We start from the raw sequence: 72,089 nt of genomic DNA on the forward strand, positions 1-72,089 counted from the left end.
GTATATAGGCACGAAGAGAGTCGAAGGCACGAACAGTCACTCGACTTCATCTTCGAGACTTTCGTCGCGGCAAAACAAAATTGACGTGCGCTAGCTGCTTGTCAGTGAGGCAACTGCACGTTGCAAAACTTCACATGCATACCCATACTGACATAGGTGAGCATGTAGATACATGCACGCATACATAGAAACGAAAGCAGAGCGCAACGAAATGCGCCCGTCCTCATCGCTCCGCATTTGATCTGCGACTGAACTCAACGCTGCGCGCTGCAGTGGTGTCATATCCGCTTTTTTCCCGTCAGATTTGGACAGCGGGCAGCGGGAATTCTGGCTTTTTGACCAAAGTTAAGCACCTTTTTCTTTAGTTTACTTTTACTCAAGTTTTAGTGATGTTTAAATTGAATTTAACAGCTGAAATGTTAAAAATATATTTCTATCGACAAAATATCGATATTTACTTGTATCAAATAACTTCCCTCAAAAGTTTGCACCTAAATGGAGCGATTTGCATAACTAACATTGTGAAATTCGCTTTGCGCTAAAACAAATTGACGATGCCAAAGGAAGTCTACAAGCTACGAATGGTTTTGGAATTTTTTTTTCTGTTTTATTTTCTTATCTGATAATTGCAAACCAAAAAATGAAATGAATGAATGAATTTACATATGTATATATGTATTTTATCTTAAAGCAGAACAAGTTCCTAAAATCAATCTTAGCTCTAAATATTGTGCTCATCCAAAGCCTTAAGAATAACCTTTTCAGTTTATGTTTTTTTCACTGCAAAGATGGTCGCACGTGACATCTGTCAGAGAATTACCAATTATATTTTATATTACGTATTGAACTGAGGGTTTATAAATAAAAACATAAACCATATTGCTTTATAAAAATAAGCTTTTTTCCTAACTTTTTTCTCTGGAATTCCGCTTTTTTTAGCTTTTTGTTTTCGCTGATCCAGCTTTTTTTGCTTAGAAAAAAATGACACCACTGGCGCGCTGCGTTAGAACTTCGAATTTTCGAATGAGCCGAAGAGGCTCGGTGTTCGAATCGCAGCGCACGACCCGACTGGGGCGGCAATAATACTGTTTATACCCGCTACCCATAGGGTAGAAGGGTATTATAACTTTTTGCCGGCAGGAAATGTATGTAACAGGTAGGAGGCATCTCCGACCCTATAAAGTATATATATTCTTGATCAGCGTCAACAGCCGAGACGATTTAGCCATGTCCGTCTGTCCGTCTGTGTGTCTGTCCGTCTGTCCGTATGAACACCTAGATCTCAGAGACTATAAGAGATAGAGCTATAATTTTTTTTCGACAGCATTTGTTATGTTTGGCACGCAGATCAAGTTTGTTTCAAATTTTTTGCCACGCCACTTCCGCCCCGCGAATCAAAAAAAAATCAAATAGCAAGCGTAATTTTAAAGCTAGAGTTACGAATTTTGGTATATACAATAATAACTATAGTAGTAATGATTCCTGAAAATTTGGTTACGATCAGATAAAAATTGTGGAAGTTATTAAAGAAATACTTTTGTATGGGCAAAAACGCCTACTTACTAGGGTCTGAGTTGCTTTGGCCGACAATCTGGTACATTGTGCCGTCTATGGTATATTTTGAATGGTGAACTATATCGATATACCAAATATACCATTTGGTATATTTTTTAGTATTTTTGCAGTATATTCGGTATATTTTAAAAATGATACCGCAATATTTTGCTTTTATTTAAAATGGGTAGCGGGTATCTCACAGTCGAGCACACTCGACTGTAGCTTTCTTACTTGTTTTAATGATGCCTTTTGGTTGTATGACGTGACGCATCTATGTATTGTATGGTTAGTGGTAAAAGTGTTGGCAAGCATCATCAAAACAGCTTCGGATAATATTGTTCCATACTTTTGGGCATATAGAAAAAAAATCTGAAAAAAGCATTTGAGTAAAAAAAAAGCCAGAATTCCCGCTGCCCGCTGTTTCCAATTTATTCTAGCAAATGGCATTTGAAAAAAGCCAGTTTTGACGGGAAAAAGCGACTCTGGCAACACTGATTGTCAGAATCCAAAATTATTAATTCACTTGTCTCTTTCTGACAAATGAGTTATGGGATGACAATAGCGGGTTGATGAAGGTCGCGTGTTCTTCCACAATATTGTCGAACCAAGCTGAACTTGTAATGGTACAAGGCAAACAGTAAATAAATGCTGATCGACCATACTTGTTTCACAATCTTGAAACTTTTGGCGATAGGTCGCGTAGCCACTGCTTCCATCGCAGCCCCATTTGTAAATTGCAGTCAAACTTCTGTTCTTATTTTCCCCTGCAACATGGTTGTTAACAACCGGCGAGTGCGCATTTATGATACGGCTTACCGTATGGTCTACTAAATTCTGTAGAGTTATTTCAGCAGAATAATCGGTTACTTTTAGTCCGTCTGGGTCACACATAATCTTTGCTTTTTGCAGCCTATGGTAGTTGGGGTATATATCTGCATTCCTCTCCTTGGCACTTATTCGCGTTAGCTGGTATGTATGTTTTGTGTGCCCAACATCTACATATAGTGCAAGCGCTTCATCAGGTGAGAAGGGAACAGGTAATTTCACTGGTGTGTCCAATGACTTCTTTATTTGTTGTCCAGCACTCTGATATGTATTAAGTGTGGCAAAAATTTTTGAAGCCGTTCGCATTCCAGATTTATACAAACTGTAGCTTTTAGCCACCATCAATTGTTCACAAGTTGCTTGATTCATAAGAGTAGACACTTGTTTGATCTGGGCCTTAGGGCATAAATCACCAAAATCCATTTTAGGCCTACCAATATCTGATGTTGACGTGACATGATATAAAACGAGAGGCATATCCAACCATATCTGATTTTTTTTCTCAAAAAACTTAGTGTTGTAATGGCAATCCTTCCATTTCACTGCAAGCCTGCTTATAAAATTAGCCAATTTTTTATTAATTTCTTTAATATCGTTGTCAGATATGTTTATGTTCTTCATAATTGTGTCAAATAAATATTCATTTAGCACCAACAATTTCCTTGATGCGACATTTTCGCCAAGCCACCTGCAAAACAGAACGCGCTTCGGGACTGACATTTCACCTTAAAAGTGCAATAAGCTTAAGAGTTGAACGTAGTTGGTTATCATTTTGGACATTTGCACATCACAAGAACTCACTCTTTACATAAATACTAAAATTAGCTTGAATACGATTGAATAACGTTAATTACAGTCCAATGAAGGCAGTAAAACGCTTAAAAACAATTCTTGCTAAGTCAACTTACAAATAACACATTTTTCAGCTACTCATGAAAAGACGGACCACGAACATACAATTTGTATTTAGTACATATCTTATTTTAAGGGAAACAAAAGTTATTTATATCAATATACTCAATATATCACTTGTTTTGATTTAAGACGAATCACAAATAACCTCAAATCTGTGTGTAGACACGTGCCGCAAATAGTAATAATAAGTTTCAAAGCTCGCAGCCGATCAGAGATGCGCTGAAAAGCTCATTCAAAAGCTTTTTGAGCTTTTCAGACTGTTACCAATTAAATAAAATCAAAACTAAACGCAATATTTATATTTAAAAATATACTTTTATTCTGCTAGATTTTAGATTGGATCCACTGTGGTACGAGGTGTCTGGCGGTCAGGCTGAAAACGCTATGGGGGCTCCCATGAATAAAATTAGCCAAATTATGTCTCAGTATGGAGCACATAAATAAATCAACTCGAGCTGGTATGTTAGCTAAAACGTCGGTGGAACGCGTGACTGCTACCACCGGCGGGCACGGGTGGGAGAGATCCTCTCTGCGTGTCGCCAGCGTTCACACTTCTGATCCGGTGGGAGCTGGCCAAATCAGTTGTAACAACACTGCCACAAACAAAAACTCGAGGTTTGTGCGCGCGGGTGCTGGTGTCTTAACCGACTCGGACCTAAAGAGCGCTGCGTCAATCTCTACGGTGGTGGAGGAGCGTCTTCCTCTTCAGTCACCTCGGCCAATCGCCAGCACCTTCAAGGTGCGCAGCGGGGCACGGGAGGGCTGAAGGAGAAGGCCAAAAATAAGACGGCGACCAGCATTCACGCAAGGCTCAGTGGAGTAGCTAACCTGTCCGTCAAGAATCAGGAGAGGCTTGCCTGGGCCAACACGTGGATGCGTTAAAACCAAATTAGCCCCCTTCCAAATGATACTAAAGTGCAGACCGGTTCTTCCGGCCCTGCCAACAAGAAGGTGGAGTCCATGGCAATCAAGCGCCAACGGTCTTGCTGAGAGTCCCAAGCAAGGGGCCCCAGTGAGCAAGAGGCTGCGAACACCTGGCTCCACTCAAACGGACCCGTACAGAACGAGACAGAGAGCAACGGTTGCTGAAACTGCCAGGCGGCATCTCGCCGTTGCTCTCATAGACAGAAGGGACCCTAACGGGGAAACGGGGTCTGCAGAGCGGTAACGCTTGACCCATAGTAAGCTGGTCGACGCACTGTTTGTCAGGATGGAGAATGTCCCAGACAGTCCAATGCCTACATTCGAAGGCACTGGCTGAATGAATGGTGTCAAGATCCTGACATGCAAGGACGACCCAACATTACAGTGGCTGCAAGCGATCGTACCCAAACTGGACGGACTGTGGGAGGGGGCCAAGCTGGACGTGGTGGACAGGAATAACATTTCATCCATGCCGAAGGCGAAAGTCCTTGCTGGACATGGTCTGATCCTCCAACAAACAATGTAATATTTACATAAACACATTTACTTTTTAGCAAAGGCTTGGGTGTTTTTGGGAGCGCGATATTCCTGAAAACAGCGAATCTTTTTATACCCGCTACCCATATGGTAGAAGGGTAAGATAACTTTGTGCCGGCAGGAAATGTATGTAACAGGTAGAACGAGGCATCTCCGACCCTATAAAAACTATATATATTCTTGATCAGCATCAATAGCCGAGACGATCTAGCCATGTCCGTCTGTCTGTTTGTGTGTCTGTCGGTATGAAACACTGGATCTCGGAGACTATAAAAGAGCCAAAAAAAATTTTTCCACAGCATTTGTTATGTTTGCACGCAGATCAAGTTTGTTTCAAATTTTTGCCACCTCCACTTTCACCCCCCGCAAGTCAAAAAAATCGAATAACAAGCGTAATTTTAAAGATAGAGCTCCGAATTTTGGTCTATACAATAAAAACAATAGTATTTATGAGATTTGATTGCGATCAGGTAAAAATAGTGTAAGGTGTGTAGAGAATACTTTTGTATGAGTAAAAACGCCTCTTTTAGTTTGGCCAGTATACTAACTCAAAGTTGTCGGTTGGTGGTGGTTGAAATAAGCTGTGAACCACTGTAGTTACAGAGGTTTTTGTTACTTTGGCTAACAATCTGGTATATTGTGCCGTCTATAGTATATTTTGAAGTGATTATTACCATGGTGGCAGCACGTGTAACGGTCGTAAGTTGGGACACGCTTTATGAGCTTGATGGCAACACTGGAACATAATGGAATAATGCACAAGTGATTTATGAAGTTAAAAGTTTATAAAGTGAAAGTAAAAAATATATTGAAAATGCCACGTAAATTTATGTCCACCCCAAATCGTAAGTGCATACAGTAGTACATATGGGCAATTCTCAGAGGGATGTCGCTGCGACCAGCTTTTTCAGTGACAAAAAAAAACTTAACCGGAAACAATTTTAAAAATAAAACAAGTAAGTAGGTTACAGTCGAGTGTGCTCGACTGTGAGATACCCGCTACCCATTTTTAATAAGGTATTATTTTCAAAATATACCGAAAATATTAAAAAATACTAAAAATATACCAAATGGTATATTTGGTATATCGATACAGCACACCATTCAAAATATACCACAGACGGCACAATGTACCAGATTGTCGGCCAAAGCAACTAAGAGCCCTAGTAAGTAGGCGTTTTTGCCCATACAAAAGTATTTCTTTAATACACACAATTTTTATCTGATCGCAACCAAATTTTCAGGAATCATAACTACTATAGTAATTATAGTATATACCAAAATTCGCAACTCTAGCTTTAAATTTACGCTTGTTATTCGATTTTTTAGCCACCATCAATTGTTCACAAGTTGCTTGATTCATAAGAGTAGACACTTGTTTGATCTGGGCCTTAGGGCATAAATCACCAAAATCCATTTTAGGCCTACCAATATCTGATGTTGACGTGACATGATATAAAACGAGAGGCATATCAAACCATATCTGATTTTTTTTCTCAAAAAACTTAGTGTTGTAATGGCAATCCTTCCATTTCACTGCAAGCCTGCTTATAAAATTAGCCAATTTTTTATTAATTTCTTTAATATCGTTGTCAGATATGTTTATGTTCTTCATAATTGTGTCAAATAAATATTCATTTAGCACCAACAATTTCCTTGATGCGACATTTTCGCCAAGCCACCTGCAAACAGAACGCGCTTCGGGACTGACATTTCACCTTAAAAGTGCAATAAGCTTAAGAGTTGAACGTAGTTGGTTATCATTTTTGGACATTTGCACATCACAAGAACTCACTCTTTACATAAATACTAAAATTAGCTTGAATACGATTGAATAACGTTAATTACAGTCCAATGAGGCAGTAAAACGCTTAAAAACAATTCTTGCTAAGTCAACTTACAAATAACACATTTTTCAGCTACTCATGAAAAGACGGACCACGAACATACAATTTGTATTTAGTACATATCTTATTTTAAGGGAAACAAAAGTTATTTATATCAATATACTCAAATATATCACTTGTTTTGATTTAAGACGAATCACAAATAACCTCAAATCTGTGTGTAGACACGTGCCGCAAATAAGTTAAGTTTCAAAGCTCGCAGCCGATCAGAGATGCGCTGAAAAGCTCATTCAAAAGCTTTTTGAGCTTTTCAGACTGTTACCAATTAATAAAATCAAAAACTAAACGCAATATTTATATTTAAAAATATACTTTTATTCTGCTAGATTTTAGATTGGATCCACTGTGGTACGAGGTGTCTGGCGGTCAGGCTGAAAACGCTATGGGGGCTCCCATGAATAAAATTAGCCAAATTATGTCTCAGTATGGAGCACATAAATAAATCAACTCGAGCTGGTATGTTAGCTAAAAACGTCGGTGGAACGCGTGACTGCTACCACCGGCGGGCACGGGTGGGAGAGATCCTCTCTGCGTGTCGCCAGCGTTCACACTTCTGATCCGGTGGAGCTGGCCAAATCAGTTGTAACAACACTGCCACAACAAAAACTCGAGGTTTGTGCGCGCGGGTGCTGGTGTCTTAACCGACTCGGACCTAAAGAGCGCTGCGTCAATCTCTACGGTGGTGGAGGAGCGTCTTCCTCTTCAGTCACCTCGGCCAATCGCCAGCACCTTCAAGGTTGCGCAGCGGGGCACGGGAGGGCTGAAGGAGAAGGCCAAAAATAAGACGGCGACCAGCATTCACGCAAGGCTCAGTGGAGTAGCTAACCTGTCCGTCAAGAATCAGGAGAGGCTTGCCTGGGCCAACACGTGGATGCGTTAAAACCAAATTAGCCCCCTTCCAAATGATACTAAAGTGCAGACCGGTTCTTCCGGCCCTGCCAACAAGAAGGTGGAGTCCATGGCAATCAAGCGCCAACGGTCTTGCTGAGAGTCCCAAGCAAGGGCCCAGTGAGCAAGAGGCTGCGAACACCTGGCTCCACTCAAACGGACCCGTACAGAACGAGACAGAGAGCAACGGTTGCTGAAACTGCCAGGCGGCATCTCGCCGTTGCTCTCATAGACAGAAGGGACCCTAACGGGGAAACGGGTCTGCAGAGCGGTAACGCTTGACCCATAGTAAGCTGGTCGACGCACTGTTTGTCAGGATGGAGAATGTCCCAGACAGTCCAATGCCTACATTCGAAGGCACTGGCTGAATGAATGGTGTCAAGATCCTGACATGCAAGGACGACCCAACATTACAGTGGCTGCAAGCGATCGTACCCAAACTGGACGGACTGTGGGAGGGGGCCAAGCTGGACGTGGTGGACAGGAATAACATTTCATCCATGCCGAAGGCGAAAGTCCTTGCTGGACATGGTCTGATCCTCCAACAAACAATGTAATATTTACATAACACATTTACTTTTTAGCAAAGGCTTGGGTGTTTTTGGGAGCGCGATATTCCTGAAACAGCGAATCTTTTTATACCCGCTACCATATGGTAGAAGGGTAAGATAACTTTGTGCCGGCAGGAAATGTATGTAACAGGTAGAACGAGGCATCTCCGACCCTATAAAAACTATATATATTCTTGATCAGCATCAATAGCCGAGACGATCTAGCCATGTCCGTCTGTCTGTTTGTGTGTCTGTCGGTATGAAACACTGGATCTCGGAGACTATAAAAGAGCCAAAAAAAATTTTTCCACAGCATTTTGTTATGTTTGCACGCAGATCAAGTTTGTTTCAAATTTTTGCCACCCTCCACTTTCACCCCCGCAAGTCAAAAAATCGAATAACAAGCGTAATTTTAAAAGATAGAGCTCCGAATTTTTGGTCTATACAATAAAAACAATAGTATTTATGAGATTTGATTGCGATCAGGTAAAAAGTGTAAGGTGTGTAAGAAATACTTTTGTATGAGTAAAAACGCCTCTTTAGTTTGGCCAGTATACTAACTCAAAGTTGTCGGTTGGTGGTGGTTGAAATAAGCTGTGAACCACTGTAGTTACAGAGGTTTTTGTTACTTTGGCTAACAATCTGGTATATTGTGCCGTCTATAGATATTTTGAAGTGATTATTACCATGGTGGCAGCACGTGTAACGGTCGTAAGTTGGGACACGCTTTATGAGCTTGATGGCAACACTGGAACATAATGGAATAATGCACAAGTGATTTATGAGTAAAAGTTTATAAAGTGAAGTAAAAAATATATTGAATGCCACGTAAATTTATGTCCACACAAATCGTAAGTGCATACAGTAGTACATATGGGGGCATTCTCAGAGGGATGTCGCCTGCGACCAGCTTTTCAGTGACAAAAAAAACTTAACCGGAAACAATTTTAAAAAATAAAACAAGTAAGTAGGTTTACAGTCGAGTGTGCTCGACTGTGAGATACCCGCTACCCATTTTTATAAGGTATTATTTCAAAATATACGAAATATAAAAAATACTAAAATATACCAAATGGTATATTTGGTATATCGATACAGCACACCATTCAAAATATACCACAGACGGCACAATGTACCAGATTGTCGGCCAAAGCAACTAAGAGCCCTAGTAAGTAGGCGTTTTTGCCCATACAAAATTATTTCTTTAATACACACAATTTTTATCTGATCGCAACCAAATTTTCAGGAATCATAACTACTATAGTAATTATAGTATATACCAAAATTCGCAACTCTAGCTTTAAATTTACGCTTGTTATTTCGATTTTTAGCCACCATCAATTGTTCACAAGTTGCTTGATTCATAAGAAGTAGACACTTGTTTTGACTGGGCCTTAGGGCATAAATCACCAAAATCATTTTAGGCCTACCATATCTGATGTTGACGTGACATGATATAAAACGAGAGGCATATCAAACCATATCTGATTTTTTTCTCAAAAAACTTAGTGTTGTAATGGCAATCCTTCCCATTTCAACTGCAAGCCTGCTTATAAAATTAGCCAATTTTTATTAATTTCTTTAATATCGTGTCAGATATGTTTATGTTCTTCATAATTGTGTCAAATAAATATTCATTTTAGCACCAACAATTTCCTTGATGCGACATTTTCGCCAAGCCACCTGCAAAACAGAACGCGCTTCGGGACTGACATTTCACCTTAAAAGTGCAATAAGCTTAAGAGTTGAACGTAGTTGGTTATCATTTTGGACATTTGCACATCACAAGAACTCACTCTTTACATAAATACTAAAATTAGCTGAATACGATTGAATAACGTTAATTACAGTCCAATGAAGGCAGTAAAACGCTTTAAAAACAATTCTTGCTAAGTCAACTTACAAATAACATTTTTTCAGCTACTCATGAAAAGACGGACCACGAACATACAATTTGTATTTAGTACATATCTTATTTTAAGGAAACAAAAGTTATTTATATCATATATACTCAAATATATCACTTGTTTTGATTTAAGACGAATCACAAATAACCTCAAATCTGTGTGTAGACACGTGCCGCAAATAAGTTAAGTTTCAAAGCTCGCAGCCGATCAGAGATGCGCTGAAAAGCTCATTCAAAAGCTTTTTGAGCTTTTCAGACTGTTACCAATTAAATAAAATCAAAACTAAACGCAATATTTATATTAAAAATATACTTTATTCTGCTAGATTTTTAGATTGGATCACTGTGGTACGAGGTGTCTGGCGGTCAGGCTGAAAACGCTATGGGGGCTCCCATGAATAAAATTAGCCAAATTATGTCTCAGTATGGAGCACATAAATAAATCAACTCGAGCTGGTATGTTAGCTAAAACGTCGGTGGAACGCGTGACTGCTACCACCGGCGGGCACGGGTGGGAGAGATCCTCTCTGCGTGTCGCCAGCGTTCACACCTCTGATCCGGTGGGAGCTGGCCAAATCAGTTGTAACAACACTGCCACAAACAAAAACTCGAGGTTTGTGCGCGCGGTGCTGGTGTCTTAACCGACTCGGACCTAAAGAGCGCTGCGTCAATCTCTACGGTGGTGGAGGAGCGTCTTCCTCTTCAGTCACCTCGGCCAATCGCCAGCACCTTCAAGGTTGCGCAGCGGGGCACTGGAGGGCTGAAGGAGAAGGCCAAAAATAAGACGGCGACCAGCATTCACGCAAGGCTCAGTGGAGTAGCTAACCCTGTCCGTCAAGAATCAGGAGAGGCTTGCCTGGGCCAACACGTGGATGCGTTTAAAACCAAATTAGCCCCCTTCCAAATGATACTAAAGTGCAGACCGGTTCTTCCGGCCTGCAACAAGAAGGTGGAGTCCATGGCAATCAAGCGCAACGGTCTTGCTGAGAGTCCCAAGCAAGGGGCCCAGTGAGCAAGAGGCTGCGAACACCTGGCTCCACTCAAACGGACCGTACAGAACGAGACAGAGAGCAACGGTTGCTGAAACTGCCAGGCGGCATCTCGCCGTTGCTCTCATAGACAGAAGGGGACCCTAACGGGAAAACGGGTCTGCAGAGCGGTAACGCTTGACCCATAGTAAAGCTGGTCGACGCACTGTTTGTCAGGATGGAGAATGTCCCAGACAGTCCAATGCCTACATTCGAAGGCACTGGCTGAATGAATGGTGTCAAGATCCTGACATGCAAGGACGACCCAACATTACAGTGGCTGCAAGCGATCGTACCCCAAACTGGACGGACTGTGGGGAGGGGGCCAAGCTGGACGTGGTGGACAGGAATAACATTTCATCCATGCCGAAGGCGAAAGTCTTGCTGGACATGGTCTGATCCTCCAACAAACAATGTAATATTTACATAAACACATTTACTTTTTAGCAAAGGCTTGGGTGTTTTTTGGGAGCGCGATATTCCTGAAAACAGCGAATCTTTTTAACCCGCTACCCATATGGTAGAAGGGTAAGATAACTTTGTGCCGGCAGGAAATGTATGTAACAGGTAGAACGAGGCATCTCCGACCTATAAAAACTATATATATTTCTTGATCAGCATCAATAGCCGAGACGATCTAGCCATGTCCGTCTGTCTGTTTGTGTGTCTGTCGGTATGAAACACTGGATCTCGGAGACTATAAAAGAGCCAAAAAAAATTTTTCCACAGCATTTGTTATGTTTGCACGCAGATCAAGTTTGTTCAAATTTTTGCCACCTCCACTTTCACCCCCCGCAAGTCAAAAAAATCGAATAACAAGCGTAATTTTAAAGATAGAGCTCCGAATTTTGGTCTATACAATAAAAACAATAGTATTTATGAGATTTGATTGCGATCAGGTAAAAATAGTGTAAGGTGTGTAAGAAATACTGTTTGTATGAGTAAAAACGCCTCTTTTAGTTTGGCAGTATACTAACTCAAAGTTGTCGGTTGGTGGTGGTTGAAATAAGCTGTGAACCACTGTAGTTACAGAGGTTTTTGTTACTTTGGCTAACAATCTGGTATATTGTGCCGTCTATAGTATATTTTGAATGTGGTACTATACCGATATAACAAATATACCGTTTGGTATATATTTAGTATTTTCGGTATATTTTGAAAAATACCGAAATATTTGGCTTTTATTCAAATATGGATAGCGGCACATCTCACGGTCGAGCACACTCAACTGTAAATATTTTGGTTTTGTAAATGTGATTTTAAAATATTATGACTGTCATTATTATGATTTTGTAAATACTATTCTGTAAATAATTCAAATTTGAAATAAATACGTTAAACAAAACACAAATTCTTTTTATTTTAATTATTTATTGTCTATATTGTAGGAAGAAATCGATCAATTTGATTCGTGTATGTCGTCCGCTAATCCCGGGACTCGAACCCGAACACCACAATTAATGGTATATACAGTTTCTGGTGCACTCTTCTAGCACTCTTTAATTTTCTAGAAAATGTAAATTTCAAAACTTTTTTTTTTTGACATTGTCTAGTGTATTCATTTGATGACTACTACATAGCAAATTACAATAGTTTGCGAAAAAATTCAAAATACCATCTACATTTTCGATTATACGCTCTCCTAGACTTTTTCTGAGAAGTCGCGCATTGCTATAATATAAACAAAACGTTTAAGCCATTTCGAGAAATTAATTTAAGTGATTATTACCATGGTGGCAGCAGCGTGTAACGGTCGTAAGTTGGGACACGCTTTATGAGCTTGATGGCAACACTGGAACATAATGGAATAATGCACCAAGTGATTTATGAAGTTAAAAGTTTATAAAGTGAAAGTAAAAAATATATTGAAAATGCCACGTAAATTTATGTCCACCAAATCGTAAGTGCATACAGTAGTACATATGGGCAATTCTCAGAGGGATGTCGCCTGCGACCAGCTTTTCAGTGACAAAAAAAAACTTAACCGGAAACAATTTTAAAAATAAAACAAGTAAGTAGGTTACAGTCGAGTGTGCTCGACTGTGAGATACCCGCTACCCATTTTTAATAAGGTATTATTTTCAAAATATACCGAAAATATTAAAAAATACTAAAAATATACAAATGGTATATTTGGTATATCGATACAGCACACACCATTCAAAATATACCACAGACGGCACAATGTACCAGATTGTCGGCCAAAGCAACTAAGAGCCTATAGTAAGTAGGCGTTTTTGCCCATACAAAAGTATTTCTTTAATACACACAATTTTTATCTGATCGCAACCAATTTTCAGGAATCATAACTACTATAGTAATTATAGTATATACCAAAATCGCAACTCTAGCTTTAAATTTACGCTTGTTATTCGATTTTTTAGCCACCATCAATTGTTCACAAGTTGCTTGATTCATAAGAGTAGACACTGTTTGATCTGGGCCTTAGGGCATAAATCACCAAAATCCATTTTAGGCCTACCAATATCTGATGTTGACGTGACATGATATAAAACGAGAGGCATCATCAAACCATATCTGATTTTTTTTCTCAAAAAACTTAGTGTTGTAATGGCAATCCTTCCATTTCACTGCAAGCCTGCTTATAAAAATTAGCCAATTTTTTATTAATTTCTTTAATATCGTTGTCAGATATGTTTATGTTCTTCATAATTGTGTCAAATAAATATTCATTTAGCACCAACAATTTCCTTGATGCGACATTTTCGCCAAGCCACCTGCAAAACAGAACGCGCTTCGGGACTGACATTTCACCTTAAAAGTGCAATAAGCTTAAGAGTTGAACGTAGTTGGTTATCATTTTGGACATTTGCACATCACAAGAACTCACTCTTTACATAAATACTAAAATTAGCTTGAATACGATTGAATAACGTTAATTACAGTCCAATGAAGGCAGTAAAACGCTTAAAAACAATTCTTGCTAAGTCAACTTACAAATAACACATTTTTCAGCTACTCATGAAAAGACGGACCACGAACATACAATTTGTATTTAGTACATATCTTATTTTAAGGGAAACAAAAGTTATTTATATCAATATACTCAAATATATCACTTGTTTTGATTTAAGACGAATCACAAATAACCTCAAATCTGTGTGTAGACACGTGCCGCAAATAAGTTAAGTTTCAAAGCTCGCAGCCGATCAGAGATGCGCTGAAAAGCTCATTCAAAAGCTTTTTGAGCTTTTCAGACTGTTACCAATTAAATAAAATCAAAACTAAACGCAATATTTATATTTAAAAATATACTTTTATTCTGCTAGATTGGATTGGATCCACTGTGGTACGAGGTGTCTGGCGGTCAGGCTGAAAACGCTATGGGGGCTCCCCATGAATAAAATTAGCCAAATTATGTCTCAGTATGGAGCACATAAATAAATCAACTCGAGCTGGTATGTTAGCTAAAACGTCGGTGGAACGCGTGACTGCTACCACCGGCGGGGCACGGGTGGGAGAGATCCTCTCTGCGTGTCGCCAGCGTTCACACCTCTGATCCGGTGGGAGCTGGCCAAATCAGTTGTAACAACACTGCCACAAACAAAAACTCGAGGTTTGTGCGCGCGGGTGCTGGTGTCTTAACCGACTCGGACCTAAAGAGCGCTGCGTCAATCTCTACGGTGGTGGAGGAGCGTCTTCCTCTTCAGTCACCTCGGCCAATCGCCAGCACCTTCAAGGTTGCGCAGCGGGGCACTGGAGGGCTGAAGGAGAAGGCCAAAAATAAGACGGCGACCAGCATTCACGCAAGGCTCAGTGGAGTAGCTAACCTGTTCGTCAAGAATCAGGAGAGGCTTGCCTGGGCCAACACGTGGATGCGTTAAAACCAAATTAGCCCCCTTCCAAATGATACTAAAGTGCAGACCGGTTCTTCCGGCCCTGCCAACAAGAAGGTGGAGTCCATGGCAATCAAGCGCCAACGGTCTTGCTGAGAGTCCCAAGCAAGGGGCCCCAGTGAGCAAGAGGCTGCGAACACCTGGCTCCACTCAAACGGACCCGTACAGAACGAGACAGAGAGCAACGGTTGCTGAAACTGCCAGGCGGCATCTCGCCGTTGCTCTCATAGACAGAAGGGACCCTAACAGGGAAACGGGTCTGCAGAGCGGTAACGCTTGACCCATAGTAAGCTGGTCGACGCACTGTTTGTCAGGATGGAGAATGTCCCAGACAGTCCAATGCCTACATTCGAAGGCACTGGCTGAATGAATGGTGTCAAGATCCTGACATGCAAGGACGACCCAACATTACAGTGGCTGCAAGCGATCGTACCCAAACTGGACGGACTGTGGGAGGGGGCCAAGCTGGACGTGGTGGACAGGAATAACATTTCATCCATGCCGAAGGCGAAAGTCCTTGCTGGACATGGTCTGATCCTCCAACAAACAATGTAATATTTACATAAACACATTTACTTTTTAGCAAAGGCTTGGGTGTTTTTGGGAGCGCGATATTCCTGAAAACAGCGAATCTTTTTATACCCGCTACCCATATGGTAGAAGGGTAAGATAACTTTGTGCCGGCAGGAAATGTATGTAACAGGTAGAACGAGGCATCTCCGACCCTATAAAAACTATATATATTCTTGATCAGCATCAATAGCCGAGACGATCTAGCCATGTCCGTCTGTCTGTTTGTGTGTCTGTCGGTATGAAACACTGGATCTCGGAGACTATAAAGAGCCAAAAAAAATTTTCCACAGCATTTGTTATGTTTGCACGCAGATCAAGTTTGTTTCAAATTTTTGCCACCTCCACTTTCACCCCCCGCAAGTCAAAAAAATCGAATAACAAGCGTAATTTTAAAGATAGAGCTCCGAATTTTGGTCTATACAATAAAAACAATAGTATTTATGAGATTTGATTGCGATCAGGTAAAAATAGTGTAAGGTGTGTAAGAAATACTTTTGTATGAGTAAAAACGCCTCTTTTAGTTTGGCCAGTATACTAACTCAAAGTTGTCGGTTGGTGGTGGTTGAAATAAGCTGTGAACCACTGTAGTTACAGAGGTTTTTGTTACTTTGGCTAACAATCTGGTATATTGTGCCGTCTATAGTATATTTTGAATGTGGTACTATACCGATATAACAAATATACCGTTTGGTATATATTTAGTATTTTCGGTATATTTTGAAAAATACCGAAATATTTTGCTTTTATTCAATATGGATAGCGGGCATCTCACGGTCGAGCACACTCAACTGTAAATATTTTGGTTTTGTAAATGTGATTTTAAAATATTATGACTGTCATTATTATGATTTTGTAAATACTATTCTGTAAATAATTCAAATTTGAAATAAATACGTTAAACAAAACACAAATTCTTTTTATTTTAATTATTTATTGTCTATATTGTAGGAAGAAATCGAAATTATTTGATTCGTGTATGTCGTCCGCTAATCCCCGGGGACTCGAACCCGAACACCACAATTAATGGTATATACAGTTTCTGGTGCACTCTTCTAGCACTCTTTTAATTTCTAGAAAATGTAAATTTCAAAACTTTTTTTTTTGACATTGTCTAGTGTATTCATTTGATGACTACTACATAGCAAATTACAATAGTTTGCGAAAAAATTCAAAATACCATCTACATTTTTCGATTATACGCTCTCCTAGACTTTTTCTGAGAAGTCGCGCATTGCTATAATATAAACAAAACGTTTAAGCCATTTTCGAGAAAATTAAATTTAAGTGATTATTACCATGGTGGCAGCACGTGTAACGGTCGTAAGTTGGGACACGCTTTATGAGCTTGATGGCAACACTGGAACATAATGGAATAATGCACAAGTGATTTATGAAGTTAAAAGTTTATAAAGTGAAAGTAAAAAATATATTGAAAATGCCACGTAAATTTATGTCCACCAAATCGTAAGTGCATACAGTAGTACATATGGGCAATTCTCAGAGGGATGTCGCCTGCGACCAGCTTTTCAGTGACAAAAAAAAACTTAACCGGAAACAATTTTAAAAATAAAACAAGTAAGTAGGTTACAGTCGAGTGTGCTCGACTGTGAGATACCCGCTACCCATTTTTTAATAAGGTATTATTTTCAAAAATATACCGAAAATATTAAAAAATACTAAAAATATACCAAATGGTATATTTGGTATATCGATACAGCACACCATTCAAAATATACCACAGACGGCACAATGTACCAGATTGTCGGCCAAAGCAACTAAGAGCCCTAGTAAGTAGGCGTTTTTGCCCATACAAAAGTATTTCTTTAATACACACAATTTTTATCTGATCGCAACCAAATTTTCAGGAATCATAACTACTATAGTAATTATAGTATATACCAAAATTCGCAACTCTAGCTTTAAATTTACGCTTGTTATTCGATTTTTTTGATTTATGGGGGCGGAAGTGGGCGTGGCAAAAATTTGAAACAAACTTGATCTGCGTGCAAACATAACTCTCTCATATCTCTTATAGTCTCTGAGATCTAGGTGTTCATACGGACAGACGGACAGACGGACTTGGCTATATCGTCTCGGCTACATACATTCATGTTACATACATTTCCTGCCGGCACAAAGTTATAATACCCTTCTACCCTATGGGTAGCGGGTATAAAAATAGTGCTAATCCAAAGCTTTAAGAATAACCTTCACTTGTTTTTAAAATCGTTTTAGTTTATGTTTTTGTTGTCACTGAAAAGCTGGTCGCACGCGACATTTACCAGAGAATTACCCCATACATATGTATATTACATCCGGTGCGTACTTTAAGTGCAATAACATACATTAATATATGTATGTATGTATATATATATATGCATGTATATATATTATTCAGTGGCGCTTTTGTGACAATGCAGCGGCTATTCCGGGAAAATATATGTACATAAATTGATTGGAAACGTGTGTGTTCAAAGTGAATAATACTGTTTAACATGTCAATGTCATATATATACATATATATATATTCAAAGTGTAAAAGTATTGTAATTATATATATATATATATACATATGTATGTATAGATATAGAGATATTATTATTCACTTTGCAACACATTTTTTTTCTCAATATCTAAAAAGTCCCTGTACTGCCTTTAAAGCGTCCCTGTATTTAGTACAAGTAATAATTTCAGAGTCGATGGTCTTAGTAGCTAGCCCTTCCTTCTTTTAGTTATTATATTATTTTGTATAATAATTAACATGTAAATAAATAAATAATTTCAATGTTTCTTATGCATTTATAGCAATTATGGATATAAGGATGCTATACAGGAGGCAGTTTCCGAGGGACTAATTTCCGGAAGCACACTTTCGACGTTGGATTACCAAACGTTGTTGGACAAACTAAATACCAATCAGAAGCGAGTTATTCCATTTGGCAACACTAGCAAGACTCGTTATGCCTTGCTAAAGTGCTTTCAACGTGGAAGTATTAAAAATTTGAATTTAATATATGTAAATATTTGTAGATCAATTCAATTCTAATGTGAATTTTTTTTATAGTTTTAGGCAAAAACCAATGATGTCACTAATGGAATCTATGAGTCTTAGGGTAGCTATGAATTAAGTTCAAATATAAAATTAACATCAAGTATATATTCTACTGACATTTCCATTGAGCCGGCAGACGAAACATTGATAGAAGCCAATTTGAAATGGTTTCGAAAAGAGTGCCATAGTGGAAATGAAAGTTTGATTCGATCGGTCCACCTAGCTGACAATTTGAATGGCCCACGTGCAATGTTTTCAAAATGCAATTATGAGGACTGTGAATTTAAGGCAATCGATTTTAAAAATATGTATTCCTTATTAACTAACAAGTTCTCTGCTTCAAAAAGTATAGAGAACATGATTAGAGAAGCTTACAACTCTCATAATAATGCGTGTGTTCTATACTTTAAGAAGCTAAGAATTAATAAATTAAATTTTGTAGCGTATGGTTATTGTAAGGATTCATCTTGCAATAGCTTTATATTTAAAGGGTCTTTTGATGGGGTGGTTGAAGTACTAAACACGTAGTCTTAAATAACACACACTAGATATTTTAAAAAAGCAAACACAGTGCAGGGCTGTGCACAGATTAATGGAAAGAGCCTCCATAAAAAACTGTACTGGGTTTGAATATAATGTTAAAAAATTAACAAGTTAAATATGACTAGAGCTTTAGTTGGAAATGACCAGATGACAAATGAGAAACTTCCATTTTATAGAAATTTAATATCAGAAAAGAACGGCAAATTTGATTTCGACAAGGATCCTTTTGTCGATGCTTTCGGTATGATTTCTAACGGGCATTCTCATTTTATTCAGTATTTATCAACCAAACTCGAAGTCTTTTTATGGGACAAAGAACATATTAATATGTTATTTACCCATATAAAACAAGGCACTTTACATATGGATGCCACAGGAAATGTAGTGCAGCCTTTGCACTTTGTAGATGAGAGAATATTTTTGTATTCATTAGTAGCCCATATCCCTAAGCTCCATATTGTATTCCAGTAGCTCATGTAATACTTTCGAATCATACATCGTATGACATTGGAAGATTTTTTGTGCGAATTACGGGAGTCTTGTTTAAAAAATCGATTCAAATGGCCTATTTGCAGGAGAATAATAACTGATGTTAGTTTTGCTATTATTAGGGCCATTTTAAAAGAGTTTAATAATCTTGCCATTGTAAATTATAATGAAATTTGTTTTAATTATGTATATACATTATATACATATACATATATATTATGTAATAATAGTTCAATTTTTCCTAATGTTTGTGTTCAGTTTTGTACAAGTCAAATCAAGTCAAATCACTATTGCAAAATTATGTGCCGTAATATTGATGAAATAGTTGGTTTGCACATTAAGAACATTTTTAAGAAATTGCTTAGGCTACGCCAATTCGATTGACAACGTGCTAGAATTAGAAAAATGGTTCAAGAATCTTGCAATCATTCTTCTTTCTCCATGTATTAATAATATAGTTGATAACGCCAAAGCATATTTTATAAAATACCGTAACGAATGATAAAGTAACTGATATAACACTAAATTCAATAACTTTGGCAAGTCCGTTTCGTACAAAATCGTAAACCATTTACAGTGAAGTCTTTAATATTTTAGATAAATTTAATACATCTATAGAAATCTGTAAAAGAATTGTCCCCACAAGCAACCAGATAAATAAGAACACTTTGATTTTATATTTTATGAACCGCACAAACTCGCTGACGAAACTCAAGTGACGCTAATTAGACGCGTGCACAAAAGTGATGGAATGTGTGAGAGGGACGACCAGAAGGCTCCGTTGCCGTTGCCTCTTGAGATCCCTTTCCACCAATACATACACAATATATGTAATGCGCGAATATCAATATGACTCTTGCACTTTTATGTAGTTACATACGTATTTTTCAGCAGTAACTATCTATATATTGGCAATCATTTTGAATAATTATAAAACTATGAACATATGTATATTAGAGCATAATTGAAGAGCCATATTATGACTGCAACTCTTCTTCTTCTTCAATACCATTAAAAAAGAAAAAACACAAATGAAAATTTTGTTCTCGAAATATTTGTCTATAATTAAAAAATATATAAAAATATATGTACATATATAATTAAATGTTCGCGCTTCACGAACAGTAAAAAAAATAAAACAACAATGATTTATTTTTATTTTCTTGGTAGACTACTTTATTGTTATTTATAAGTTCGCGGGCTACGCGTCTTAGGCGAGGAAAGTGTCTTTAAAAACTAATTTCACAATATTCTGAGCTTTAACATGAAACTTCTTACTACGACTTAAAGCTAACATACGTGTGATGTTTGGTGTTTGTGTTAGTGCATTAATGCTGAGTCCTCAAGTTGCAAGTGGACAAATTTTAATTGACTTTGGACTTTTGAAAGTGGCATGATTGCAAATGTAATAGGATCTTTCTGTTTGTGACAATTGGTCGCCGTCGCAAAAAGTGTTTATGCTTACACTATGATTTGTGGGAAAGAATTTGGAAGATAGGGGAATAATTATGAGTATGTGTCACATACGAAAAAATATTATGGAGGTGGATATATTACTATATACATAATAAGTTCAAGTGAAGTCCTGGTCGAAATTTGATGTAGGTCTTAGACGTTGATGTACACAGTACATTCAAGTGGTCCACATGAACACCAAGTCGAAGCTTGTTTCATAAGTACCTGAAATGAAATTAAAGTAATTATTATAAATGCGAGTTCTTATGACAACAATAAAAATGAAAAACTATTTGGCAATCAAGAATCAGAAGGCAAAACAAAGATTAAAAGACATTTACCCGTCGGAGATTTGACATAATTTGCAAATTATATAATTCTGTGTATCACCATAATAGACTCGTTTGCAATTATTGCATATAGGTCGATCACAAAAAATACACTGAGATTCGAAAGGTGATTTCTGCTCACCACAGCAGTGTAAACAAAAACCATCTAGAGAATCTCCATACCGTAGAAGTTTATCAAACAATTGGCTCCTAAATAAATCATGCGATTTTAAATTAGTAAGCGAAGTGTTTAATAAAAATCTTTCAGCGTATTGCAAAATAAAAATGCCACAATTGTAGCTATCAAATTGAGAATCATGTGGTATTTTAAATATGGAATAAGTTGCGTTAGGCTCTACATGATTTAACAATTTTATATAATATAATAATTTTCAAAAACAGAAGTGTTGTAAAAAGGCTTCCCAGACTCAAATCAATTAAATAAGGCGAGTGGTTGTTTTGTTTTAAATTAATTCTTGTTATATTTCTTCACTTGTACAACTTGTCCGTTCTAAGTCAAAAATACAAAAGGGAAGAGAGCTTAAGACGCACACACAAACGGCAAATTTATATATTGCATTTATGGAGCAAATATAATGCGACTTGGCAAATTTATTTCAAAACAAAAAAAAAAAGTGAGATACCCGCTACACATTTTGAATAAAAGCAAAATATATATTATATATCATTAAAAATAAAAAAAGTTTGTAACCCGGGCGGGCTCGAGCCCGAGTACCCGATTAATCGAGCAAATATAATGCGACTTGGCAAATTTATTTCAAACCAAAAAAAAAAAAGTGAGATACCCGCTACACATTTTGAATAAAAGCAAAATATATATTATATATCATTAAAAATAAAAAAAGTTTGTAACCCGGGCGGGCTCGAGCCCGAGTACCCGATTAATCGATTAATATCATATGTATGATTAATCGAGCCATCACTATTCTCGTCTGTCAAATATTTCTGACAATTGTGTTTCATTTTTGTTAAAAATGTTTCCATTCCAAGAACAAAAAAATCGACCAGCACTAATTGAAGCGGCTGCTTCGGGTCACTATGATATTGTCATAGTGCTCCTCAGAAACAACTTCAATATAAATGAAAGATGTGAAAATGGGGAAACGGCGCTCATGGTTGCCAGCGCGGGCGGTTATTTTGATGTGGTGAATGCACTGCTAAGCCATGGCGCAAACATTAATGAGCACAATGTGATTGGACATACACCGCCTATGAAAGCCGCAAGTGGCGGCCATGTGAAAGGAGCCAAGGTTAGTATCGAGTCATAGGCAGTAAATTGACCATTGAAAAGTTATTAGAATCCGAGATTTGATTGCAACTGTCTTCAGTGAATGGAATTAATGATTTCGTTATTAGATATCTTATCTGATGTATAGAGAATGTATTAACTACTCTCACCCTTTAATCTGCTGATTAATCTAATGTTTAATGTCTCTCTCATAGGTACTTCTCGAGCGTGGAGCCGATATCAACACCCGCTCCAATGAGTACAACGAGAGTGCATTGTCAGTGGCTAGCTACAAGGGTCATATTGATTTGGTGCGTTTCCTACTGCAAGCTGGCGCCGATCACTTGAACTTCGCTTTTTCAGCGGCTTCAACAGGTGGCCAAGTGGAAGTAGCGCAATTATTATTAGACTCCGGAGCGCAAGTCAATAGTTCCACTTATCCACTGCCATCGCCGCTGGAATTTTCAATTAACAATAGTGACGTTGAGGTTACCACTTTGCTCATCCAGGCCGGGGGCAACATTAATGGGGCCATTACAAATGGCAACACGTATCTCATGATGGCAGCTGGCAAGGGGGACGTGAGAATGGTGAACTTATTATTGGAGAGCGATGCGGTTGTGGATGCAGTGATGGAAAATGGAGACACGGCGCTGATGATTGCCTGTAAGAAAGGACATACCGTTGCGGCTAGTGTGCTCCTCTCATATGGCGCTAATCTGGAGCACACGACGGAGGACAACCGTACGCCACTTATGGAGGCTTATCGTGCCGGCCACTTGACGACCGTGAACTTACTCATCGAGAAGGGCGCACGAGTTACCTTCTCTACCCTATTCGTAGAGATGTAGAGTCTATGACAAACATGAAGAGGCACGATCCGACTGGACACAATCGGAACGACCGTTATAAAAAAACGACAAAAAAAGAGTAGACAGAATTGCGAAGTGACGTTTGGTTCGACTCTGCAGTCGAGTGTGAATACTGCAACTAAGCAGACGTCGAAATAAAAAGAGAAAGAGTAAAAAAAACAACTGTGCGTTTTAATTTATATCAACAAAAAAGACATCTACACCAATAGTGTTACTAACTTATTGGTAACTCACGCAAATAGACGACCAGCTCCATGGTAAAATTGGCTTCGCTTGCTGTCCATTTTTGTTCTTCACTCGCACTTTTATTATTACTTGTATACTTCAGTTTCACTTGTGATCTCGAGGTGTACAGTCGACTTACTTCGCAAGCTACGCTTAACTAAGTAAACCGCCGCTCTTCCATTACTCGAAAGCTCTGTTATCTGCACTCTCGCACAATACAAACCAATAATCAAACGAAACTAAACAAGAGTCGAAAATATTGGTATAATCGGACAATAAATTGCAACAAAAGTGCGATATTTTAAGTCTGCTTCAATAAGCAATATATGATATCTGATATTACAGATCTTAAATGAGAACACTATTTACTAAAACAAATGTTATTACATATGACAAGTTAAATTTAAAAGTTAATAAGAAGATTTTAGACGATTTGAGGCGACCGCTGAGAACATGTTTAGTTTTATGAAGCATGATGATGCAGAAAACTATAATATTTTTTGTTTTAAAGATAAGTTTTTGAATTGATGAATATGCTTTAATTATACGTAAACGTATAGCAAAAAATTATTTTCCATTAAGTCTTAATCCCTTAATATTATGAAGCCGACTTGAGGAAACAATTTCGTTCAGCTAGCAAAAAACTCGATTTCTTATGATCAGAAGTGAAATTAATAAAAAATTTAATGATATAATACTCAAAATTTAGGTCAAAATTTATAAAATTGTTAATTTTTAAAATCATCCAAATATAAAAAAAAATTTTATTAAAAAAAAATATATCCAGTAGGAGTAGATACGCCCACTTTTCACAAATTATTTTAGGGACCTTCCTTAGTTCAACTAAAAAAACCGAATCAAAAAACTCCTGTAGCTTATGTGTTATTAATTTCCATCAAGAAAAGTGGTCTTCTGGACCATAGTGTGCTGTGCTGAGTAGAAACCACCTTCCGAATCTCAGTGTATTTTTTGTGATCGACCTACATATGTATGTATGTATATTGTGAACAACGGACAAATTAGCCAGTGTTCATAAGCCCTGATTTATCGGTATCGATACTGCATGCAGTATTGGTATCGCGATATTAGTACTTAAGTATCGATAATCAATAAGAGTAGTTGTAAGCACGCACTTGAGCAAGAAACAAGTTGCCGAAAAATATTATAATTTAACAATGTTAATACACAACAACTCAATTATCCAAATAAACCTACAAATACACTCGAAGGCCTATTAATTCCTCTCAAACCCCTCTCACAGTTCAGAAGTGGGATTCTTGAGGTTGGATGTGTGAAACGAAGGAGTGGTGCTGAAAACTCACAAAAAGCAAGAAGAATTGTCGGCGTGGAAAGTTGTAATGGGATGTGTTCCCAAATGTCTATGTGACAGCGTATATTGCAAATTACGGATGTGTTCCTTTTCCACGTGGCAGACGAATTCAAAATAGAGAGATCAGGAATCTTAGTGAACCTGTGGAAGCAAGAGACGATTTCAAGAATCTGTGTGAACTTGAAGATATATGTATGTACATACAAAAGGCTTGTGTGTATACGAAAAGTTGTGGTGAAATTCGCAAACAGACGCCAACGTTGTGAAATACTTAGCAGTTGTCTCGCTTGCACACATGCAACGGGAATTGCGCAAATAGTAAAAGCAAAGTCAGAGAGACGATCGAATTTGGAAAAATGACGAAAATAGATGGACTCAAAGTAGACGAGTTAAGGTACCTGCTACGAGCTAGAAATTTGTCAAGCTCAGGCACCCGAGCTGAGTTAATTCTAAGATTAATTGAATTTGAGCAATCGGAAGAAGTAGAGATGCCAGTAACGGCTGGGCTTTCTACGCAGCAAGAAGAAGCGATGACGTCACAATCAGCGGCAATTTCACAATTGCAAAATGAAATGAAAGCATTGACGAATATGATGGGTCAGCTAGTCGCAATGCAAAGGCAAAATGCAGAAGCATCAATGGCAAACAATCAACAGCAGCAAATCATTGAAGTGGAACCCGAAAATATCAACAATGATAACAGACATATTGGACAGGTCATGAGACAAGCATCGGTGAAAGAAATTGCAAACACCTTGCCGGAGTTTGATCCAAGTGATGAGAACGCCATTTCCGTAAACCAGTTCATTGATCGAGTCAACAAAGTGGTTGATGCTTATCAATGGGACGAGAAATTTGTATTACTCGCAATATACACACGACTAAAGGGACCAGCCAAGATGTGGCTCGATTCCTCACCTATTCTCCACACGACATGGAATAGTTTTGCGGAAGCTATACAGGATGAGTTCGGAGCAAACCCAGACGAAGCAGAAGTGCATTTTACTATTGCAAATGCAACCAGACGATCAAAGGAGACGGTCAAGGAGTACTGTTTCAGGATGTCCGCCCTTGGGGTGCGGTACCAGCTAAGCGAAGCAGCTATTATAAGATATGTAAGATCAGGACTACAGCACCGAGAACTGCAAAACAGTATTGCAGCGATTCACTTCTCGTCAATGAAGCAACTTCGTGATGCAGCTGAATCTTATTTTGTAAACAGAGGTCGACCGAGCACAACAAAAAAAGAATTCTTACCAAAAGGCAGCAACTTCGAGCAAAAGCAGGACAACGATGTAAAGTCATCAAAATCAAGGGAAACCCTGAAGTGTTACAACTGCGGAGAGTTGGGACACTTTGCTAATTCGTGCACAAAGGAAAAGAAAAAGCTGCGCTGTAATAAATGCAACAAGTTCCCTGAGCCAAACGGAGCTTGTCAATCCGCGAATACAATGCGTTTAGGAGCCACCAATCATGACAAACTTTTCATCAGAAAAATTTTGATAAATTCACACGAGTATAGCGCCTTCATTGATACAGGTAGCCAGGCTAGTATCATGCGCCAATCTGTTGCCAAGAAAATCAACGCTGAACGCCACAAATGTTCTATGCAAATAAGAGGCATTTGCGGGGGTTCATGTATCCTCACAGAAGCGATCATTGTGGACATGGACATCGAAGGAAAAGTGGTCACAGCAAAAGTATATGTAGCAGACGACGACCTGTTACAGGAGGATTTCCTATTGGGACAAGATGTTATCATTAGCGCTCATCTCACGCTAAGCTTGGAGCCACATGTCACAGAAGTTAAGCGAGCAGTTCATCAGCAGTTAATTCCAATCGGCAATGCTATAGACAAACTTCTGATCAATTTTCAGAATGATCAAGAAAGAAAGATTCCCCAACGTTTTCTCTACAGGATTGCAAGACATCGGAAAAACAAATTTAGTCCAAGCCCATATAATTGTTGAGAGCGGTCAGACAGTTTCTCAAGCGCCTTATCGAGTTTCCGAGTTGTTGGAGCAGGATATTATAACGTTATCCACATCAGAGTACGCCAGCCCGATAGTGCTCATCAAAAAGCCGAATGGTAGTGATCGAATGTGTGTCGATTACAGACGTCTGAACAAGTTGATCAAGAAGGAAAATTTCCCAGTACCAAACATTGAAGAGCGCCTGCAGGAGGCAAAACGATATAAGTACTTTTCATCCCTGGACCTTAACAGTGGCTATTACCAGATTGAAATAGCACCAGAGAGCAGGAAATTCACAGCATTTATCACCACCGATGGATTATATGAATTCAAGCGACTTCCATTTGGATTGAAAAACGCACCTGCTGTTTTTAATCGACTTATGGCAGAATTACAGAGGAGAGTGTACAAAGGCGATATGATACACTACATGGATGACATCCTTATTGGTAGCCATACTTTTAGCGAAATGTATGAGAAGCTAGAGCGAGTCCTTAAAGTTTTGCATGAGTGTGGATTGACTTTAAACGTGGATAAATGTGAACTATACAAGCAGTCAATCACATTCCTTGGTCACCAAATACATGCAGACGGCATTAGCCCTGGAGATATTAAGACGAATGCCATTAGAATGTTTCCGAAACCCACCAATGTAACCGATGTGAGAAAGTTCCTGGGTCTCACTGGTTATTTTCGCAAATTCGTAGCTGGATATGCTATCATCTCAGAGCCATTGCGTTTCCTATTGCGAAGATCATCATGAGATGGATACAGCATGCCTAAAGATTTCAAAAGCCATAATTGACGAAGCTGATTGGTTATTTTCTATACAATTGCAGGACGAGAAAATCAGAAAAATTGTTGCTGACATGAAATCAAAGAAGAAATCAGAGACCGACGAATATCTTATAGAGCATGACCGCCTCTTCCGAAAGTACAAAGATAAGTTGTTGTGGGTTGTGCCAAAGCTGTTAAGATTTCATATTTTACACGAATGTCATGATAAGGCCGGACATATGAGCACAGACAAGACGATGGCTCGAATTCTGAATTTGTTTTGGTTCCCGCGAATGCATAACTTTGTTAAGAGCTATATAAAAGCATGCGTAGGCTGCGCACTTTACAAAATACCAGGTAGAAGACAGGAAGGTCAGTACCACTACAATCCCATCAATCCGATTCCCTTTTCCACCATACACATGGATCACCTAGGACCTTTTCCTAAAAGTTCTAAACGAAATGAGCATATTCTTGTAATCGTCGATGCCTTCACAAAATTCACCATAGTACGAGCGGTGAAGAGTACCGCAACTAAACACGTCCTGGATATACTGCAAGATGTAACAAGCTATTTGGGAATGCCAGAGCGAATCGTAACAGATCGTGGAACAGCCTTTACATCGAAAGATTTTGAAAAGTACTGCAAGTCAAACAACGTAAAGCACATACTTAATGCTGTTAGGACACCACGAGCCAATGGTCATGCAGAGAGAGCAAACCGAATTATATTGTCTATGTTATTGCCTTCAAATGAAAATGAGAAGCGATGGGATGAGAACATGCGAACAATTCAGTGGGAGCATTAATACAATGGTAAATAGTACAACTAAATGTTCCCATTTCAGCTCCTTTATGGTTATGAGCCTCGAGATATTCTCAAAAATACATTGACGAACGTAATCCAAGGTCATGACCAAACGATGTTATCAGATGCAGAGTTAAACAAACTCAGAAGAGATGCTGCGACTACAGTCAACGATCATCGAGCTGCTGCGAAGAAGCGCTACGATGCCAGACATTCCACACCAACAGTATACAACCTAGATGATCTTATTTTGGTCGAGAATGAGCCGTTTAGCACGGGTACCTCCCGCAAATTGGAGCCTCGATATAAAGGTCCTTTTATTATCACCAAAGTGCTGCCAAATGACATATATCTAGTCGAAGATCTGCCACATGCTCAACGAAAGCAGAAACATTACAAATCTGTCTATTCGTCCGACAAGATGAAGCGCTGGTGCGAGTTGCCACCGGATGAACCAGATGACGATGAGGGTTTGGAGTATGAACCACCCCCCGAATCTTGCGAGGACGCGTCGATGTGTCAGGAGAGGCCGACTGTGAACAACGGACAAATTAGCCAGTGTTCATAAGCCCTGATTTATCGGTATCGATACTGCATGCAGTATTGGTATCGCGATATTAGTACTTAAGTATCGATAATCAATAAGAGTAGTTGTAAGCACGCACTTGAGCAAGAAACAAGTTGCCGAAAAATATTATAATTTAACAATGTTAATACACAACAACTCAATTATCCAAATAAACCTACATATACACTCGAAGGCCTATTAATTCCTCTCAAACCCCTCTCACAATATGCAATAATTGCAAACGAGTCTATTATGGTGATACACAGAATTATATAATTTGCAAATAATCTTTGTTTTGCGTTCTGATTCTTGATTTTTCATTATTATTGTTGTCCTAAGAACTCGAATTTATAATAACTACCTTAATTTCATTTCAGGTACTTATGAAACAAGCTTCGACTTGGTGTCCATTTGGACCATTTGAATATACTGTGTACATCAACGTCCAAGACCTACATACATCAAATTTCGACCAGGACTTCACTTGAACTTATTATGAATATATATATATTTTTCAATTATAGACAAATATTTCGAAAACAAAATTTTTATTTGTGTTTTTTCTTTCTTAATGGTATTAAGTTAAAGTTGTAATATATGTAAATGCAGAAGAGTTGCAGTCATAATATAGCTCTTCAATTATGCTCTAATATACATATGTTCATAGTTTTATAATTATTCAAAATGATTGCCAATATATAGATAGTTATGTTCCAGAGATGCCACCAAGCTCATAAAGCGTGGCCCAACTTTTGGCCGTTACACTTGTTGCCACCATGGTAATATTAGTTTGGCAATAATCACTAAAATTTAATTTTCTCAAAAACGGCTCAAACGATTTGTATAAAACAAATTGCGAAGCATTCGAATTTTTTATGTTTATATTATAGCAATGCGTATAATCGAAAAATGTAGATGTTATTTTGAATTTTCTCGGAAACTGATAATTTGCTTTGTAGTATATATGGGAAATGATACATATGTTAATTATCAATTTTTTTTTATTCAGCAATTATGTACATAGTCAAAGTGTTGAAAAATCTACAAAAAAAAATTCAAAGCTAACTTTGAACTAGCTTCGCAGATGTTAAGCGTTGCCATGAAAATTCAATTGATTTGTAATTTTCGCAATAATCACAAAAATATAATTTTCCCAAGAAAGGCTTTACCGATTTGAATAAAACAAAAAGTTCTGCAAATATGAAGAATAATTTGATGATAGCGTTAACATAGCGTTAACATAGCGTTTTGCCGCTATCAGTGGTCAAGTAAACTGCAAAATTACGATTTAAATAAGAATAATAATTATAACAAAGCAATATATATGTAAATAGATTATTTAAATGTAATTTTAAATTATAGTTATAGTTGTTTCATTTAGTTATTTTCTGCAAGTTTTTGAAGTTCCGCCAAGGTCCAAATTGTGTTATTTAACACTAAAGTCTCCCAATTTGAGGCGGTTGGGAAAAGGCAATTTTCTCAAAAACAACCTAAAGGATTTAAAAAAAAATTGCTATAGTTCTTCCTTATAGTTGTATCTACGAAAGTATAATGTGCACTATGGCCGACAAGAAAGTCAAAAAATCATTAATCGGCAACATTGATTTTTGTGCTCATTTTGTATGGGGCTGGAGCTGAGGTTACTTTACTTTTCCTGAAATATCTCAAAAACGACATAGAATAAATTTATGATTTTTTGAGGGTATATTTATAAGACAATACTCTATAACTTGTCATAAGCCGATTTGGCAGACAAACTCTCAAGCCGAGATATTGGCAAAAATGTTGCTACCCCAATTTTCATTCACGATTTTAGTGCATAAATACTGCATGAAATTTGACAAACATGGATTTAATAGAAAGATAATTTAGTTTCCTATAGTTTTGCATTTAAACTTTTTTAAATTAAGATTAAATATCACGTAAAAAAACGTAAAATAAATTTTTTTTTATCCGATATTTTTTTTATCGATATGGGACGCTAAAGTTGTGGAGCTATCTTGTCGTACATCTGATATTTTAGTATGATTGGTTTATAAACGATTTCCCAATTTTTTTCTCAAGTAGATAAAAAAAAAAAACATAAATCGCCTATGCAAATTCTCCGGTTCTAAAATCCATTCCTTGTTTGAAATTCCAGAACCACTTGAGAATTACAACAGGCGAAAATGTAAAACTTATTGTTTACGTATTTCATTTATGTAAAAAACCTGCATTTGTCATTGGAGAACGAAATCAGATTGCATACTTTGAGAGCTGATAATGCAAAGAACATAGGAAAACAAGAAAGTAACAGTCGAGTCTGCTCGACTCTGAGACTCTCCACTATCCATTTTGAATAAAGCCAAAATATATTCGCGACTTTAGCTTTAAAAAAATTACGATTGTTATTCGAGTTTTGTCAATTTGCAATGGCGAAATGGGCGAGTCAAAACTTTGTAACAAACCTGATCTGCGTGCAAATATAACAAATGCTGTCGAGAAAATTGTAGCTCTAGTCTCTGAGATCTAGGTTTTCATACGGACAGACAGACAGATGGACATGGCTATATCGTCTTGGCTGTTGTCCCTGATCAAGAATATATATACTTTATAGGGTCGGAGATGCCTACTTCTACCTGTTACATACATTCCCTGCCGACACAAAGTTATAATACCCTTCAACCCTATGGGTAGCGGGTATAATTAAACAAACAATAAAATAATCACCTTTTGCATGTGTTTAACATAAATAAGAAGCAGTTGCTTAAAGTCCCCGAAAGGGCAAACTTTAAATGTAGCATCTATTAAAAAATGCCCTTTCTGCTCCTCAATATTGGCTTGCATCAAAGTGATGACCTTGTCAGACGCAAATACACAATAGGTAAATGAACTTGATGCATATAATTACTTAAAAAAAACTTTCGGAAAATTTCCTTTTGTCATGCCAAAACGGTTCATGATATTTTCATCATTAAAAGCATCGCGCACGTTCTCGGGAGTAATTGGGTTGTCTTTTTCGTTGTACCGTGGGTTTCATCGTATCATAACTTATTTCTATTTCCTCTTCTCCATTTGTTTTTCTAAATTATTATAAAACGAAACAAAAAATATTAAATTCAAATATGTATATAAATTTCTGAATAATACACACACCGTCATGTTTTTGAGTAAATATACGTATGTACCATATATATGTATACTAATTCTTGTATGTATGCGTGCATGTACATGTATGTGTACTCACTTCGCGAGAACATCATTAAATATTTTTTTGGTGTCGTCGGAATTGGTTTGACAGTTCAATTTTATTTCCGACAGCACTTCGGTTTTTTCCATTTCATGGGCTTGTGGTCCATGAATATGCTTAATTTCTTCAGGATTGGAAAAGACGCGAGCCCTATCTGCACTTAAACAAACCCGTGCTCTGCAATCCGTTGAACGACACACATATGCAATATCATTCGATTTTAATTGTTTATTTTTTATGTAAATTTGTAGGTCACTTGGAGTAAATAACAATTGAGAGCAACCTTCCTTAAACTCAAATTTGATATTGTCCAAATCCATTTCCGGAATCCGGAATCGATTGATTGCATTTGCAAAGCGAAGATCAACGAAAATTTTTCGCACACGCTAATTCCGTTATTTCTATTATAGTATTTTATATTGAAAAAAATTTTTATAACACTAAAAAATGTCATTTGCAGAAGAGTTGCATGGCGACGACTGGATATTCAACAGGATAACGCTCCTATACACGTTGCGGGGTATACGATGTCGTTCCTGGAATCGAGAAATGTACCCCTATTGCAGTGGCCAGCAATAAGTCCGGACTTAAACCCAATTGAGAACCTTTGGGGCATCCTGTCAGCAAAAGTTTACAAGGGTGGAAGACACTTTGAGTCATTGAAGGGCTTGAAGGAAGCCATTGTTAAAGAATGGGGATGCCATCGACACAACACGCTCCAAATCTTGGTGAACTCAATGCCCCAACGTTTAGAATTGGTCGTACAAGAAAACGGAGATTCAAATACCATACTAAAATAATAATCTTAAGCCATTTTGTTACTTAGTTCCTTAATATTTTTGCGTTTTTTCAATTTTGCACAAATATCAACTGTCGCTGAACAATTTTTCAATTAAATTTTTTGATGTATTAAACATTTTATAATTTAATAAAAATCATCAATCAAATTTCAATACCAACAAAATATGATGCACAAATATCAATTTTACTGAGGTATACATAAATATATATATATAATTCCTAAATTTTCTAAAAAGTGTACTTAACATACTAGCAAATAATGGGATACCAAGAACTTTGCAATTCTGGCGCGTTCCCACTCATATGTACTCATCAGTGCTGACCAGATTAAGCAATAATAGTATAGCCTATTTCCACTGCACCAAAAAACCTCGGTTTTTTCCGTTCAGGTCGAATGTTACGATCGCCCAATGTAAAAACCCATAAGAAAAAAAGTCGGTTTGAAAGTAAAAGAACTGAGTGGCAGTGGAAATAGGCTATACTAGTGTTGGGTTGCTCATGAGTGAGTAAACAAAAAAGAGTTGTTCACTCAACTTAGCGAGCGAATATGTTCCTTTCCTTTTTGTTCTTTTTGTTCACTTGCTCATTTTTGCTCACTTGCTCATTTGTGTTCACTGGCTCATTTTTGTTTGTTGCTCCCTTGTTCATTTGTGCTTAGTTACTCTTTTTCGCGCATTTTGTTTCCCATTCAATAAGTACAGAATTGAAACCGAAAATGTGCAAAAATGAGCAAGACGTTGCGCAAAAATGAGCAAGAAGTTGTACAAAAATGAGCAAATTCTTGCTCATTTTTGCGCGTTTTTGAATTCTGCTTTGTACTTTTATTGCGCTTTCTTTATTTCAACATTTCTATTACCGCGAAAACTGTTTCGAATTTAAAAAATAATAATATGTCGTGTATAAGAAAGTTTAATGACACTTGGAATCATTTCGATGATTTGGGAAACCAGCAGGCCAAGTGCAAATTTTGCAAGTCCACTTTAAGCTCCAAATCTCAGAGCAATTTGTCCCGACATTTGAAGAGCAAGCATCCAGCAGCACTTGAGCCCGTTGCACGCCAAATCGATGACGACAGTGTGGTTGCTGTGCAAAATGCCCAGTCAAAGATCTCCACATTTGTGCACCGGCCTGTTTCGCAAAATAAATTGCAATGCCTCGACAAGCAAGTGGTTCGTATGATTGCCAAAGGTCAACACGCTTTGCGATTGGTAGATGAACCGGAGTTTAAAAAACTGATTTCTGACGTGTCGAACTGCCCTGGTTACAAGCTACCCACGAGAAAGACTTTAACCAATGCTTTAATTCCAAAACTTCGAGAAGAACTTAAAGGAACAATAACGGAGAAGCTTCGAGAAGCACAAGCGGTTTGTTTGACCACAGATGGATGGGCATCTTTAACAAATGAGAGCTATATGGCCGTCACCGTTCATTTTATTGACAAGGAGTCAACAAGCCTCAATTCGTATATGTTAGCTTGCCGATCATTTCCGATCAGCCACACTTCTGAAAATCTTTGCCGATTTTTGCAGACCATCATTTCAGAATGGAATATCAAAAATAAAGTGGCGGCAATAGCTTCAGATAATGCAGCAGCGAATATTTGTCAGAGCCATTCAACAACACAAGTGGCGACATATTGGGTGCTTGCTCACATTTTAAATCTAATTGTCCAGAAGGCTCTAGACGGAATTGGCAATGTGAGGGCAAAAGCAAAATCAATAGCTTAATATTTTGACAGTAGCTCAACTGGATTAAAGAAATTGGAAAACTTACAAAAATTGTTGAAATTGCCTGAGCTTAAAATTAAGCAAGATGGAATTCAACACTAAAAATGTTCGAGCGTCTCCCTACTTTTAAAAGAGGCAGTTATGGCCACGTTATCGAACCTGCGGATCGACTTAATGTTATCAGCGGAGGATTGGGAGGTAATTGAAGGAGTGATTCCAGTACTGCAGCCATTTAGCCAAATTGCTACGGAAATCTCAGCAGAGAAGAACGTGACACTGTCAAAGATAATTGTGCTATCTGAATTTTGCCAAAAAAAAATTACACGTATTTTAGATAACTTGAAATACATAGGATACAAATACAACTATTATCGAATTCGTAAAATGCATACAAACTGATATGCATACACGATTTCAAGATTATGAATCGAATGTTTTGTATGCTGAGAGCATCATTTTAGATCCCAGATTCAAAGGAAGAGAGTTTCAATCTGAAGAAGCATACAAAAAAGCAGTTCATGATTTAAAAACAAAATTGATATCATTTCATTCGGCCACTGCTCATACTGAATCTGTTCGGATGGATGATGCTTGCCAAGTAAAGCCTAATGAAATGACAACGACATCTGGAAAGATTATGACAACGCTGTCTAAAAAGTCAGTAAGGAACTAGATAAATATCTAGCGAGGAGTACATCATGAGAACAGATGATCCATTGGTCTGGTGGGATCAGCGGAAAGCCCAATATTCGCTGTTATACACATTTATGCTTAAGCGGCTTTGTATAGTGGCCACATCTGTGTCATGTGAGCGAGTATTTGCAGGTACATATGTTTTTGCACAGCAATTTGTAAACAATAAGGTACGTATATCACGGTTGCCAGACTTGGCTCTTTTAACCCAAGCAGGCTCTTTTTTTCTCGTTTGCTCTTTGGCCCATTTTTATTGAATTTGGTTTTTTTTTTGCTAATAGCGATACAAATTATTTTAAATTTGAAAAAAAAACGAATTAATTTTTTTATTAATGCATTTTTATTTTTTTGCAATTCTAAAGTGATTAATGTCTGAAATCAAAAAGAGCCAGATCGAAACTAAATTGTTCCGCTGGTATGGTGACTCTAAACAAGTGTATTGGTATGGTAACTATCACATGTGCTTTTAAAGTTGGTGGTGATTGTTGTGTCTCAAAGTGTGCGAAATGGACAAGTAAGCAGCGTTTAAAAAACAGCTGCAAATTTCAGTTCATATGATTTTGCTTCTGAAAAAATTAGAAGTCGCAGTCAAAGCATAGACAAAAATCAAATAGCTACAAAAATCAGAAAGCAGCATAAGTCGCCGGTTTTCGTTTTTCTGTTTTCTGCTTTGCTGTTGCTTTCGAACGTATACATACATAAGTTGCCGCAGCAGCTATCGACAATTTTCGACAGCTACCACCATGGTAATATTAGTTTGGCAATAATCACTAAAATTTAATTTTCTCAAAACGGCTCAAAACGATTTGTATAAACAAATTGCGAAGCATTCGAATTTTTTATGTTTATATTATAGCAATGCGTATAATCGAAAAATGTAGATGTTATTTTGAATTTTCTCGGAACTGATAATTTGCTTTTGTAGTATATATGGGAAATGATACATATGTTAATTATCTATTTTTTTTATTCACAATTATGTACATAGTCAAAGTGTTGAAAATCTACAAAAAAAAATTCAAAGCTAACTTTGAACTAGCTTCGCAGATGTTAAGCGTTGCCATGAAAATTCAATGATTTGTAATTTTTGCAATAATCACAAAAATATAATTTTCCAAGAAAGGCTTTACCGATTTGATAAAACAAAAAGTTCTGCAATATGAAGAATAATTTGATGATAGCGTTAACATAGCGTTTTGCCGCTATCAGTGGTCAAGTAAACTGCAAAATTACGATTTAAAATAAGAATAATAATTATAACAAAGCAATATATATGTAAATAGATTATTTTAAATGTATTTTAAATTATAGTTATAGTTGTTTCATTTAGTTATTTTCTGCAAGTTTTTGAAGTTCCGCCAAGGTCCAAATTGTGTTATTTAACACTAAAACGTCTCCCAATTTGAGGCGGTTGGGAAAGGTCAATTTTCTCAAAAACAACCTAAAGGATTTAAAAAAAATTGCTATAGTTCTTCCTTATAGTTGTATCTACGAAAGTATAATGTGCCACTATGGCCGACAACGAAGTCAAAAAATCATTAATCGGCACCATTGATTTTTGTGCTCATTTTGTATGGGGCTGGGAGCTGAGGTTACTTTACTTTTCCTGAAATATCTCAAAAAACGACATAGAATAAATTTATGATTTTGAGGGTATACTATTATTAAGACAATATCTATAACTTGTCATAAGCCGATTTGGCAGACAACTCCTCAAGCCGAGATATTTGGCAAAAATGTTGCTACCCCCAATTTTCATTCACGATTTTAGTGCATAAATACTGCATGAAATTGACAAACATGGATTTCAATAGAAAGATAATTTATCTTCTATAGTTTTGCATTTAAACTTTTTTTAAATTAAGATTACAATATCACGTAAAAAACTACGTAAATAAAAATTTTTTTTTTATCCGATATTTTTTTTATCGATATGGGACGCTAAAGTTGTTGGAGCTATCTTCGTACATCTGATATATTTTAGTATGATTGGTTTATAAACGATTTCCCAATTTTTTTCTCAAGAGTAGATCAAAAAAAAAACATAAATCGCTATGCAAATTCTCCGGTTCTAAATCCATTCCTTGTTTGAAATTCCAGAAGCACTTGAGAATTACAACAGGCGAAAATGGTAAAACTTTATTGTTTACGTATTTCATTTTGTAAAAAAACCTGCATTTGTCATTGGAGAACGAATCAGATGCATACTTTTGAGCTGATAATGCAAAGAACATTAGGAAAACAGAAAGTAACAGTCGAGTCTGCTCGACTCTGAGACCTCTCCACTATCCATTTTGAATAATAAAGCCAAAATTATTCTCGCGACTTTAGCTTTAAAAAAATTACGATTGTTATTCGAGTTTTGTCAATTTGCAATGGCGAAATGGGCGAGTCAAAACTTTGTAACAAACCTGATCTGCGTGCAATATAACAAATGCTGTCGAGAAAATTGTAGCTCTAGTCTCTGAGATCTAGGTTTTCATACGGACAGACAGACAGATGGACATGGCTATATCGTCTTGGCTGTTGTCCTGAATCAAGAATATATATACTTTATAGGGTCGGAGATGCCTACTTCTACCTGTTACATACATTCCCTGCCGACACAAAGTTATAATACCCTTCAACCCTATGGGTAGCGGGTATAATTAAACAAACAATAAAATAATCACCTTTTGCATGTGTTTTAACATAAATAAGAAAGCAGTTGCTTAAAGTCCCCGAAAGGGCAAACTTTAAATGTAGCATCTATTAAAAAATGCCCTTTCTGCTCCTCAATATTGGCTTGCATCAAAGTGATGACCTTGTCAGACGCAAAATACACAATAGGTAAATGACTTGATGCATATAATTACTTAAAAAAAAACTTTCGGGGAAATTTCCTTTTGTCATGCCAAAACGGTTCATGATATTTTCATCATTAAAAGCATCGCGCACGTTCTCGGGAGTAATTGGGTTGTCTTTTTCGTTGTTACCGTGGGTTTCATCGTATCATAACTTATTTCTATTTCCTCTTCTCATTTTGTTTTTCTAAATTATTATAAAACGAAACAAAAAAATATTAAATTCAAATATGTATATAAAATTTCTGAATAATAACACACACCGTCATGTTTTTGGTAAATATACGTATGTACCAATATATATGTATACTAATTCTTGTATGTATGCGTGCATGTACATGTATGTGTACTCACTTCGCGAGAACATCATTAAATATTTTTTTGGTGTCGTCGGAATTGGTTTGACAGTTTCAATTTTATTTCCGACAGCACTTCGGTTTTTTCCATTTCATGGGCTTGTGGTCCATGAATATGCTTTAATTTCTTCAGGATTGGAAAAGACGCGAGCCCTATCTGCACTTAAACAAACCCGTGCTCTGCAATCCGTTAGGAACGACACACATATGCAATATCATTACGATTTTAATTGTTTATTTTTTATGTAAATTTGTTAGGTCACTTGGAGTAAATAACAATTGAGAGCAACCTTCCTTAAACTCAAATTTGATATTGTCCAAATCCATTCCGGAATCCGGAATCGATTGATTGCATTTTGCAAAGCGAAGATCAACGAAAATTTTTTCGCACACGCTAATTCCGTTATTTCTATTATAGTATTTTATATTGAAAAATTTTATAACACTAAAAAATGTCATTTGCAGAAGAGTGCATGGCGACGACTGGATATTTCACAGGATAACGCTCCTATACACGTTGCGGGGTATACGATGTCGTTCCTGGAATCGAGAAATGTACCCCTATTGCAGTGGCCAGCAATAAGTCCGGACTTAAACCCAATTGAGAACCTTTGGGGCATCCTGTCAGCAAAAGTTTACAAGGGTGGAAGACACTTTGAGTCATTGAAGGGCTTGAAGGAAGCCATTGTTAAAGAATGGGATGCCATCGACACAAACACGCTCCAAATCTTGGTGAACTCAATGCCCCAACGTTTAGAATTGGTCGTACAAGAAAACGGAGATTCAATACCATACTAAAATAATAATCTTAAGTCATTTTGTTACTTAGTTTCCTTAATATTTTTGCGTTTTTTCAATTTTGCACAAATATCAACTTTCGCTGAACAATTTTTTCAATTAAATTTTTGATGTATTAAACATTTTATAATTTAATAAAAATCATCAATCAAATTTCAATACCAACAAAATATGATGCACAAATATCAATTTTACTGAGGTATACATAAATATATATATATAATTCCCTAAATTTTCTAAAAGTGTACTTAACATACTAGCAAATAATGGGATACCAAGAACTTTGCAATTCTGGCGCGTTCCCACTCATATGTACTCATCAGTGCTGACCAGATTAAGCAATAATAGTATAGCCTATTTCCACTGCACCAAAAAACCTCGGTTTTTTCCGTTCAGGTCGAATGTTACGATCGCCCAATGTAAAAACCCATAAGAAAAAAAGTCGGTTTGAAAGTAAAAGAACTGAGTGGCAGTGGAAATAGGCTATACTAGTGTTGGGTTGCTCATGAGTGAGTAAACAAAAAAGAGTTGTTCACTCAACTTAGCGAGCGAATATGTTCCTTCCTTTTTGTTCTTTTTTGTTCACTTGCTCATTTTTGCTCACTTGCTCATTTGTGTTCACTGGCTCATTTTTGTTTGCTTGCTCCCTTGTTCATTTGTGCTTAGTTACTCTTTTTCGCGCATTTTGTTTCCCATTCAATAAGTACAGAATTGAAACCGAAAATGTGCAAAAATGAGCAAGACGTTGCGCAAAAATGAGCAAGAAGTTGTACAAAAATGAGCAAATTCTTGCTCATTTTTGCGCGTTTTTGAATTCTGCTTTGATTGTACTTTTATTGCGCTTTTCTTTATTTCAACATTTTTATTTACCGCGAAAACTGTTTCGAATTTAAAAAATAATAATATGTCGTGTATAAGAAAGTTTAATGACACTTGGAATCATTTCGATGATTTGGGAAACCAGCAGGCCAAGTGCAAATTTTGCAAGTCCACTTTAAGCTCCAAATCTCAGAGCAATTTGTCCCGACATTTGAAGAGCAAGCATCCAGCAGCACTTGAGCCCGTTGCACGCCAAATCGATGACGACAGTGTGGTTGCTGTGCAAAATGCCCAGTCAAAGATCTCCACATTTGTGCACCGGCCTGTTTCGCAAAATAAATTGCAATGCCTCGACAAGCAAGTGGTTTCGTATGATTGCCAAAGGTCAACACGCTTTGCGATTGGTAGATGAACCGGAGTTTAAAAAACTGATTTTGACGTGTCGAACTGCCCTGGTTACAAGCTACCCACGAGAAAGACTTTAACCAATGCTTTAATTCCAAAACTTCGAGAAGAACTTAAAGGAAACAATAACGGAGAAGCTTCGAGAAGCACAAGCGGTTTGTTTGACCACAGATGGATGGGCATCTTAACAAATGAGAGCTATATGGCCGTCACCTTTCATTTTATTGACAAGGAGTCAACAAGCCTCAATTCGTATATGTTAGCTTGCCGATCATTTCCGATCAGCCACACTTCTGAAAATCTTTGCCGATTTTTGCAGACCATCATTTCAGAAATGGAATATCAAAAATAAAGTGGCGGCAATAGCTTCAGATAATGCAGCGAATATTGTCAGAGCCATTCAACAACACAAGTGGCGACATATTGGGTGCTTTGCTCACATTTTAAATCTAATTGTCCAGAAGGCTCTAGACGGAATTGGCAATGTGAGGGCAAAAGCAAAATCAATAGCTTAATATTTTGACAGTAGCTCAACTGGATTAAAGAAATTGGAAAACTTACAAAAATTGTTGAAATTGCCTGAGCTTAAAATTAAGCAAGATGGAATTCAACACTAAAAATGTTCGAGCGTCTCCTACTTTTAAAAGAGGCACTTATGGCCACGTTATCGAACCTGCGGATCGACTTAATGTTATCAGCGGAGGATTGGGAGGTAATTGAAGGAGTGATTCCAGTACTGCAGCCATTTAGCCAAATTGCTACGGAAATCTCAGCAGAGAAGAACGTGACACTGTCAAAGATAATTGTGCTATCTGGAATTTTGCCAAAAAAAATTACACGTATTTTAGATAACTTGAAATACATAGGATACAAATACAACTATTATCGAATTCGTAAAATGCATACAAACTGATATGCATACACGATTTCAAGATTATGAATCGAATGTTTTGTATGCTGAGAGCATCATTTTAGATCCCAGATTCAAAGGAAGAGAGTTTCAATCTGAAGAAGCATACAAAAAAGCAGTTCATGATTTAAAAACAAAATTGATATCATTTCATTCGGCCACTGCTCATACTGAATCTGTTCGGATGGATGATGCTTGCCAAGTAAAGCCTAATGAAAATGACAACGACATCTGGAAAGATTATGACAACGCTGTCTAAAAAGTCAGTAAGGAACTAGATAAATATCTAGCCGAGGAGTCATCATGAGAACAGATGATCCATTGGTCTGGTGGGATCAGCGGAAAAGCCCAATATTCGCTGTTATACACATTTATGCTTAAGCGGCTTTGTATAGTGGCCACATCTGTGTCATGTGAGCGAGTATTTGCAGGTACATATGTTTTTGCACAGCAATTTGTAAACAATAAGGTACGTATATCACGGTTGCCAGACTTGGCTCTTTTAAACCCAAGCAGGCTCTTTTTTTCTCGTTTGCTCTTTGGCCCATTTTTATTGAATTTGGTTTTTTTTGCTAATAGCGATACAAATTATTTTAAATTTGAAAAAAAAACGAATTAATTTTTTTATTAATGCATTTTATTTTTTTGCAATTCTAAAAGTGATTAATGTCTGAAATCAAAAAGAGCCAGATCGAAACTAAATTGTTCCGCTGGTATGGTGACTCTAAACAAGTGTATTGGTATGGTAACTATCACATGTGCTTTTAAAGTTGGTGGTGATTGTTGTGTCTCAAAGTGTGCGAAATGGACAAGTAAGCAGCGTTTAAAAAACAGCTGCAAATTTTCAGTTCATATGATTTTGCTTCTGAAAAAATTAGAAGTCGCAGTCAAAGCATAGACAAAAATCAAATAGCTACAAAAATCAGAAAGCAGCATAAGTCGCCGGTTTTCGTTTTTCTGTTTTCTGCTTTGCTGTTGCTTTCGAACGTATACATACATAAGTTGCCGCAGCAGCTATCGACAATTTTCGACAGCTACCACCATGGTAATATTAGTTTGGCAATAATCACTAAAATTTAATTTTCTCAAAAACGGCTCAAACGATTTGTATAAAACAAATTGCGAAGCATTCGAATTTTTTATGTTTATATTATAGCAATGCGTATAATCGAAAAATGTAGATGTTATTTTGAATTTTCTCGGAAACTGATAATTTGCTTTGTAGTATATATGGGAAATGATACATATGTTAATTATCTATTTTTTTTATTCAGCAATTATGTACATAGTCAAAGTGTTGAAAAATCTACAAAAAAAAATTCAAAGCTAACTTTGAACTAGCTTCGCAGATGTTAAGCGTTGCCATGAAAATTCAATTGATTTGTAATTTTTCGCAATAATCACAAAAATTATAATTTTCCCAAGAAAGGCTTTACCGATTTGAATAAAACAAAAAGTTCTGCAAATATGAAGAATAATTTGATGATAGCGTTAACATAGCGTTTTGCCGCTATCAGTGGTCAAGTAAACTGCAAAATTACGATTTAAATAAGAATAATAATTATAACAAAGCAATATATATGTAAATAGATTATTTAAATGTAATTTTAAATTATAGTTATAGTTGTTTCATTTAGTTATTTTCTGCAAGTTTTTGAAGTTCCGCCAAGGTCCAAATTGTGTTATTTAACACTAAAGTCTCCCAATTTGAGGCGGTTGGGAAAAGGTCAATTTTCTCAAAAACAACCTAAAGGATTTAAAAAAATTGCTATAGTTCTTCCTTATAGTTGTATCTACGAAAGTATAATGTGCACTATGGCCGACAAGAAAGTCAAAAAATCATTAATCGGCAACATTGATTTTTGTGCTCATTTTGTATGGGGCTGGAGCTGAGGTTACTTTACTTTTCCTGAAATATCTCAAAAACGACATAGAATAAATTTATGATTTTTTGAGGGTATATTTATAAGACAATACTCTATAACTTGTCATAAGCCGATTTGGCAGACAACTCCTCAAGCCGAGATATTGGCAAAAATGTTGCTACCCCAATTTTCATTCACGATTTTAGTGCATAAATACTGCATGAAATTTGACAAAACATGGATTTAATAGAAAGATAATTTAGTTTCCTATAGTTTTGCATTTAAACTTTTTTAAATTAAGATTAAATATCACGTAAAAAACGTAAATAAAATTTTTTTTTTTATCCGATATTTTTTTTATCGATATGGGACGCTAAAGTTGTGGAGCTATCTTGTCGTACATCTGATATTTTAGTATGATGGTTTATAAACGATTTCCCAATTTTTTTCTCAAGTAGATAAAAAAAAAACATAAATCGCCTATGCAAATTCTCCGGTTCTAAAATCCATTCCTTGTTTGAAATTCCAGAACCACTTGAGAATTACAACAGGCGAAAATGTAAAACTTATTGTTTACGTATTTCATTTATGTAAAAAACCTGCATTTGTCATTGGAGAACGAAATCAGATTGCATACTTTTGAGCTGATAATGCAAAGAACATAGGAAAACAAGAAAGTAACAGTCGAGTCTGCTCGACTCTGAGACTCTCCACTATCCATTTTGAATAAAGCCAAAATATATTCGCGACTTTAGCTTTAAAAAAATTACGATTGTTATTCGAGTTTTGTCAATTTGCAATGGCGAAATGGGCGAGTCAAAACTTTGTAACAAACCTGATCTGCGTGCAAATATAACAAATGCTGTCGAGAAAATTGTAGCTCTAGTCTCTGAGATCTAGGTTTTCATACGGACAGACAGACAGATGGACATGGCTATATCGTCTTGGCTGTTGTCCCTGATCAAGAATATATATACTTTATAGGGTCGGAGATGCCTACTTCTACCTGTTACATACATTCCCTGCCGACACAAAGTTATAATACCCTTCAACCCTATGGGTAGCGGGTATAATTAAACAAACAATAAAATAATCACCTTTTGCATGTGTTTAACATAAATAAGAAGCAGTTGCTTAAAGTCCCCGAAAGGGCAAACTTTAAATGTAGCATCTATTAAAAATGCCCTTTCTGCTCCTCAATATTGGCTTGCATCAAAGTGATGACCTTGTCAGACGCAAAATACACAATAGGTAAAATGAACTTGATGCATATAATTACTTAAAAAAAACTTTCGGGAAATTTCCTTTTGTCATGCCAAAACGGTTCATGATATTTTCATCATTAAAAGCATCGCGCACGTTCTCGGGAGTAATTGGGTTGTCTTTTTCGTTGTACCGTGGGTTTCATCGTATCATAACTTATTTCTATTTCCTCTTCTCCATTTGTTTTTCTAAATTATTATAAAACGAAACAAAAAATATTAAATTCAAATATGTATATAAATTTCTGAATAATACACACACCGTCATGTTTTTGAGTAAATATACGTATGTACCATATATATGTATACTAATTCTTGTATGTATGCGTGCATGTACATGTATGTGTACTCACTTCGCGAGAACATCATTAAATATTTTTTTGGTGTCGTCGGAATTGGTTTGACAGTTCAATTTTATTTCCGACAGCACTTCGGTTTTTTCCATTTCATGGGCTTGTGGTCCATGAATATGCTTAATTTCTTCAGGATTGGAAAAGACGCGAGCCCTATCTGCACTTAAACAAACCCGTGCTCTGCAATCCGTTGAACGACCCACACATATGCAATATCATTCGATTTTAATTGTTTATTTTTATGTAAATTTGTAGGTCACTTGGAGTAAATAACAATTGAGAGCAACCTTCCTTAAACTCAAATTTGATATTGTCCAAATCCATTTCCGGAATCCGGAATCGATTGATTGCATTTGCAAAGCGAAGATCAACGAAAATTTTTCGCACACGCTAATTCCGTTATTTCTATTATAGTATTTTATATTGAAAAAAATTTTTATAACACTAAAAAATGTCATTTGCAGAAGAGTTGCATGGCGACGACTGGATATTTCAACAGGATAACGCTCCTATACACGTTGCGGGGTATACGATGTCGTTCCTGGAATCGAGAAATGTACCCCTATTGCAGTGGCCAGCAATAAGTCCGGACTTAAACCAATTGAGAACCTTTGGGGCATCCTGTCAGCAAAAGTTTACAAGGGTGGAAGACACTTTTGAGTCATTGAAGGGCTTGAAGGAAGCCATTGTTAAAGAATGGGATGCCATCGACACAAACACGCTCCAAATCTTGGTGAACTCAATGCCCCAACGTTTAGAATTGGTCGTACAAGAAAACGGAGATTCAATACCATACTAAAATAATAATCTTAAGTCATTTTGTTACTTAGTTCCTTAATATTTTGCGTTTTTTCAATTTTGCACAAATATCAACTTTCGCTGAACAATTTTTTCAATTAAATTTTTGATGTATTAAACATTTTATAATTTAATAAAATCATCAATCAAATTTCAATACCAACAAAATATGATGCACAAATATCAATTTTACTGAGGTATACATAAATATATATATATAATTCCCTAAATTTTCTAAAAGTGTACTTAACATACTAGCAAATAATGGGATACCAAGAACTTTGCAATTCTGGCGCGTTCCCACTCATATGTACTCATCAGTGCTGACCAGATTAAGCAATAATAGTATAGCCTATTTCCACTGCACCAAAAAACCTCGGTTTTTTCCGTTCAGGTCGAATGTTACGATCGCCCAATGTAAAAACCATAAGAAAAAAAGTCGGTTTGAAAGTAAAAGAACTGAGTGGCAGTGGAAATAGGCTATACTAGTGTTGGGTTGCTCATGAGTGAGTAAACAAAAAAGAGTTGTTCACTCAACTTAGCGAGCGAATATGTTCCTTCCTTTTTGTTCTTTTTTGTTTCACTTGCTCATTTTTGCTCACTTGCTCATTTGTGTTCACTGGCTCATTTTTGTTTGCTTGCTCCCTTGTTCATTTTGTGCTTAGTTACTCTTTTTTCGCGCATTTTGTTTTCCCATTCAATAAGTACAGAATTGAAACCGAAAATGTGCAAAATGAGCAAGACGTTGCGCAAAAAATGAGCAAGAAGTTGTACAAAAATGAGCAAATTCTTGCTCATTTTTGCGCGTTTTTGAATTCTGCTTTGTACTTTTATTGCGCTTTCTTTATTTCAACATTTTTATTACCGCGAAAACTGTTTCGAATTTAAAAAATAATAATATGTCGTGTATAAGAAAGTTTAATGACACTTGGAATCATTTCGATGATTTGGGAAACCAGCAGGCCAAGTGCAAATTTTGCAAGTCCACTTTAAGCTCCAAATCTCAGAGCAATTTGTCCCGACATTTGAAGAGCAAGCATCCAGCAGCACTTGAGCCCGTTGCACGCCAAATCGATGACGACAGTGTGGTTGCTGTGCAAAATGCCCAGTCAAAGATCTCCACATTTGTGCACCGGCCTGTTTCGCAAAATAAATTGCAATGCCCTCGACAAGCAAGTGGTTCGTATGATTGCCAAAGGTCAACACGCTTTGCGATTGGTAGATGAACCGGAGTTTAAAAAACTGATTTCTGACGTGTCGAACTGCCCTGGTTACAAGCTACCCACGAGAAAGACTTTAACCAATGCTTTAATTCCAAAACTTCGAGAAGAACTTAAAGGAACAATAACGGAGAAGCTTCGAGAAGCACAAGCGGTTTGTTTGACCACAGATGGATGGGCATCTTTAACAAATGAGAGCTATATGGCCGTCACCTTTCATTTTTATTGACAAGGAGTCAACAAGCCTCAATTCGTATATGTTAGCTTGCCGATCATTTCCGATCAGCCACACTTCTGAAAATCTTTGCCGATTTTTGCAGACCATCATTTCAGAATGGAATATCAAAAATAAAGTGGCGGCAATAGCTTCAGATAATGCAGCGAATATTGTCAGAGCCATTCAACAACACAAGTGGCGACATATTGGGTGCTTTGCTCACATTTTAAATCTAATTGTCCAGAAGGCTCTAGACGGAATTGGCAATGTGAGGGCAAAAGCAAAATCAATAGCTTAATATTTGACAGTAGGCTCAACTGGATTAAAGAAATTGGAAAAACTTACAAAAATTGTTGAAATTGCCTGAGCTTAAAATTAAGCAAGATGGATTCAACACTAAAAATGTTCGAGCGTCTCCTACTTTTAAAAGAGGCAGTTATGGCCACGTTATCGAACCTGCGGATCGACTTAATGTTATCAGCGGAGGATTGGGAGGTAATTGAAGGAGTGATTCCAGTACTGCAGCCATTTAGCCAAATTTGCTACGGAAATCTCAGCAGAGAAGAACGTGACACTGTCAAAGATAATTGTGCTATCTGGAATTTTGCCAAAAAAAAATTACACGTATTTTAGATAACTTGAATACATAGGATACAAATACAACTATTATCGAAATTCGTAAAATGCATACAAACTGATATGCATACACGATTTCAAGATTATGAATCGAATGTTTTGTATGCTGAGAGCATCATTTTAGATCCCAGATTCAAAGGAAGAGAGTTTCAATCTGAAGAAGCATACAAAAAAGCAGTTCATGATTTAAAAAAACAAAATTGATATCATTTCATTCGGCCACTGCTCATACTGAATCTGTTCGGATGGATGATGCTTGCCAAGTAAAGCCTAATGAAAATGACAACGACATCTGGAAAGATTATGACAACGCTTTCTAAAAAGTCAGTAAGGAACTAGATAAATATCTAGCCGAGGAGTACATCATGAGAACAGATGATCCATTGGTCTGGTGGGATCAGCGGAAAGCCCAATATTCGCTGTTATACACATTTATGCTTAAGCGGCTTTGTATAGTGGCCACATCTGTGTCATGTGAGCGAGTATTTGCAGGTACATATGTTTTTGCACAGCAATTTGTAAACAATAAGGTACGTATATCACGGTTGCCAGACTTGGCTCTTTTAAACCCAAGCAGGCTCTTTTTTTCTCGTTTGCTCTTTGGCCCATTTTTATTGAATTTGGTTTTTTTTGCTAATAGCGATACAAATTATTTTAAATTTGAAAAAAAAACGAATTAATTTTTTTATTAATGCATTTTTATTTTTTTGCAATTCTAAAAAGTGATTAATGTCTGAAATCAAAAAGAGCCAGATCGAAACTAAATTGTTCCGCTGGTATGGTGACTCTAAACAAGTGTATTGGTATGGTAACTATCACATGTGCTTTTTAAAAGTTGGTGGTGATTGTTGTGTCTCAAAGTGTGCGAAATGGACAAGTAAGCAGCGTTTAAAAAACAGCTGCAAATTTCAGTTCATATGATTTTGCTTCTGAAAAAATTAGAAGTCGCAGTCAAAGCATAGACAAAAATCAAATAGCTACAAAAATCAGAAAGCAGCATAAGTCGCCGGTTTTCGTTTTTCTGTTTTCTGCTTTGCTGTTGCTTTCGAACGTATACATACATAAGTTGCCGCAGCAGCTATCGACAATTTTCGACAGCTGTCAGCAGTCACAGTCGCGAAAAGCAATGCATTCGGCTTTTTGCTACTTTTGATTTTTGTCGCTGCTGCTTTTGTACAACAGCGTAAATCGAAAAAGAAAGAAGCGTACGATTCGAAGAAGTCATCAGCAGTCGCCGTCTTGTTCTTTTTCCTCTTTTGCTTTTACTTGTAATTAGAACGCTGCTAGACTCACACGTGTTCAGCTATGTCGCAAAGTGCAGTGTGGAAATATTTTGAAAATAAAGTTGCCGAGTGTTTTGCAATATGCAATATATGCAAAAGTTTTCTTAGAGTAGAGTGTCGAATTTAAAAACTCATTTAATAAAGCAACACAAAGTTGACTTAACTTCAACTCTTGAAAACATTTAATCGTCATCAAATTCCTCGATTAAGACAGTGCGAAAAAAAAAAATAATAAAAATTGAAGTCAACCAAAAACAACTGTTAAGATCTTACATTGGATTGGTATCGGAAGACAGCATTCGTTTTAATGTTTTAAATTCACCAAACATGAGGAACATTCGCGATCCAATTTGTGAAGGTCTTAAAACTGCGGATGGACAAATAATGAAATTAAATGCATTAAACTGCAAAAATACTTTGAAAGTAGTGGCAAATAATATAAGGAATCATATATCAAATGAATTGAACAACAAATTATTATCTTTGAAAATAGACAGTGTAACCCGATTGTCCAGAAATATATTTGGAATAAGTGCACAATACATAAACGCGGTTGAGATAAAATCATTTTGGGAATGATTGAGTTGAAAGGTGCAGGATCAAGTGGAGCCAAAAATCTTGCCGCTGAAGTGGTGAAAGTGCTTATAAATATAGTATTAATTTGAATCAAATCGTATCCATAACTTCTGATAACGGTGCGAATATGCTAAAAAATAACAAATATTTTATCATTTGTTTTCTGAACAAAATAATGAAACGGACGACGAAGAGTGCACCAACGATGATAATATACAAAAAATCGAGCTTATGGAAACAGTGCCCTCTGTATTAATAGGCAACGAAGTTTGTCGTTGTGCTGCACATACAGCACAGCTTGTTGCTCTTGATGTGATCAAATCATTGGATATTATGAAGTACTTACTTAATTGCAGAAATATGACAAAATACATAAAAAAAAACCTCCAATTAATATCGTGAAATATTTGAATTAAAAAAATTGAAAATGCCACAATTAGATTGTCCAACCAGATGGGGATCTACATACGTACATAATGTTAAACAACTTGTTGGAAGCCAAAGATATTTTAACCCTTTCGGGACTACTGGGACAATACGTCCCAAAATTTTTCATTGCATCGTATTTTCTATAATTTTAATGCTAGAGCACTTGTGAAATATCCCAAACACAGTTTTAAGTGTCTATTTCATAATGTAAACAAAAAAGTAACGGTGAATATCTTCGTGTGCGCACAAGTCGCTGAAGAATTTCACAACATCGGTCAAATTTCGTCAGTTCGATGAAAACATTTGCACAGTATATACATACATACGTAAAATCTAGTAAGTGGTCACTTTTAGTGCATAATCGAGGAAAAGAATATTTGTTCTAACCAATTAATAATATTAGAGGTGGTTATCACTTTTATAATGTAAGTTATACATGAATTTATAAAAGTGGGACATAGCATCCCAATCTATGTTTTGGTTGGGACATATAGTCCCAACCAGTTTTTTGAGTGGGTTATATAATCCCGATCAACATTTTAGATGGAACGGAAAAGGAAACTAGATCACAATGCCTGATGTTTGCTTGGCATTTGATCGCTTCTTTACTTCCATAAAGTTATTGGAAATACTCGGACGTCCAGCAATTGGAACATACATATATGGCCAACAGAAAGAATACTCCAAAATTTTCTGGCAAATTGATGAAGGGTGATAGCCAGTTTCAGCTCAATGAAAACGGCATTTTGGCAGCTCGCTGGATGGACTCCAAGGAAGTGCTCTTAGTTTCCAATTGCCATGAGCCAATCCTTTGAGCAAATTCAGCGGAAACAACGAGATGGCACTAAAAAACTATTAGACTGCCCAAAAAGTATCAGCGATTATAATAAAATAATGGGTGGAGGTGACATTTCAACCGCAAATCGCAGAAGTGGTGGAAAAAAGTTTTCTACAAGCTTTTAATGATTTCTGTAACAAACACATGGATCATTTATAATGAACAAAAACAGAAAAAGCTGCCTTTCAAAGAATTTTTAGTTCCCTTAGCAGAAAATATGATTTCCGAGGGCAAAAAGAATATAGACAAACAGCCAAGACCACGGGGAGGTAGACTTCCCAAGCGGTCAAGATCTAATGCTCTCAATATTGGAGGCCACTTGCCAGTGAATCAAGGCAATCGGAGACGCTGTGCACGATGCACATCACTTGGCCAGGAAAAACGGACAAAAAATGATGTGCTCAGGCTGCAACACACCTTTGTGCTTCGATTGTTTTGGTCCTTATCATACATTGAATAATTAATATCATTACACAGCTGTTATTTACAAATAAAACTTTCGTTTCGAAATGAGTTTTATATTAATTTTTTAAGATTATATATCCCGCTCATATTATGTATTGGGATTCTAAATCCCACCCAAAAAACGGATTGGGATTATATGTCCCAGGATAAAAGGACGAATTCAGGATTTCCAAGTATGCAGTACATAATTATTTTTAGTCATCTTTCAGAATCTGAAAAAGGATTTTCTCTAACTATCTTGGTTTTCGAAATAAAACCCCGTCCCGAAAGGGTTAAGTAAAATTGAATCTATCAAAAACAAATAGGATGAAGAGAATTTTGATCTAGATTGCTCGTTTTGGGTTTTTATTGAAGCATATTGCAATGTTTTCAGTCCCTTGCAAAAAACCATAAACAAATTTCAAGAGGAACATTTACATTATAGTAACTTTTACGCCCAATGGCTCAAACTTAAAATATCTACAGAAAAATTTGTAAAGGATACAAATAATAATTTAACGAAAACTATTGGAAATTCAATTTATAGTTTCTTGCTTGTTTTTGGATCCACGTTTTCAACATATATTATCGCCGCAACAAAAAAATGACGCAATAAATCATTTAAAATTTATTTGAGATAGACTTAATAGTCTTCACCCTACTGGCAATATGTGCTCAACTCCGAATTCCAGCTCTTATGAAATGCAGAACTATTTTTTTGATGAGGAAGACGAGTTGTTAGAAGCGTACTTATCTCAAGGCGTTAAATCAGATGTGAACAGTACAATCGATGTCTATTAAAAAATAACTTTCTTATCAATGGGTTGACATAGACGTTTTGTCTTATTGGAAAGGTAAACAGTATATCGACCAGGAATTATACGGAATTAGTAATGTTTGTTATGGTGTACCGCCAACTTAGGTAAATGAAAATGGTCTAATTAATTAAAATTTTGTCATTTATTTATTATTTTTATAACAGGTGTCGATTGAACGAGATTTCTCTTATTTAAGACTGGTGCTTACCGTCTATCGCAATCGATTAAGCTCGTCAAATTAAATCCCAGCTTTCTGGACATGGCAATTGATACGTTGCCACTTTTTGAACAAGAGGAACTTTGTAATAAACAATATTGTTGATGCGAGCGCATTGTAGGTGAGTGGCACACCTCCGCTCCGCCGACTGAAAAGCACGCAAAGCTTTTCGCTCATCAGCAATGCGCTCACGCGTAAGAAAGCACTCAAGCTCCAGTGCTCTCAACATCTCTCTCTCCCACAACTCTCCACCGTTGAGCGCGGCTCGGCAATAGATCGGTGAAATGCCGTCGGTTAGAAAACCACGTCTCATCAACCACGGTCTAATCACACCAACTCTGCGATTTTGTACAATACCCCGAAAAATTGAAAATATATTATTTATTAGTGAACAAACGCGAGTGTTTCATTTTGCAACGGAAAAACTTTGGACTTTTCAGCGCCGCTACAAACATTTGGTCCTTCGAGCCGGAGCTCATCATTCCAGCATACTCCGCAGATAAGTACCACAAGTTTTTTTTTCCTTCTTTCCTATCACTGCTCCCACGGTCGTCCGCCCTTTGATTTCCGCCATATTGTGCAAAAGATACCAATATCTTTTGCCAAGTTGCTTTCTTTTTTGCTTCGGATGACCATTTCTATGCTTTTATCCTATGTACATATATAATAAATTATTATATCTGTTTTTTCCGCCAATCGTGTACGTACATTTGTATGCATGTGTTTTTTTTTTTTTTTTTTTTTTTTTTTGTGAGTGCAAATGCAAGTGCACGACATCGACCTCTTTTAAAAATATTATGTATAGCACATCTCTAGTTTCAAACTACAAGTAGATTGACAGTTGTTTTGTTTATGATCAGGGGATTCCTGTTTTTCTTTTTCTTAAACGCCTACATATTATGCGCGCTGTCTTCGTCATTTTCGTAGCTGAGTTCGATAAGTTTATGTTATTCTTAAGAATTTGAAAACTGAAAACCGTAATCGACTGAATACAGATACTGTTGTATCATTTATGGCTGCAAGAGAAGGAATTAAAAAACTAGGCGGCAGCGTCAAGTTCAAACCGTCAAACAAAATGCTATCCACAAAAATATGGAAAAGAATATGAATGTTAACTGTTTGAGTTTTTATTTTAATTAATTAAGAATATTAATATGAGTTATACTCAGCTTTTTATTGTTTCTTTTAAAAACCTATGTTGGGGAATTTGTGGGGAATCAGCGGATTTTTGTCCCCAAATTTGGGGAATTTTATCCCGATTTTTGGGGAAATGTATAAATTTGCATTGGCAACCCTGTTCTTGACCGTTGTACGTACACATACATACACACATACTTTGTGCACTCTCTTTTGTCCGCAAGCGCACCAGTGTTGCCAGTTTAGCAATTTAGTTGCTAGATCTAGCAACTTTTCAAAATATTTGCAACTTTTTTTTTGAAAATGCTATTAGCTACAAATCTAGCAACTTTTTATTTTTTGTTAGCTATTTTAGCAATTTTAGCAATTTTTCATTTATACTTTACTTAAAGCCCTTTTATTTTGTATTCTCTTTTTGCCATTCACTGCAAAAATTGCGATTAATAGTTCACAATGAAATCGGAACTTGTATTTAACTCAACAGTTCGATTATAAGAGCTACTTGAACCAAAACCCTTTTAGTGATTTAGCAAATTTTGCGCTCAAAATCTTTTCCCTACCTTGGTCGAACGCTGAAGTTGAGCGTATATTCTCACAAATAAATATAGCAAAACATAAATTACGTAACTGTATGAGCATTATAACATTAAATGCGATATTGCATATAAGGTTAGTTTGAGTTTAAACAATTGAAAATACGAGCCGATATAGCGACAGGTTGCTAGGAGACTCCTACCAGCTAGACCGTTGAGGCGATTGAAGCGTCAAGGTTTCGCCAAAACGATAACCCAATCGTAAACTTCACATAATCTCCTTAAACTAATATGAGGTTTGGTTCAAAAAAATACATTTTTAGCTGTGTTGTTATAGTACTATTTTCTTCCTGCTGTACTGGTTCGATACTTAATAAAGAAGCTAATATGAAAAAAAAAAAAAAAATTAAAAAAAAAATATTTATATATGTATTGGACTACATAGGCATAACAAATGTTGCCATAATTATGTACTTCCCTACGAGTACTTAGTTAAAATTTCAGGAAACGTAAAGTACACGGATAGTAAGGAAGCAGAAGAATTGGACGAAATTCTAAGTATTTTGTAATGTTAACAAAAGAAGATTTAAAATCATGTTTATTTAAATTTTTTAATTTTTAATTTCAATATTTTATTCTCAAAATTTTTAAAAATGTACATACTATTTGAAAAAGAACATTTAAAAGATTTAGCAATTTTTTTGGCAATTTTTTGATAATTTTTAGCAATTTTTAGCAACTTTTTTTCTTAAATCTAGCAACTTTTACTCCGGAGAATCTGGCAACAGTGCTGTGGGTTGGCAGTCTGTTTCACGTCCTCAATCGCTTCGAGCGTACGATAGCGCTCATTGAGGAACGTGCTCATATCCTGCCATGCGGGAATTTTTCGCTTTTGTCACCAACGATTGCTCCCATAACGAGAATGTGAGCTTGGGAGTTTGGACGAGCAGAGGAAAACGAGGATGCAATCTGCGAAACGGGCAACAGACGGAAATGTCTGAATGCTCAAGAGCGGTCAAGCAACGCTGAATCGTGCTCTGCAGCTCCTTGATAGCTGCTCCCGACTCTTGGGTAACCGTGGACAGGTTAAACAGGATCTTCAACTGGCTTGTTATTAACAAGCGCTTGTTCTCAAAACGTTCGCAGAGAGCACCCCAAGCCGACGCGAAACCATCGTTCGTCAGCGGAAATTTGGCTACTATTTCATTGGCCTCATCTGCGGTCTTCGAATTCAAATGGAAAAGTTTCTCAACCGGAGTCAACCTTGGATTGTTGACATAGATGGCCGTGAAAAGGTCACGGAAGGTCGGCCACCGCAAGTAATCCCCACGGAAAACTTCGGTGTCGACTGGAGGGAGCCGGCAGCCACTGGAGTATACAGGAGGAACGGATGCTTCTCTCCTGCTGGACCCGGAAATTTGGGTAATTTGCCCCTTAACATGGGCGAGACACCGCTCATACACTGCATAGCAGTGATCGTATTTCGCCTCCATAGCCTGTGTGCCTTCACTGTCGCCGTCTTGATGCAGTGCATCAGCGCATGTGGAATAGGCGACTTCGACATTGTCCCAGAGGGCTTGCAGCCGGTCACGACGGATCTCGTACGTGTGTACATTGTCGTCTTCGGCTGCCGGCCCTCTGACCCGACTCTCAAAGTGCACCAATTTGTCGGAGACGCTGACGAAGTTGCTGAGAGCCATCGCACGGGTTTTGCTAAATTTAGCTTGGACGGAACGGGTAGTTGCCTGACTACGTAGAGCAGTCGAAGATGTACGCAACAGCGGAGTCTTTGCAGAAGCAGACGGCGACGGACGATCGACCTTTACTCGGAGTTGAGCGGCAGGTGTGGCGGATTTGGACCCCGAAGGAGCGGGCTAAACGGACGACAGGCGACGAGATGTAGTCGGAAGCTTTAACGAGTGTTTTGAGTCCTTTTCGCTCTTTTGGCTCTTGGACATACTATGCTTCAGCAGTCACTTTAGAGTCTTTTCTCAACAAAGACTCACGGTAAAGCCGTCAACGACGAGGAACAAAATCGCTGTTGGAAAAAACAAAAATGTTTAAGTAAAACACAAACAGCAGCGTGAATCTTTATTACTCGGTGTGATTGCTGCTGTTTATATACATATACGGAAATGGATAATATATTTGGATGTGTAATAATGGATTGGTATATATACAATTTTAATGTATAAGGAGCATATACGGAGTGTATATGTAACGTGTAACGTTTGCTATTAGAAGAACAACTCTCTTGTTATTTTGAATATAACAACATGAAGAGATTTTGCATACACAGGAGTGTGTTAAAAAACAGACAAACGCGATACGACAGCAAAGAAAGTAGTAAAGTAAATATTAGCGAACTCTTTTAAACTGTATAGATACTTACACATACATATACATATAAGGATATATATATATATATATATACTGTGCCAAGTATACACACAGTAGAAAAGATGGCTGAGAAAATGCCGGTCGAACGCTTATGTACTTATATATATGCTGTGTCACATATATATAAGTTACAAGGAAAAAAATATGGCGCGAACACGACACTTGCACAAATGTATGAGGGAAGAAAAAGTGTATTACTTATCTTGTCAACCAATTGCTTGCTGGGGTCGAGCGATATCCAAATATCCGGCTCGAAGGACCAAAATGTGTAGGGGGCGACGTTTGATGAAATAATAACACTTTCACTTTTTAATTATTATAAACTTGAACTTTGTGTGGCGTTTTACTTCACTTGAAAATATACATGTGTTTTGTGCGTAGAAGAAAACATATGATAGAGGCGGAGTAGGAAAAAGCACTAAAAGGGGCAGGGTGACCATCTTCAGAGGGAAAACCAAGAACAGTGTGTCTGTGCGTATGACACGGTCACACGCACAGTATACTAGCTTTGTCGCTATCGATAACTTTCGATCGCGACCACACTGTCAGCTGGCCTGAGTGGTCACACCTGCAGTCATCTGGCATCAACCTCTAAGACTACTATCCAAAGTAATAGAAAAAAGGTATTGAAATAATTTTTTTTAAGTAAATGAATATGTGCTTAGAAATTACGTTGAATCTTCGGTCTACCTGTAAGGTGAGAGGAAAGGTAAGCGTGCCTGAAGGCACGCTTGGGGCTTTGAGTGAAAAAAATTTTTTCAACTAATGAAGATTTTTTTTTTTTTTTTCTTACAAAACAGTTTTTATTCGCTGTGCAGCATACGTGTAGATTGCATTTCGTGCATATGCATTGCGTTTGTGAAGTTTTACAGTGCTTGCAACATTTTTTTCCACTGTGTCGATCCAACCAATGTGGGAAATGGTTCAGCTGGTCAAACCGCAAGTCCGATATTGGATGTTTTGATTTTTGACCATGTCTGAGCTCATGCTGATAAGGTGGATGAGAGAATGGAGACTCCTTTGCCCGCTCTGTCTGAAAGTATGGGGAATTTATTGTTCGTCCTGACTGAGAGGATGGAGACTGGTTTGCCCATCGCGGTGAAGATGCACTTTTGATTGGACGACCCGGTAAGGTTTTGTTTTTTTATGTCACCAGCCCTGCGGCTGGGGTTTCGCGAAAGTCTGGGAGTGCGAGTAATTTTTCTTTGCTTTCGTTCTCGTTTTGGATACGTCTGTGTAAAATATAGGCGTTGGTGGCTGCCATATCAATTAAGTGATAAAAAACTCGTGTTGCAGCATCCCGTGTTTCTGCTCTGATATGATGAGATCTACGCCGCCCATGTGAGCGTTATACTCATGCACAATTTGAGGACAATCAATTGATATGTGTCGCTTAGCTTTTCTGCCAAAACGAGCAGCCTTTGCAGTTCCTTCACGAGGGGTTGTCCTTTGAAATTGCTTTACACCCACATAGGTGAACAAAAAGCGAACAGGTTTGCTGTCTTTCCAGAGTACATTGGTTATGTCGATGGCAATATCGTTTGGTAGCTTGTCATTGGGGATACGGTTTCCTCGCACCGTGCCGAGACTGTAAATACCTTTCGCTCTTAGATAAACCATCAAAGGCAAAGATGTATAAAAATTATCGAAGTAAATGATGTGATTCTTAAATGTCTCAACGGTTTGTGTTAAGCGCACTACAATGTTGGCAGAAGCACCAAGATCTGGGTGACCAGGTAAGACCACAGTATCACCTGCACCGCTGTAAATTTCAAAGCGGTATGCGTATCCAAATGAATCGCACAATACAAATAGTTTAATGCCCCACTTGAGAGGCTTATTTGGCATGTACTGACGCAAGTGGTGCTTAATTTTTGTGCTGCACATTTGCTCGTCAACACAAAGACGGGCATACTTTGGCACCGAGTCAAACCGTTTGTTGAGACAGTCTACAAGTTTTCGCGTACGGAACAAAGGATCGTAGCCTGGTTCACCCTTTTTGATCCGTTCGCGCTCATCACGTAGCGAGAAGTACTTTTTGATTGCCTCGAATCTGCTTCGGGTCATGCAGGTTTGTATAGGTCCGAGCGCATTTTGTCCCCAGTAGCTCTTCAGATTTGGGTAGCTATAAATAGACATGTACATCAAAATATCTATGTAGTGGTGCATTTCATCAGTATTAATTTTCAACTTATTGTTGATACCATCCGATAAAGCTGCTCACCTGGCTTCGCCGACGATCATATTCATTATTTCCGCATTAAAGAAATAGCAAAAGAGCTCTAGTGGTGTTTTCTGCTGGCAACGAAAAATTGCCTCGAAATGCTACATTGTTAATATGCAACTGCATTGATTTCTGTTGCCACAGAATCTTACTCGAGTCTTTTGTTATTGATTCAATACCTGTTTAAATAAAACTAATTATTCACTAAAATAACACAATCTTGAGCAACTGCCCATCTGTCAAGTCGGACAGCTTATACCGAACCATTTCCTGTAATATTTCTATTTCTAATAAGTAAAATCACTCCATCAATAGAAACAAACACATAAATTACAATCTATTGTGAAATATCAGCTGGCAACAAAAGTCGTCTTGTATCCCCAAACGTGCCTCAAGGCACGTATCGCTATTTCGATGTCACAACGGATGTCTTTTATATATTTGCAAATCTGTAACTTAATTTTAATCGTAAATTAACTTACCTTTCAAGAAAAAAATTATGAGCTGGATAGGTTTATATATTCAAATTTATTTGCACAGCAAAATACAACATAAGACAGACCAAATTTTTCGCGCGAAAAAACATATGGCTTGTGCATATCGAAATATAAGTCACGTTAAAAGCTTCGGTGAGCTCTCAAAGCTGAGGCTCATAACTTTGTGTGCTTTTTATCAACCGTCAAAAATTATTTAAACGTTTGAAAAGCTGTTAGTTTATTAGTTAAGGCCAAAAACGTAATACGCGCCTTCAGGCAGGCTTACGTGTTTGGCACTTTTTCGATATTTTCAATTATTTTTAAATATTCATTGTTTGAACAATATTGGTCGTCCTCGCCAAGGTTTTCATCGAAAACTAATGATAATATATTTGTTGTCTTAAGCATGTTGGCACCATTGTCATATGTAATTGACACTATTTGGCTTAAGTTTATATTATATTTACTTAGGACTTTTAGCACTTCAGCGGCAAAGATTTTTGGCTGTGCTCGATCCAGCACCTTTAAGCTGTACCATGCCCAATATAATGGATTTTATTTGAGCTGAACCAATATATTGAGCACTTATGCCAAAAATGTTTCTTGCCAGCCGCGTGGCACTGTCTATTTTTAGAGACAATAATTTATTTGCCACTTCAGTGGTTATATACGCTTTTATATTGTTTGCCACTGTTTGCAAAGTTTCTTTTTGCAGTTTGATGCATTTAAAGTAATTTTTTTCCGTTAGCAACTTTGAGTCCATCACAAATTGGGTCAACGATATTTCGCATATTTTCCGAATTGAAGGCATTGAAAGAAATGCTGTCTTCTGTCACCAATCCAATATATGACCTTAGCAGTTGTTTTTATTCACTTCACTCTTATTTTTTTTTTCTAATAGTTTTTTTTTTAATTTTATGGAGGAATTTGACGACGACGAAGTTTCTAACTGTTAAACACTTGCAGCATTTAAATTTATTTTGTGTAAATTAGGTAAATGTGTTTTTAAATTTGAAAGTCTATTATTTTTTAGTTTAGTTTTACATGTTTTACATGTAGCTATGCCTTCATCAACGTTATTTTCAAAATTCATCCAAATATCACTTTGCGCCATAGTTAAACAATTAAGCTCCTGTATCGATATTACTTCAATTGACACTGATGCACAAGAATCAAGTATCAAACAGTATAATCAGAAAAATTCAGACGTGACAGTAGTTTCGACAGTAGTCGCGACTGCGACATGTAACGACTTGCAGAATCGAAAGCAGCAGCAAAGACATATCAAAAATTTTCAAACGGCGACTACTGCTGCTGGTGACTTGCTGAAGTCGAGCAGTTGCTGCTGCTTTGACTTGCGTTGCTTCGCGAAAGCAGCAGCAAAGCAAAATCCAAATTTTGTACACTGCGTCTGCTGCTGCTGATTCGATTTTCGTCGCCGATCGTTTTCTGCTTTTGCAACGACTGCGACTTCTGTTTTCTTCAGAAGCAAAAGCAGAAGCAAATGTTCATTTTAAGAGGTCGCTCGCAGTCGAAGCAGTGAAAAGCAAAAATATTGCGACTTCTGCTATTTCGACTGCAGTTTTTTAAACACTGGATTAAAGTAATATACAAATATGTATGCATTTGGACAAAACAAAACAAGTAAGAAAGCTATAGTCAAGTGTACTCGATCTAGGTGTTCATACGGACATACGGACAGACACACAGACGGACATGGCTAGATCGTCTCGGCTGTTGACGCTGATCAAGAATATATATACTTTATAGGGTTGGAGATGCCTCCTTCTACCTGTTACATCGTTTCCTGCCGGCACAAAGTTATAATACCCCTCTACCATATGGGTAGCGGGAATAAACAGCGAAATGCTTGCATACTACACATTAGAAAAATCGGACTTTTGTGTTCATACATATGTACTTATGTATGTATGTACATATATGTATATTTTAGTTTATATATTGATTGCACTTTTAACTAGTTAACTTTGCACTTTCACTTAAATTGTTGGAGAGCACACATGCATACATATGTACGTCCTCGATTGGCGATCAAAATAAGAATATTGTAGGATGTGCATATATTGAGAGAACACTGTACCGAATATAAACAGTTAAGCAGCAACACTTCGTTAATGCAATGCAAACAGTTAAAGAAAAACACTTTGTTGCTTTACATAGTATGCGCATATTTCGAGGGAACACTGTACCGAATATGAACAGTTAAGCAGCGACACTTCGTTACAGTTATTTTGTCGCTTTACATTTCGACTCGAGTGCATTCATATATGCACATAAGACTCTCTCTCTCTCGCTAATATGCTTTGTCGCATATTCTTAGAGTATGTAATGTAAAACGTAATACATAGCTATGCAGCAGCTTCGCTGCCGGCACGACGGCTTCGCCGCGTGCTTTTCTTATTATGTACTTAGGCTAAGATCGTGCTTAGATTTTTTGGAATAAATCATTATCAAAGAGAAAACCAAAAGGCACAGACGTGCCATTGCCACTATGGCACAGTGGGCGATTTGGTCCCGCTAGCGGCATTTAATTAATAACTTCTAAACTAAAATAGATATCTTCAGTCGGTTTGTTTTCACTGATCAGAAAAAAATCATAAAATTTTTGAAGTTAAAAAAATTTTTTTATAATTTAAAAAATTTTTTTTTTTTAAATTTAAAATTTTGTTGCACTTTTATTTTATTTGAACTCCAATTAACATATTTCATATATAAACTTTATCTAAAAAATGATGGGATGATGGAAAAAAATGGGATGACTTCTGAGTGCAATACTAAAAAAACTTTCGGCTAATAAAGGAGTTAGACTGAACTTAGTTGAATAAATTAAGTTCTACTCCACGAAAGACAGGTGTACGCCAATCCGGGCTAGTTGTTAATACACTGAATTACCACTACGTTTTATGAGCTACACATTTATAGACCGGTCACAAACATTGATTTTTTTGAAAATACATACTTTGAATATAATAAAAAACCAAACTTCTAACAAATTCACCAAAAATTGTAAAATTTCCGAGGAACTCAAATTCCATGCGCGCAAAGAGAAAAAATTGTGTAAAGCTCTTTGCGAAATCATATGATGTGTTTGACCGATCACAGCTGATGATCAGCTGATCGTAGAGCTTTCAAAAAGCCTTTAAAAATCTGATCAAAGCATCTGCTATCGATATGTGAAAAAATATTAACGGATTTTTAAATTTGAAAATTTGAATTAAATGCCGCTAGCGGGACCAAATCGCCCACTGTGTGTGGTCCGGATTGCCGATTTGGTGGCATAAAGTCCAAAACTTTATGAAAGAAAATCTGAATTTTTTATATATTTAAACTAGATACCCTAGATAGAAAGTATCAATAAATATTTTTGTCAAAAATGCAACCTTGCAATTTTTAGAGATGATTGAAGTCAGGTGATTGAGCAGCTGATTTTTCTGACAAAATTGGCGGGAAACTTTTAGTGACTTTGAGCGCTTGGCAAATCCAAACGAAGTAATAATTTTCTATTTTTTAAAATGGATATTGAAGTTAGAGGTATGTAAATTAAGAATAATAAACACAAATTGTGTGATAATTTGTTTAACGTTATATACAACATATGTGTACTGTTTTGTGTTGTCCAAGGAAAACAAAAAGCTTACAAAAGTTTTCAACTTCTGTAGAACAAAAAAAGGTGTTCTGCGTATTTGCGCGTTGTGTAATGTATGTTAAACAATAGTAGACACTTTATATTAAATTTTAATAACAAACCGGTTTGCGGCTTTTTGTGGCTTTTCCGATGCTTTAATTATTTAGATATGTTTGAGTTCTATCATGCCACGTTGCTGGACGTGTGGATCGTCAGCGGGAGCCACTCTTCCGCGCTGACTAAATTTATATTTGGTCAAATAGATGAATGTACACTGAGCGACGACAAAAAGGAGTGCAATAAATAAAAACAAAAAAAAATTAAAATAAAATATCACGTAAACGTCATGATGTCTATATGGGCATTGGAGTAGGCGTGGTCAAACTTACTTGGAAGTTTGCTTAAATATTTAGGATGGTTTATTATTGAAGTATGCTGTAACGGCGCCTACAGCAACAGGCATTGAATTTGGCCTAAAAGTTTGCTAGGTTTAAGCCAAGGTTGAAGTTGTTGCAAGTAGCTCATAAAAGTATGCCTTTTAGTTGTGAAAACAAGAAAAATGATTTAAATTAAATCATGCAATTGATATAAAAACAAAACAAACGAAATTCAATTTACCAGTTCTAAAAAAAAAAATGATCGGAAAAAAAGGTGTAGCGCTTTCGCATTGAATAAAAATTTACCAATTCGAAAACAAAGTTAAAATTTAAATGAAAGTAGAAAATGAAAGTGTAGTTTTGTTAAACACAAGTAATAAAAAAAATGAAAAAGTGTACTTCAAAACTAAAAGTAAAATTTGATTAGTAGCGCTTGTGTCTGAACGCAAATTAAAACAATGGTAACTAAAATCAAAGTATCAATTAAATCAAATTTAAAGCGACGCGTTACCACATTTAAAAGCAAATTATACGTACGATCGCAAATATAATAAAACTAAATCAATTTGTAAGAGTGCGATAAAAAAAAAGAAAAGAATGAAATTGTACAAGGAAAATATCAAAACAAGAGTGCGATTAGAAAAAAAAAAGAGGAATGAAATTGTAAAAGAAAAATATCAAAGAATTTGTTTAAATTAATTTATACTTTGTTGCTCCAAAGATTTATTGTATTCAATTCAAAAAATGTGCGGATGTGCTTATTGTGCAAAAATTATTTTTTTTTTTTTAAACACCTCGTCGTTTAGCCCGTTCCAGCACTTCGCCGGAGATCGATCACCGCCGCAGGAGTTCTGGGGGTAAGTTCTTTTAAGAAATACAAATATTGTATTCTTGCACATTACGCACATTAAAATTCACACAACTAAAAGAACTTAAAGAAAAGTTAAGTGAGAATAAAAGATTGATAAAAGTTGCGCAAAAAAATTAAGTCTTAATAAATAAAAAAATACAAAAATGAATTACAGCCGTTGAAAACAAAACAAATTATACGATTACTATTAAACAAATGAATATTAAACAATTAGGAAAAATAAATACGGCACAAAGTTAAAAAAAAATTCTGATACCATTTACAAAATAATTAGATTTAAATATTATATATTTTTGTCACGTTATATCATCTTTGAAAGTTACTTTATACTCGTAGTTTATAATGTATTATTTCTTATATATTTACTTATTTAATTAAAACGATTTGAACATGGAATAATTTCTCTTTTGATTAGCCGAACCTGGCCGAAGGCTCCACCTTCGTAGAGCCAAAAAGGGATCACCAGAGCCAGGTTCTGTTGCTTGTGATCATAGGATGGGTGGGGGGATCCTTGTCACGTAACACCAGTGACAAGATGGTAACCTAAATCTCGCACTCTCTCTCTTCTTTTCTCTCTCTCTCTCTTCTCTCTCTCTCTCTTTTATTTCTCTCTTTCTCTGAAGAAACTTTAGTTTTTTTTATTTCTCTTCCGGTTAGTGTTCTAGCTTTTCTTTATGTCGCAGCACACTCATTTCTAATCTTATTAATGATAGTGCGCAGCGAATATAGGATAGATTTGTGGAAGCAAGACCACCACCCCCAAAGCCGACGAGCTAGAGCCGGATACTATAGCGTGACCCGCACCCACAGATCGTCCGTTCACCCTGGTGGTGTATATCGTTGCACGTTACAGATATAATTCATTATTATTAATAAGAAAAGTAGCGCCCAACGTGTAGGGCCTTATTGGTTACAGCAAATAACTCAATAAGACTCTCGCAAAGAAAATTTTAAAAGTTTGCCTATTGTTTTCGCAGTTTTTTTATATACTTCTGTTCTTAATATTTCAAACTCTTTAAAATAATTCGTCGTTAATTTTCTAATAGCTTTGGAAAACAAAACAGAAAATCTTATTTTCGGTTTTGGCCACTTTTTAAAGTTGGCGTCAGAATTCTGTCTCCTCTTATATCATATGAGTCAATAATGGAGTATCAGTTAATGAGAGGAACTACAGAAGAATTCAACTCCGGTGGATATTCTGGCCCTTGTTATAAGATATCACATTATCGACCCAGGATAATCTTCACAAAGTTCAGACGGTGGATTATGTGGACATTTAAATTTAAAAAAAAAGTGCCACAACCCCGTATAACTTTTGCAGATTTAACTTCAAATTCTTAGAAGCTTTAGTTTTTAGAGGATTTAATTGGAACACAATAAGAAGATTTCTGATCTGTCTGTTGGTCGTAAATCAACTAAGATTCTAAACGCATCTCTCTGTCTATTTATATTTTATACGAGAATTTTTTGGTTATTAATAGTTAAACTGCCCTACGACAGGTGTGATGTCAGGTTTTGTGTTCGGCTAAAAACTTTTATGATTTATCTTCTTTACATTTCGATATTATTTTTGGTTTATTTTATAGTACACCCAGTCGATTAGTGGCAGAACCAACAATCGCGTAAAAAAAAATCTCGTAAAAATGGTTAGTTTTCCAGCATGCGTTTAACGTATGTTGACTTATTTCAGAAATTGCTTTTGACGCGTATAAGATGCAATCCTTGATAGAAAAACTTATCCAAGCATCGGTGAAGTCCAATTCAGGATTTTTCTTCAGTTTTTCCATAATGCACTGATAAGCAATCGCGTTAAAGTGAAAAATCCGCGTAAAAAAAGAAATTTGCGCTGCAAAAATAACCGCGTTAAAGTGAAATCGCGTAAAAAGAGATCGCATAAAAAAAGGACTGGGTGTACATTTTTTATTTTTTTCAATTTTTATTTATTTTTTTTTTGTATTTATATACATTTGTTTCGTTTGATGGAAAATTATTTTTTTATTTAAATTAAAATTTGTATTGGTCTTGTTGGTAGTTGTCGATTTGGATCGAAACATCAACGAACCTTTGTCAGTCTTGTAGGTTGATTCATTCAGTTCTTACAATGAGTGTTGTTCGATCGCCAAACAAGGGAGCCATGGCTTGCCTATGGCGCTATGTCCTTTATGTAAAAAAAAATTAAGTCCGCTGCAGAAGTATATAAAACTTCATGCAACCACGAATTCCATAAGAGGTGCATAGAAATATATTTTAAAGCGAAGGACAAATGCCCAGTTTGTCAAGTACCATGCAGGCCAGTAGAGCCACCAAATAGTCATAGCAAACTCGTTCCCAATCTAAAAGCCGTCAGGTGGAAGAGCGGAGTAGCGAAATAATAGCGAGGTTAGAATCACCACACCTCCAATCGTACCAAGAAGTGAAAGTAGGCCTGTTTATGTCAGTGGGCAGGATTACAATACTGACTCTGGAAGGCTCAATTCTGGCACTCCTATGTCGCATGATCTTTTAAATAGACCGGACAAAGTAGTACAGATACTCAATGGTTGGAAAATGAAATTTTCCGGAACAGGAGTATCCATGGATAATTCTATTTATAGAGCAGAGGCTCTTACCCATCAAACATTAGGCGGAAATTTTGTGATTGTGTGTAAGCATGCTAGCGTACTCTTCGAAGGCAAGGCCCTCGAATTCTATTGGCGCTATCACAAAAGCGTCATAGACGTGAAATGGGGGGAATTATGCGCAGCATTGTGATCGGAGTTCCGAGTGCCTCACGGAGCCAAGGGACAATGACAGACGAGTGACGGAAGTCTCACTGCTTCCACCTTGTATTTTACCAGACGTGAATACTTTACCGGACGTTCAGAAAGATGACAGCTTATTGCTTCATCGAAAAATTCCAATCTTGAAAAGGACAGCCGTGTCTGCAAATGATTTTTCACCCGATTTTACTAAAGCGAAAACGAGAAGCACTAAGCGAAATCTTTTTGGCAAAAGGCCAAAAAGTGTGTGCTTGGGTTAGAACATTTATGTTCTCTCTCACCTGGATCTAATGATCCTCGTCCATTTTTGTCTGTTCGGATCTTAGATCGTACAGTGTATGGTCTGCTGGATTCTGGGGCTTCTATTAGTTGTTGTGGAGGAGCGTTAGCCAAGGAAATTATTGAAGATAAAACTTGCTTTTAAACCGATTAAGAAAAGCGGCACCACTGCAGATGGAAGTCATCAGAAAGTTTTAGGTCGTATGAAGGTTAAGATAGAGTACGCCAACCTTGAGAAACTGTTAGAAGTTTATATCGTTCCATCCCTGAAAGAAGATCTGTATCTAGGTATCGATTTCTGGAAACTCTATAACCTTCTTCCGAAACATCTGGAAGTCGCCAGTGTTGAAGACTTTAACACAGAAGTTGAAGATGAGGACCAACATAAATTGTCGAGCAGTGATAAGGCCAAGCTAGCTTTTGTGAAGGAGTGCTTTCCCTCCTTTGCTAAAGAAAATTTAGGGAAGACAAATTTGATTTCGCACTCCATAGAGGTGGGTAGCGCTAAGCCCATTAAGCAGCGACATTTCCCAGTCTCGCCTGCCGTAGAAAAGGCTATGTATGCAGAAATTGACAGGGCGCTGGAACTGGGAGTGATAGAAGAATCAGAAAGCGCCTGGTCTTCTCCAATTGTTATGGTGACAAAACCAGCAAAGTGCGAATTTGTCTAGATTGTCGCAAAGTCAATAGCTTCACTTAGAAAGATGCTTATCCACTTCCTCAGATTAACGGCATTTTGAGCAGGTTACCTAAAGCTGAGTTCATAACGAGCTTAGATTTAAAGTGCATATTGGCAAGTGCCTCTCGATGTTCAATCTCGCGATAAAACTGCATTCACGGTCCGTGGTAGGCCGTTATACCAATTTAAAGTTATGCCTTTTGGATTGTGTAACGTAACCAACACGATGTCGCGACTGATGGACAAAGTAGTACCAGCCCATCTGAGAAATGAAGTTTTTGTGTATTTAGACGATCTGCTAATAGTTTCATCTAGTTTCGATGGCCATTTAGAGGTGTTGAGAGAGATAGTTCATAGTTCCACATTAAGCGTGCAGGTCTGACAATCAACATTGGCAAAAGTCATTTCTGTATGCGACGTGTGCGCTATTTGGGCCACATAATCGGCGACGGTGGTATTAAGACTGACCCAGAGAAGGTCAGAGCCATAAAAGAATTTCAAGTTCCTAAAACATTACGAGGTTTGAGAAGTTTCATGGGTTTGTGCAGTTGGTATCGCAAGTTCGTTCAGAATTTTGCCTCGTTAGCTTCACCATTAACAGATTTGATGACAACTAAACGAAGATTTAGCATGACACCAGAAGCATGCACCGCATTTGACGTGTTGAAGTCACGCATTAGTGAAGCTCCCGTGCTATGCAACCCTGATTTTGCTAAGCCATTCGCAATACATTGCGATGCTAGTAAATCTGTCGTTGGGGCAGTATTAGTGCAAGTGAATGAAAACGGAGATGAGCGTTCAGTGGCTTTCATTTCGAAAAAGCTCAACAAAGCAATTACACTGTCACTGAGCAAGAGTGTTTAGCAGCGATTGTTGCACTAATGAATTTTCGTGGTTACGTGGAAGGTCACGAGCTCACCATTGTGACTGATCATGCTTCATTAAAATGGCTGATGTCCAACCACGATTTGAATTCACGTCTAGCTCGTTGGGCACTAGCGTTACAAAGGTATCGGTTTAAAATAGAGCATCGTAAAGTCTCAATGAATGTGGTACCAGATTCTCTGTCGAGAGTGAATGAAGATGGCATGGCGGCCATAAACTTACGACAGGGTTTAATTGTGGACTTAGACTCACCACATTTCAAGTCTCAAGAGTACTCGAGTTGCTCGAAAGCGTACAAGCTAATAGTACGAATTTTCCTGATTTGAAAGTCGATAGCGGATACGTTTATCGTAAGGCTGAGCATTTGACAGGAGAGCAGATACACGATGAGTATGCCTGGAAACTCTGGATACCGAAAGAATTGGTCCTTAAAATCCTTTTCCAGTCGCTTGACAGTCCTTTGTGCTCACATGGTGGTATCCACAAAACCATCGAAAGGGTGAGACGATATTATTTCTGGCCTGGTCTCGTTTCTGATGTTAAAGCTTACATCAACGCTTGTGAAATGTGTAAGACTACGAAAGCTCCAAATTGTACTCTGAGGCCTCCTTTGGGTAAAGCCCTTGATAGTCAGAGGTTTTTCCAACGCCTTTTCATTGATTTTCTTGGACCGTCTCCTCGCTCAAGGAGCGGAAATATTGGGATTTTTATAGTACTCGACCATTTCTCGAAATATGTTTTCCTTAAGCCAGTTAAAAAAATAAACGCGGCTCTCGTAATGAAATATCTAGAAGGAAAACTATTCATGGCTTTTGGTGTTCCAGAAACTATAGTTTCTGACAATGGATCGCAGCTCATGAAACAGTATGGAATTAATCAGATGTTCAGTGCTATTCATTCCCCTCAAGCCAATGCATCCGAACGAGTTAATCGCTCGGTAATTTCGGGAATTAGAGCTTACTTGCGTCCAGATCAGAAGGATTGAGACGAAACGGCCTACAGCAACAGGCATTGAATTTGCCCTAAATGTTTGTTAGGTTTAAGCCAAGGTTGAAGTTGTTGCAAGTAGCTCCTAAAAGTATGCCTTTTAGTCTGTCGAATTAGCTTAAGCTGCTTTTAAGCTGAGCTTAAAGCGGCTGATAAGCTGAGCAGTGTTGTAAAACTGCTGATAAGCTTAAAGTGCATCGGTTGCACTGGAAAGCTCAGCATAATTATAGAAAATATAAATTGAAAGGCATCAAGCTCTAGTGGGATTTTTCCATTGGCATTGCTGTTAATTGGATCGATTTTGTTACCTTTAAGGCCTTGCTCCTTGTTTCGAAGCAGACAGCCAGTTTGCTTTGACTAAGTGCCTTCACAAGCCGCAGCTTGTTCAGCGGAGCGCCCAGCAGGCTTCAGTTTCGCCCAGCGGAGCACCCCTGCAGGCCCTTCCGGCCAGCGGAGCACCCTTGCGCCGGTCCTCCCGGCCAGCGGAGCTCCCTCAACGGCCCCTCTCGGCCCTCACGGCCAGTGGAGCACTCTGCACCGGCCCTCTCGGCCAGCGGAGCACCCTGCACCAGCCCTTTCGGCCAGCGGAGCACCCTCAACGGCCCTCACGGCCAGCGGAGCACCCCTGCACCGGCTCTCTCTGCCAGCGGAGCGCCTCTACAGGCCACCGCCTGGCCAACGAAGCGCCTTTAGGCGCCAGCTTTAATTCTCTGCCAGCGTCAACATTTGTTTTGTGAAACCTTTGATCTTCTCTAATCTACTTCAATTGTTGTGAAAACAAGAAAAATGATTTAAATTGAATCATGCAATTGATATTAAAACAAAACAAACGAAATTCAATTTACCAGTTCTAAAAAAAAAAATGATCGGAAAAAAAGGTGTAGCGCTTTCGCATTGAATAAAAATTTACCAATTCGAAAACAAAGTTAAAATTTAAATGAAAAGTAGAAAATGAAAGTGTAGTTTTGTTAAACACAAGTAATAACAAAATGTAAAAGTGTACTACAAAACTAAAAGTAAAATTTGATTAGTAGCGTTTGAGTCTGAACGCAAATTAAAACAGTGGTAACTAAAATCAAAGTATCAATTAAATCAAATTTAAAGCGAAGCGTTAACACATTTAAAAGCAAATTATACGTACGATCGCAATTATAATAAAACTAAATCAATTTGTAAGAGTGCGATAAAAAAAAAGAAAAGAATGAAATTGTACAAGGAAAATATCAAAACAAGAGTGCGATTAGAAAAAAAAGAGGAATTAAATTTTAAAACAAAAATTTCAAAGAATTTGTTTAAATTAATTTATACTTTGTTGCTCCAAAGATTTATTGTATTCAATTCAAAAAATGTGCGGATGTGCTTATTACAGCAGAGCCAGGCTCTGTTGCTTGTGATCATAGGATGGGTGGGGGATCCTTGTCACGTAACACCAGTGACAAGATGGTAACCTAAATCTCGCACTCTCTCTCTTCTTTTCTCTCTCTCTCTCTTCTTTTCGTGCTCTTTTCTGCATGTATACATGAGTTGACGGCGATCAATATGCGAAAGCAAAAAGAATGTGCGAAATTGAGAGCACAACACTTGAGTCACACAATATGTGAGAGACAAGTGTGTTGTTGTTATTCTTGCATTAGCTTCATGCATACATCCATATTTGTTTTTAAGTTTTTAAGATATACACATATGTACATATATGTATGTGAGATGAAAAATAAAAGCCGTGTTTTGCTGCTTCATTGCGCGTATTTAATTTTAATGTTTTCAAGAAAGTCATTACATATTTTATATGAATTTGAGATCGTTCATACAGATAAAGGAACAGGTAATTCTGTCGTTAATAGTTTTCCTTTTGGATTCATTTTAATCTTAGATTAGAAGTCGTAAATTAAATTAAGTAATTGCCGTCTTCAGTGACTAATATAAAAATAACAAATGCTTATAATTATTACAAGTGAATGAGTCTTCAATGACTAGGTCTTACAATATATATTTTGCTAATTCCTTCTAAGGCTTCAACTAAAAACTGAAATCAAGCGACCAAAAAACCAGCGATCATGCATTCATACATGTCAAAGACACTCGAAATCATAACTGTAAAGCATGAGTGTTTCGCTCACAGCGCATTATTGCGCATTGCCTTTTGTGATCTACCGTTGCTTTT

The 72,089-nt window shown here is 37.1% G+C and overlaps 3 protein-coding genes and 1 long non-coding RNA gene across 5 annotated transcripts; 3 read left to right on the forward strand and 1 right to left on the reverse strand.

The window, feature by feature from the left end:
- The first annotated feature begins 13,004 nt into the window (after positions 1-13,004).
- Positions 13,005-18,803, forward strand: LOC127566270 (uncharacterized). Of its 2 annotated transcripts, none has more exons than XR_007955521.1 (3): positions 13,005-13,049; positions 18,274-18,452; positions 18,533-18,803. It is a non-coding gene; the product is annotated as an uncharacterized LOC127566270 (long non-coding RNA). The 2 variants fall into 2 exon arrangements; XR_007955520.1 differs by lacking the exon at positions 13,005-13,049 and adding an exon at positions 16,999-17,043.
- A 3,666-nt stretch (positions 18,804-22,469) lies between these two features.
- Positions 22,470-23,436, forward strand: LOC117577269 (ankyrin repeat and KH domain-containing protein 1-like). The gene is made up of 2 exons (XM_034262255.1): positions 22,470-22,607; positions 22,801-23,436. The coding sequence occupies exons 1-2, from the start codon at positions 22,470-22,472 to the stop codon at positions 23,434-23,436; spliced, it is 774 nt and encodes a 257-aa protein (XP_034118146.1).
- A 1,932-nt stretch (positions 23,437-25,368) lies between these two features.
- Positions 25,369-27,748, forward strand: LOC127566273 (uncharacterized protein K02A2.6-like). The gene is made up of 2 exons (XM_052008294.1): positions 25,369-26,840; positions 26,890-27,748. Exons 1-2 carry the CDS (start codon positions 25,369-25,371, stop codon positions 27,746-27,748), a joined length of 2,331 nt encoding a protein of 776 aa, XP_051864254.1.
- A 30,266-nt stretch (positions 27,749-58,014) lies between these two features.
- LOC127566274 (piggyBac transposable element-derived protein 3-like) lies at positions 58,015-58,995 on the reverse strand. Its single transcript, XM_052008295.1, has 2 exons — positions 58,970-58,995; positions 58,015-58,870 (listed from the first exon to the last, which is right to left on the reverse strand). Exons 1-2 carry the CDS (start codon positions 58,993-58,995, stop codon positions 58,015-58,017), a joined length of 882 nt encoding a protein of 293 aa, XP_051864255.1.
- Between the last annotated feature and the right edge of the window lie 13,094 nt (positions 58,996-72,089).

Source organism: Drosophila albomicans, unplaced genomic scaffold, assembly GCF_009650485.2.
Source record: "Drosophila albomicans strain 15112-1751.03 unplaced genomic scaffold, ASM965048v2 utg000119l_pilon, whole genome shotgun sequence".
Classification (NCBI taxonomy): Eukaryota; Metazoa; Arthropoda; class Insecta; order Diptera; family Drosophilidae; genus Drosophila; species Drosophila albomicans.

Excerpts from the sequence above, each read along its gene's own strand:
- LOC117577269 (XM_034262255.1), top strand. The coding sequence starts at position 22,470 with ATGGTTGCCAGCGCGGGCGGTTATTTTGATGTGGTGAATGCACTGCTA. Across the intron at positions 22,608-22,800 it reads GCCATGTGAAAGGAGCCAAG|GTACTTCTCGAGCGTGGAGC; the intron begins GTTAGTATCGAG and ends TCTCTCTCATAG.
- LOC127566273 (XM_052008294.1), top strand. The coding sequence starts at position 25,369 with ATGACGAAAATAGATGGACTCAAAGTAGACGAGTTAAGGTACCTGCTA. Across the intron at positions 26,841-26,889 it reads AAGCGAGCAGTTCATCAGCA|AATGATCAAGAAAGAAAGAT; the intron begins GTTAATTCCAAT and ends ATCAATTTTCAG.
- LOC127566274 (XM_052008295.1), bottom strand. The coding sequence starts at position 58,995 with ATGAATATGATCGTCGGCGAAGCCAG. Across the intron at positions 58,871-58,969 it reads ATGATCGTCGGCGAAGCCAG|CTACCCAAATCTGAAGAGCT; the intron begins GTGAGCAGCTTT and ends GTCTATTTATAG.